The sequence below is a fragment of the Euphorbia lathyris genome, chromosome 2 (genome assembly GCF_963576675.1).
Source record: "Euphorbia lathyris chromosome 2, ddEupLath1.1, whole genome shotgun sequence".
NCBI lineage: Eukaryota > Viridiplantae > Streptophyta > Magnoliopsida > Malpighiales > Euphorbiaceae > Euphorbia > Euphorbia lathyris.
The window spans coordinates 92154409-92226497 of record NC_088911.1 but is presented as its reverse complement, the minus strand read 5'-3'; the positions used below and the strand labels follow the sequence as shown (position 1 = coordinate 92226497).

Genomic DNA, 72089 nt, shown 5'->3' with positions numbered 1-72089 from the left:
GTGCAGATTTCCCATGATACGCCTCGCATATGGTGGAGTACGCCCCGCGTAATTGCCCATTCCGTTAGAAATCTCCTGCATGTGGAACAAATCTAGATCTTGTTGTATCAATCACGCCTCGCGTGGACTGGGATGCGCCTCGCGTGTTTGAGTTTCTAAGATTTTATTGCTTGATTTGGCCCTTTTACGCCTCGCGTAGTCGAAACACGCCCCGCGTAAATGAGTCTCTGATCTTTTTGCATTGAAGAACTTCCTTACACGCCTCGCGTGTAAGGTGGTACGTCCAGCGTAGGGTAGTTGACTCAGGGAGACCATGCAGTCTGACTTTCAGGATTAGGCTTATCATTTCTGACATGTTCCACGCCCCGCGTGGTGGTTGATACGCCCCGCGTATTGGTGACTAGATTCCATGTGGTGTCTGTGGATTGCTCAATTATTTCTGACCAAATGTTCCACGCCCCGCGTAAAGGGAGGTACGCCCCGCGTATGTTGGTGGAATTTCACTCCTTGCTTGTACCTGAAACACAATTCTCGAGAGCCGAGTTAGCTTGACGTTTTTATTTTCTAAATTAATCAAAAATAGGGAAAATTAACTGTAAGTACGGAATTTATTTTTATTTCGTTATTTTATTCAAAACACTCTATTTTTGCAATTAAACTTATTTATTTCATCTAAAACTAAACCGTAAATCACGCTAAAAGATAGGGACGAAACGCCCCTATCAAACCTCCTCGGACTTTAAAGTTTTACTTGTCCTCAAGTAAAAGAAATCGAAAGACAAGGGATTGAGATTATTAAGAAACAAACCGTCGGTTGGTTTTACCAAGTGCGTGATTCCGAAGCTAAAGTTTTATACAAAGTTTTCGGTAAGTACCTACGCAAACAAACGAGTGACCAGAACTTGTTTGAATCCTCCATGATCAAATTTAATAGGCAATATTAACGGGGGTCGATTATCTTTTGAGAACCCGACAGTACCTCACCAAGGGATTTTACTCTTACGCTCAAATTTTTGGTGAGTCGGTGTTTTTGCACTCTTCTTTGCACTTACTCGAAGTCACTTTGAGTTTGCATTTTCATCCAGATTTTTCCTCCTATGTTATGGTCTAGGCAATATTAAAGACGAACCCGGAGGAGGGTTGTAATGTGGGTGGCTTTTTAGTGGTTAATTTTTAAGAACTCGAGTTTAAACACCATTTTGATGATCGCACCGTGTTTTTATTTTGGCCTTAGTAAGTCCGTAAAATATAACTCGAAATTGCTCGGGTGGAGCTTGAGAATGCCTTTTGCTCTTTATTGTGTTTTTCCTTTTCTTTTTGTTTTGAGAGCGGCACAAAAACGATTTCGAAAGCTTATGGTGCTTACTTATCAAGGCATTGGCTTATTTTGGGTGCGATTTGATTTTGTTGGTATTTAAACAAGAGGAAAAAGGGTTAAATGTTAAAAGGGTACTAGCAACAAAAGGTCGGTTAATAGGCTCGAGGGGGTTTCCTAGAGTTTAATGAAAACGAGAAAAATAAGTTAAGAAAAGAATTAGACTAAGTGGGTTCGTTTTATCATCTATTGCCATTTTAACCAAAATAAGTGTACTTAACACGGTATTAGGTGCAAACTCTATGAGTCGAGTGAAGTCGAAGCTCTCGAAAAATTGTGAAAGAAATAGAGTTCTTGTACGAACTCTTTTAGGCTAAAAAATATCTCATAAAATTTCGGGTTAAATTGTGTACATTCAAGTTCTCGTCAAATTTTCAACTATCCCGTTTTTATTGCCTTTTTGAATTTTATTATAGAGATAACATGTGGGTTAGGACTCAATGCTTTTGTTTAGTACGAACCTAGGCTTTGCATAAATTCTATAGCTTCAAAACCAAGACTAAAATTCCTTAATTAAACCGATCCTTTGTTTTAACGTCTTTACATTTAAGAACAAATAACGGAACTTTTAACTAAAGACCGAGGGAGGTAGTGTGTCGGAAAAATTTTAAGAATCAATAAATTAGTTTAATTATTGTGTTGGTTATTCGATTTTTATTTTTGTTTTTGTTAGTGCAAAACAAACTGAAGGTGCGGGGTTGCACGGCCCTCCGCGTTATTAAAATGACGTCTATTCCAAGGACGTCGCAAAAGAAAAGAAAACAAAAAGAAAAAGAAAGATAGAATTTAAATTGAAAGATAGAGGGTTATCTATCATATCCCTCGTCACACTTAAGTTCCAACATTGCGAAATAAATTTGAAGCACAAGGTGTAAAGAAAAAGAGTAAGGTAGAGAAGACTCCCTCAAACATCTTCCGATGGTGGTGGATATGACATTTTCCGCTCCCGATAGTAATGACTTGTGAAGTATTCGAGTTATCAACTCTCGAACTCGGTTGGCATTTATTTAAAATTTAAAATTTAAATTGGATTGAAAGATTATTAATGTAAATATATATTTATATATATTTTGCTAAAAAAAAATTATAGAAGAAAAATAAAATAAAAAAATAAAATTTCAACCCGTTGCGGCCGACGGGCGTCGCTCAGAGGTGGTGCCCAGCGGTGCCTACCAGCGTTGGGCAGCGCTGCACGCGGAGCGTGCTGCCGCGCGCCCCGCGTGCCGCAGCCCTTGGGGCTTTGGCAGTGCATGTGCGCGGAGCGTGCTACCGCGCGCCCCGCGTGCCGCAGCGGCCAGCAGCACCCCTTTTTTTATTTTATTTTATTTTAAATCAACATATGTATATTATATATATTCCAAAAATAAAAATAAAATAAAATAGAATAAAAATAAAATAAAATAATTTTTTTCATTTTTGTTTTATTTTTGCCAACGTCAATACTTACAATTCTCTTCCAAATCGTCCCACCGAAACGACACAAAATTACACGAACACCTAATAAAATGTAAGAAAAAATAATTAATCACACAATAATAACTTAAATGCAAAAACTTAAAAGGTAAATTAAAGACATAAAATTAAACTTTATTCGAGCTTGGGTTGCCTCCCAAGAAGCGCTACTTTATAGTCGGTGAGCTCGATTTAGAATTTCCTCTTAGGTGTATGCTTCCATTCGCGTTAGAAATGCAAATTCTTGAATAAACAACCCGTACCTACAAAACGGGTTGTTAGTTTCGAAGAAATTTAGTGAAAACCAAAAGCTATATTTAAAGAAATTATTGAAGAGTTTAGTTTGCTCCCTTTTTTACTCTTTTGGTAGTTCAAAAAGAGTGAAATATTCCGAGTTAGAATAAACCTCAAACTCTTCTAGTTTTGGATTCTTTTCCATGGGTTCACACGCAACCGGCGCATCGATTAGGATTTCCGTTTTCTCGCAACTGAGAAAGCCTTCGGTATTTGGAGAGTCCTCTTGAGAAGGCTCAATTAACTCTAGCTTTACATTTTGACCAACCAGATTGGCATCTCTAATTGATTCGTCCGCGGTTGAATCGATAGGAGACTTCAATCTAGCGATTTGATTTCCCAAATCCCTACAAAATGCCTCAGTGTTAGATAATCTCACATGAATATCTTTAAGCATAGAGATTACCACATCGAGTTGCGAGGTTGATTGTTGGTGCGAACATCCGTCATCCTTATGGTCGTCCCACAGATGACAACTATAAGGCATCATACCATGAAAAAGATCATTACTAACAACAAAATAAATTATTCACAAAGAGAGAATAATATTTACGAATGCTTAATAGAAGTCGATATAAACAATTTATACAAAAAGAATGCTTAAACTAACAATAAAACGTTTTTGTCTAATATTGCAAGATATTATAAATCCCCGGCAACGGCGCCAAAAACTTGATGTAGCGTACGGCTAGGTAGAGCTTTTCTACGACGACTAAATGTGTATTATGATAAGTGTGTTACGACTATGGATGTGATCTTTCTAATTGCTCTAACTCTACTAGACGCCACTACTTAGGGGCAAGTGTACCCCGTCATATCAAGTAATAATCCGGTTAAGACCGGGTATCGAATCCACGGTATTTATAACTACAAGTATTAGACGACTCGGTTTTATACGTTATCTAAGCGGTGAATACTTTGAGTTGATTTGGGGGACAACTACGAACTACTCCTAACTATGGGTGAGACAAGTTTATATAACAAAACTCCACGAAATGATATGGGTGGCGATAAGTTATAAATATGACAAATAATGACTCTCAATATATAAACGGTTAATGTTTGACTCTTGCAATGACGACTACGTGTAGTGTGACCGATCCGTGAAGTACTTAGACTACGTGGTTCCTAGTCAAGGCGTGTCTAATGCTTGGGACCAGAAATTAGGGCCCGTAAGTTCCGTGGTTTGTCAATTCCTACGGTTTCCGGAGCGTCACTTCCGGTAAGGCAACACCTATATGAATCCCTAAAGATAGCCCGAATGGCATCGGAAATCGCGTTCTCCTACACAATAATCAATTACGAGCATCAAAACAAGTAGCAAACGTCAACACAAATATAGAGAAAGAGATTATGAATCATAAATTATAAATATGGAAAATGTAAATGTGAGTTACAACCAAGCCTAGTACATAGGAAGAGTACAAGCTAATTAGCAAGTGAAAATAGAAGAATCCACCCTCGGAACTAGCTAACCGGACTCAAGGCCGTCTCTTGGGACTTGGAGGTGGATCTTTCGAGCTTGGTGAACGGAGATGGAACGGAACTTTGATGGAATGCCGGGATCAATGAACAAGCTCTCAAGGTGGAAGAGAATTGCTATGTAAACTACAATCTCACACAAAAAATAACAAGAGTTTAAACTATAATAACAATGGTCTATCCCCGGTGTCAAAAGTGTAGATTTAGCCCCTATTTATACACATCAAGCTAGGGCAAAGTTGTAATTTCATAAGATACAAGCATGGAGGAACATGATTTTGTGCAGATTTCCCATGATACGCCTCGCGTATGGTGGAGTACGCCCCGCGTAATTGCCCATTCCGTCAGAAATCTCCTGCATGTGGACCAAATTTAGATCTTGTTGTCTCAATCACGCCTCGCGTGGACTGGGATGCGCCTCGCGTGTTTGAGTTTCTGAGATTTTATTGCTTGATTTGGCCCTTTTAGGCCTCGCGTAGTCGAAACACGCCCCGCGTAAATGAGTCTCTAATCTTTTTGCATTGAAGAACTTCCTTACACGCCTCGCGTGTAAGGTGGTACGTCTCGCGTAGGGTAGTTGACTCAGGGAGACCATGCAGTCTGACTTTCTGCATTAGGCTTATCATTTCTGACACATGTTCCACGCCCCGCGTGGTAGTTGATACGCCCCGCGTATTGGTGACTAGATTCCACGTGGTGTCTGTGGATTGCTCAATTATTTCTGACCAAATGTTCCACGCCCCGCGTAAAGGGAGGTACGCCCCGCATATGTTGGTGGAATTTTACTCCTTGCTTGTACCTGAAACACAATTCTCGAGAGCCGAGTTAGCTTGACGTTTTTATTTTCTAAATTAATCAAAAATAGGGAAAATTAACCGTAAGTACGGAATTTATTTTTATTTCGTTATTTTATTCAAAACACTCTATTTTTGCAATTAAACTTATTTATTTCATCTAAAACTAAACCGTAAATCACGCTAAAAGATAGGGACGAAACGCCCCTATCACCAACCTAGTTGGGATGTCTGGGCGCCTCGGCTTTGTCCCAACTTTTAATAAAAAAAAGATAAACCTAACCAAACGCTATATTTTCTGCGGTTTGGAGTGAAACGCTAAACGCTCCTCCGAAAAGCTGAGACAAACACCCTCAAAGAGATTGTAAGCGTCTAATGCACTTGATAAGATGTTTATTCTTGAAGAATTTGGATTATGCTAGATACGAATTCAAAACGAATGTAAATAAAAATAAATTTTGATGCTCAAAATCCTAAAAATGTACATTAATTATAGGTTATTGAGATAATTGATTTTGCAACATTGGTTTATATAGTTTCTAACTATTATATTATGGTTTGTACAAAATTGTTGGTATTTCAAGAGTTTTTAACATGTAAAAATGAAACATGGTCATAGGACAAGCTGTTGGAAAATATTAATTAAAAAATATTATTAGTTGAATCTCTTCAAATTCTCAAATATTGAGCATAATGATTCTAATTAATAGAATTAATTTTACATATTAATTATAAAACGTTTTTTCTTTGTACCGAGTAGACTTAATACTTCATTAAGAAAAAATAAATTTTTTAATTAATGGGTAAAAAATATTTTCACCCTCCTCTTTATATGCTTATATTTTGACATTCTCTCTTATTTTTGAAAAATACCGAGAGGAAGATAGTTCTCTCATAATTATCTTTTTTGTCCATTCATTTTTGTTTTCTATTCTTTTATTTGTTTTTCTTGCTTACAAAATTAAAGAATATATAATTATTAGAAAATATTAATGAAATCAAGTAAGTGATATCTGCGAGCGTGACTGATATTCTATATAGTGAAAGAATGAAGAACAAATTGATTGAATGTCTTGATGAGATATTACAAGATGAAAATAGGAGAAATCATCACCTTAAGCTGATTCAATTGGATATATTGAGTTATTATAGCAGAATAAATAATTGAATTCGAATACTTGGTGATCATGAAATTTCATCAAGCAAGATGATTATCATCAAGATGAATTTGTGACTAATTTTTATGAATTTTATTTTTTTATATGTAACATATTGAATTGATAAAGTTTCTTCATATGCAACATTAGAAAAGTATTGATTGTAATAGTCTATAGCATAATATATTGATGTTACTTCCACTTTAACATATATTGTAATTCTTTTGTATCGTAGATATAATATTTAATTTTAATTGTAGTTTAATTCAATTTTTGTTTAACATATATTGTAATTCTTTTGTATCCTAAATATAATATTTAATTTTAATTGTAGTTTAATTCAATTTTTGGTTTTTCATTATATTCTGATATATTTCTTAATTAATCTCCTATTTTATTATTATTGTTTCATAAAATTCCAAAATATGAAAATGTATTAGAATTATTAAAAAGTACATATCATTGAATTTTGTAAAAATAAATAAATCATTCACCTTTAATTAAAATTCTATAAAAAAATTAGTCAATTATTTTCAAAATTAATTTAATTTGAATTATCAATAAAAAATATATATTAATTTCAAATATACTGATAACTTGCTGGATCCGCTTTGATGTTCTTTGCCGGAGTTACCTGCAAAACAAAACCGGAGACAGGATCTCCGGGAAAACTCTCCGACGATCAAGTCAGTTTTTGTAAGAATGAGTCTATAATTTAGCAATAGCTCTGTGGGAAAAAATGTGAACGTACCTTCCCCCTTATTCTTAAGGCCTTTTATAGGTATTTTTGGGTAACCGCCGAGGGCGGTTACTCCTTAGTGGGCCACGTTCTGAGGGCGGTTCCCCCTTTTTAGGCCATGTCCCTTTCATGGTCTTCATGGCAACGAACGTGGTTCTGAGTGGGAGTCTTGTCGCTCCGTTTAGGAATTAGGGGCTGTTTACTCGCTGCACCCGCTTCCTTCATTCGGATCCCGTCCAATCTTAGCCCATGGGGCTTTAATATGGGCTGGGCTTGCGAAATGAGTATAACCCGTTTTGGGCTTCGCGGGTTATCACATGCCTCCCCCTTGGTCTAGCAAGAGCCCTTTTAGGGTCTTTTTATAGGGGACGCTTCGTCTTTGTCCGATTATTTCAAAGTTTTTGAATTTGTGCATTTCCCCTCTTTCGTTTTCTCCGGCGTCGTCCTTTTAATTCCGTTACTTCTTTTCCGGCGTTGACTTCTTAATCCCGTCACTTCACTGTGTTGTCTTTTTCATGTAAGTTTTTCTTTTCACATTTGCTCCTTGTTCGGCTTTTTGCTTCTGTTTTCCTTTTATCGATCATGTCAGACCTCGATTTCGCGCCGTTTGACGACGACTATGTCCGCGAGGTCTCTAACGAGGTCGAAGAGATGGTTGAGGAAGCTTCAACCAGCTCTCCTGGGTGTAATTCTCATCCCGCCGACTTCCTTCATCTGGCGAATACAACCGACGAGGGTTTAGGTTTTGACCCCAAAAAGTTGATTCCGCCACCTGTCCCAACCCCTCGTTTGTTACCCAAGAAGGACAGGTCGGGGAGCATTATCCCTGGCTCCGAGGTCTCGAGACGATCATTCCTGGAGAGGATAGGGGGCCGGGCGATTACCCAAAGAGGTACTTCACTGTTTTCGTGGCCCAGATTATCTGCGGCTTCACTTATCCGCTGGCGGATGAGATTGCTTCCGTCTTAGGCGGTTATGGAATCGTGCCCGGGCAACTGCATCCTAACGGCTGGGCCGATTTGACTCTGGACAAATTTTTGGCGGATTGTTTGGAGGTTCCCTTTTCGCTCAAGATCTTCTCCAAGCTCCACCATTTCAAAAGCTCGGCGGGGTATTTCACTTTCATCCGCCAGAGCGGATACTATGGTTTTGACGAGAAGCTGAACAAGATCCGCGAGTGGGATCGATCTTACTTTTTTATCAAGTTTAATGAGGAAAACCTGAACTTCCTTCATTGCTGGAGCCGACCCAACGTAAAGAGTTTGAACTTCGGGTATCCCAGCCAGGAAGAATTCGCCGTTATCAAGTTCCTGAAGAGCACTCCACCTTTTGTATGGACATACGATCAGGCCTTTCATATGCTAAGGAGCCGAGTAGCGATTGCATACCGCGAGGGGGATCGCGTTGTCTATATTCCTTATCGCGTTTTTGTGCAAGGTACTTTTTATTTCCAAGTTGATGGTTTCTTTTAACCCTTTGTAGGGGTGATCCTTATCTCAAATCGCTGCAGATCGGGAGGCCAAAGCCCTGGCGAGAAGAAAAAAGCGGATGACGGAAACCGCTTCCGTTGTAGGGGCGGATCCTTCTGGAGGGACGATTCCTTCTATTGGGGCGGCTTCCCCAGTTAGGGCTTCCGCTTCACAAGGTCCTGCCTCTGCCTCCGAGGATCTTCCTTTAACTAGGAAGCGGAAGATAAGTGCGGATACAGAGTCCTCTCGTTCTAAAAAGAAGAACACTTATGTGTCCCTTACTGTTGGCGGCGCACCTGTATCCGCCTCGTCTAAAGGAAAGAGCAGTACCCCCATTCACGAGGTATCTTGATCTACTCCCTCTCGTATTGCTACTTTTTCCTCATGAGCTATCTGCCACTCCTTGATATTTTTCTTTATGCTCTTGCAGCCAATCCCTGATATTAGCGGATGGTGGACTAGGACTTTCGGCCTGGCCGTGAATTTCTCTTGCAAGGATATTGTATCTTCCATATGCAATGTCCTCGGGCGACTTCCCTCTGCCTCCCGTGTGCGCGAGCAAGTATCGCTCCCTACTGCTGTGGAAGGGATCGAGAAGCGTTCTGTAGAGGTATATTATTGCTTTGTCCTTTCGCTTTCAAATATCTTGTGTTCATTGTAACCGCATATTTCTATTCGCCCATTTTTATTTGTGAGACGTGTTATATGCAGATTATCAATTTCGCTGAGGGCATTCTCCGAAGGGATGCAGAGCGAGCCCAGGAGTTGGAAAGTCTTGGTACGGAATTGGCGACTCAGAAGTCGCTTTATGATGATGTCCAAGGGAAGGTGAAGGTCCTAGAGGGCACCTGTCAGAAGGTCGTGGGCGAGAAGGAGGAGGCCCTTAAATCCCTTCAGGCCAAGTCCGATGAACTGCAAAAAGCCCTCGACGACCTAGCTGCTTTCAAGGAGGCCCAAAAGAAGAGGGTTGAGGAGATTTTGGCTGAAGATGGCGCCCGCATCTACTGGTATGGGGAGCGGATTCATACGGCTTATGAGCACGGGCATCAGGGTCTAGTACTTAACCGCCCCAAAGTTCCCATCCCTGAAAAGGATTTAACTGGGGAGTGGGATAAGCTGGAAGCCGAGGATGCTGATATGGATGAGGTACTCTTCTTAGATTGGAAGAGTCTTCAGGATCCTCCGATTAGCTGCGAGATCCCTATTCAGCCCGCGGAAGGAGAGGCACCCCAAGCCGTTTCTCAACCTGTGCAAGAGGTACCCCTCACCGAAGAGGTTACTGAAGCGGTTACCGATTCAAGGGTCGAGGATTCGCTTGAAGTAGATCCTCCTACCGAAGGAGATGAGGGAGTTGCCGCAGTCTAGGAGGGCATTAGGGGCGAAGGAGAGGAAGATGTAGCGTAGCTTAACTTATATTTGGACTTTTGTATGTAAAAACCATGTAACAAACCGCTCTGATATATATATTTTCTTTCGGTCGTTGGTTTTCATATGTGTGTGATTGTCACTTTTTTGCCCTTTATATGTGCCCTTTGTCTTTTTGTCGACTCCATATTTGTGTTTCTTCATAGCTAGGGTGGCCAGACCCTTTTTGCAATTTTGAGTACTCGTTTATCCGCTTAATTTTATGCCTTAACTTATAATTCTTCTTTCGAAAATAATCATAAGTTTTGATCATAAGGTTTTGCGAGTGATGCGTAATCATGCATCCGCCTTTCTTTAACAGGCAACACGTTTATGTGTTTTTGATTTTAACCCTAAGGTTTTTTGATTTTAACCTTAAGGTTTTTTGCGAGTGATGCGTAATCATGCATCCGCCTTTCTTTAAGAGGCAACACATTTATGTGTTTTTTGTAAGGAATCCGCGTTTTGTTGTAACATACTGAGTGAATGTAATAACTTTTATTGATGACGAGAAAAAGTTTATTACATATGTACACCAATTGTGCGGGATCGAAGCCTCATTAAAACCTTTTATCAGAAAACCCAGTGGGAAAAACTCATAAAAGGAAAAAGAGTACTCGTCATTTCCTCGAACTACTCGGCCTTTCTATATAGGCGTAGATTCTCTAGATTCCAGGTGCGCGGGAGCTTCTTTCCGCTCATTTCTTCTATTTCAAAAGTGGCTGGTCCCAGCTTCTTGGATACTTTGTATGGTCCGATCTAGTTGACGCCCAGCTTGCCTTTGCCATCTCTGGATTGTATTTTATCCGCTTTTTTCAAGACCAAGTCGTTTTCGTTGATTATTACTTTTCGCATTCTTCTGTCATGGTATTTCTTGATTCTATTGCGGTACATTGCCATTCGCATGTAAGCTTTCTCTCTTCGTTCCTCCACAGAATCCAAAGCATCTCTGATGTTGATAGGATTTTGTGTGTCGCAATAATAATTGTCCGATCTGTGGGCGACTTGATTTCAACAAGTAGGACTGCTTCGGCTCCATAAACTAGCGAGAAAGGTGTTTCGTCTGTTGCTGTCTTTACAGAGGTTCTGTATGCCCACAACATATGGGGTATCTCATCCGCCCAACCTGTTTTTTTGTCACCTAGCCGCTTCTTGATGCCTTGAACCATGGCCCTGTTGGTAACTTCTGTCATACCATTTGACTGGGGATGGTTTACAGAAGAACAATGATTCTTGATTCCCATGCTTTCGCAGTATGTTTTGAACTTGGCACAGTTGAACTGGGTGCCATTGTCGGTTATAAGCTTCTGCGGGATCCCAAATCGCATGATAATGTTCTCTCGTAAGAACTCGATCATTCGCTCAGGTGTTTGTGCGTTTACTGCCTCCGCTTCTACCCATTTGCTGAAGTGGTCTACTGCGACTATCAAATACTTCCTTTTCTTTGTTGTTTCTGGGAATGGGCCCACTATATCAATTCCCCATGTTGCGAATGGCCACGCCGTCATTATAGTGATTTGTTCAGCTCCGGGAACATGCTTTTCATTCGCATGGATTTGACAGTTGTGACATTCCGCAACCATCTTCTGGGAATCTTCCACCCCCTTGGGCCAGTAGTATCCCAGCAGTTTGACCTTTCTTGCCAATGCCGCCGAAGCTTCGTGCGCGCCACAAATTCCTTCGTGTAGTTCTCGCAGCACATAGTCCCCTTCATTGCGACTAACGCATTTCAACCATGGACATGTGTACGATTTCCGATACAAAGTTCCATCTCGTATTGAGTATCGTGCCGACTGCCCAATTATTTTTCTGGCTAAGCTCTTATCAACCGGCAAATCTCCCTGCTCCAGATATTGACGGATTGGCATCCGCCAATCTTCATCGTCTTCCAGTTCCTCGATGATCATAATCTGATCAACCTCGAAAGCTGGTGCCGATTTTATTCCAAGCTGCATGCTTTTTGACTCCATGGTTCTCTACTTGCCGCTGCCTTTGCCAATTCGTCAGCTTTTGCATTTTGGCCTCGTGGAACATGCACCATCTCCCAAACGACTCCCTTGTGCGTTAACTCTTATGTCAATCGGCCGACTACCTGATGGTATTTTACGAGCTCCTCCTATTTCACCAGATAATTTTTTGTGATCTGGTTTATCATGAGTTTGGAATCGCTGTAGATTACCACTCTTTCTGGGGTGAGTTCATTGAGCAACTTCAATCCGCATATCATTGCTTCATACTCTGCGGCATTATTGGTAGTTTTGAAAGTTAATTTTGCTGCGTAGCACAGGCGGATAACCTCCGGACCTTTGATGACGATTCCTAGCCTAGCTCCGTTTGCAGATAAGGCCCCATCTGTGTACATGCTCCACTCTTCTTTTTGTGCCTTTGGACATTCATCATCATCCCAGGTGAATTCGTTCATGAAGTCGGTGAGCACTTGGCTCTTTAGTGCTGGTCTTCCTTCATAACGGATATCGAATTCGCCCAGGCGAATTGACCATTCCATCAACCGGCCGGATGCGTCAGGTTTCTGCAGTACCTTTCGCACTGGGATGCCAGTTCTCACAATGATAGTATGCGCCTGAAAGTATGGTTTCAATCTAGCCGCCGTGGTTATCACTGCGAGGGCCATTTTGTCCAACTTCGAATACCGGAGTTCTGCATCCTTCAGGACTTTGCTCACGTAGTACACTGGATATTGTTGCCCTTTTTCTTCTCGCACCATCACAGTGCATATCGCCATGCTGGTGACGGATACATAAAGAAACAAATCTTCTCTGTCTTCCGGCCTGCTCATTAAGGGTGGATAACATAGTAATCGCTTTATCCCCTCAAATGCTTCTTGACAATCCGGCGTCCATTCAAAGGACTTGGATTTTTTGATGGCATTGTAGAAAGGTAGACATCGCCTAGCAGAGCATGAGATGAATCGCCCTAATGCCACCAACCGCCCGTTCAGTCTCTGTACTTCCCTTATGTTCCTTGGCGTCTTCATCTCCATTACTCCTTTAACCTTCTCAGGATTCGCCTCAACCCCTTTGCCGCTAACAATGAAACCCAGGAACTTTCCCGCTCTTGCTCCGAATGTGCATTTCTCTGGGTTCAATTTGAGGCCATATTTGATCAACACTTCTAGGATTTCTTTGATATCCCGCGGGTGGTCTTGCATTTTCTTGCTTTTGATGATCATGTCATCAACATAGATCGAGAAGTTCTCGCCGAATTTGTCTGAAAATATCTTGTTCATCATCCTCTGGTATGTTGCTCCCGCGTTTTTCAATCCAAAGGGCATCACCTTGAAGCAATAAGTCGCCTGGTGAGTTATGAATGATGTTTTGATTTCATCCGCCTTCTCCATGGGTATCTGATGGTAACTGGATTTCACGTCGGTGAATGATAAAGCTTCATATCCTGCAGTTCCATCTACCAATATATCAATGTTAGGAAGTGGATACATATCTTTCGGACATGCTTTGTTCAAGTCTTTGAAGTCGACACACATTCTGTACGTTCCATTCGGCTTTTTGACTAGCACCACATTGGCTAACCACTCCGGATAGGTGACTTCTCGAATTGCATCTGACTTTAGCAAATCCGCCACTGCTTTTTCAATCGCCTTTTGCCGCTCAGGAGCGTGTCCCCTCTTCTTTTGCCGCACTGGGGTTGCCCCTTTATCTACATTCAACCGATGGGTTGCTACGTCTGGGCTTATTCCTTTTAACACTTCATTTGGGGCGGCAAATGCCGACTCACATTGGATCAATACCTCGGTAATGGCCTTCTTTGTTTCCTCTGAGAGTCCAGCCGCTATTCGCACGTTCTTGTCATTCGAGATGGCGAATAGTTCCGTTTCTCCCAATGCTTCCGCAGGGAGCTTCTCTTCGACTTTATCCTCCTCTTCCGGTTTTGGTTCAAGTGATAATGTATAGGCCTGTTGAGATACAAGTTGATCACCTTCAACTATGACTCGCCCTTGGTGTGTTGGCAAATGTAACGTTAAATGCTTCATTGAGATGAGCGACTCCGTCTCCGACAGGAATGGCCGTCCCAGAATTATGTTGTAGGCCAGTGGGAGATCAACAATTGCGAATTCTAAATCACCTCGCCATTTTAGATTCTTATCGCCCATTTCTGCCTCCAACACCACCTGCCCACTTGTTTGGGAGGATTGACCCCCAAAACCAGTTACATCCATGAAGGTGTGTTCCACCCACTCGTCGTTGATTCCCAGCTTGTTGAATGCTGTCCGGGTAATGACATTGCAAGAACTGCCTGTGTCGATAAGGACCCATTTGACGTCCCATCCTTCAACGGCCATCGTGATCACCAGGGCATCCGCATGTGGCTCCGTGATTCTCGCAAATGAGTAATTGAGGGCATCCCCCCTATGTGTATTGCTCTTTCGCCGTTCACAGCGAGTTCTTTTTGTTGGAGGCTCGTAGATTCCGCCTGCTATCACGTTTATCACCCCTTTCTTCTGCTTCTTTTCTGGCCGTGTTTCTCCCTCATGCGGGAGCGTTGTTTTCTCATCAGCTGTATCTTTTCTTACAAATTGATTCAGCTTGCCTCTCTCGATCAGTTTTTCTATTTCCTTCTTCAGTTCGTAGCAATCATCCGTGTCATGGCCATTCAACCTGTGGAACCTGCAATATTTGTTAGGATGTCGCCCCAAACTGGTTCGACCTTTTACCTCGGGGAACCGCACATCCTTCTTCAGGGGGCTCTTTTCGATCCAAAGTAACACCTCCTGGCGAGTCGTGTTTAGTGGCGTGTGATATCCTCCACTTTGAAAGGGACGATCGCCTCTTCGAACAAAATTACTTTTGGACTGGGTCTGACGCCGACTGTCCGAAGTGGTTCTAGCGGCATCTCTTTCTCGCCGAGTTTGGGCCCTATGTTCCCTGTTGACATCATCCACTTCCATCAATTCCTTTGCTATCTTCATGAGCTCGGCTACAGTGCGTGGTTTGTTACGGATGATTTCTTCCCGCATGCTCCAATCTGTGGTTCCATCCGCCATGATGTTGCGAATACTCACGATATCTGGGTTCTGCAATCGCACCAGAATATCGTTAAAGGCGACCACAAATTCCCTTAGGGAATTATAGTTCCTCTGTTTGATCTCCTTCAGCTGCCTATCTGTCACATCTGCTGCTTTACAGCCCACGAACTTCGCACAGAAATCCAGACTATATTGTTGCCAATTGTGAATAGATTCTGCCGGTAAAGATCGAAACCAATCAGATGTCGCACCGCCCAAAGTTGTCGAGAATAACCTGCAAATTATGCTTTCGCTTTCCCCTGCAACATCCATTAACTCTCTGTAGTTCCTGACATGAGCCTCAGGGTCAGAATTTGGATCCCCATAGTATTTTGGTATGGCAGGTGCTTTGATTCTATGATCTGGAATGAATTCCCGTAACGAAGGGGCAAAAGGTGAATCGCTCTGGATCTCCGCTCTCGGCCTAGGCGAGTACCCCATTCGCTCCATCATGCTTCGTAATTGATCTTCTAAGTCAATATCGGGTATTCGCCGGACTTCTTCCATTCGCTGCTGGTGAATTCTGGGTGGCATCCATCCGCCCATCGGTGTTGAGATGTGTGCCTGTTGGGGGACTAACCGCTGTCCCGTTATAGGATCAAAGTTCCATGTGTGCTCTCGCCCAGGAGTCATCAACTCCGAATGTCTGGGAGGAAAAGGTTCCACTTGCTGTGGCGGAAGAGTGCCTTGCACTCCTGGCAACGGTTGGGATGGCTGCCAGGTCGGATGTATCATCGTAATGAGATCTGGGTGCGAGTAGTTGCTCGGGTGGCTGTGTGGGTTTGTGCAACTACTCTGGCCCACTTGATTTAGTGCCTGAGATGGCTGCGGGAGGGCCGACATGACAGGGATAGTCGGTGATTGTGTTGAGATAACCACAGGTTCTTGAGGAGCAGCCGCCACGGCGGTATTGTGTTCGGCGAGGGCCGTTAGTAAATTAATCATTCGATCTCCAGCCGCCTGGCTCATGTTCGAAGCCAAGACTTGTCCAGCCATCTGTACGAAATCACTATTGGACATTTCCATCTCAGTTTGCACTTGGACCTCCAATAACGGACTCAATTGTCCCGAAGGACCCGATGAGCTAGGCACCACAGGCTGTGTATTTGTAGGTTGCGAATTCGCAGTCCGTGGTCCCCTGGAGTTCATACTGGTTGATCTAGTGGTAACGCCGGTCGTTCGTGATGGTTCTGACATGTTCTTCATGTACCTTTAACCAAATGTTGGTAAAAAAGGTCCACCTTCACCGCACCAATGATAACTTGCTGGATCCGCTTTGATGTTCTTTGCCGGAGTTACCTGCAAAACAAAACCGGAGACAGGATCTCCGGGAAAACTCTCCGACGATCAAGTCAGTTTTTGTAAGAATGAGTCTATAATTTAGCAATAGCTCTGTGGGAAAAAATGTGAACGTACCTTCCCCCTTATTCTTAAGGCCTTTTATAGGTATTTTTGGGTAACCGCCGAGGGCGGTTACTCCTTAGTGGGCCATGTTCTGAGGGCGGTTCCCCCTTTTTAGGCCATGTCCCTTTCGTGGTCTTCATGGCAACGAACGTGGTTCTGAGTGGGAGTCTTGTCGCTCCGTTTAGGAATTAGGGGCGGTTTACTCGCTGCGCCCGCTTCCTTCATTCGGGTCCCGTCCAATCTTAGCCCATGGGGCTTTAATATGGGCTGGGCTTGCGAAATGAGTATAACCCGTTTTGGGCTTCGCGGGTTATCATATACATAATAAAAAAATTCATAGCATAATATAGAATTACTTAAAAGTAAATATGTCAATTTATTTATTTATCTAAATTATATAAAAGTTTTGTATCCCGTGCATTGCACAAGTTTTCGACTAGTTTCAATAATTGTGAAGATCTAATTAAAGAACATCCTGCAAGATAAATTATAGGGATAAGGTACCAAAATAGTACCAATCTAGGATTAACATTTAAAAATGGTACCAATTTAGGTCTCGATAACAGAAAAGGGCACGTTATTGATATTATTCGGTTAAGTTCTCTCAATTGTACGTGGAGGGAGAAACCAGAATTTAACAGAATAATAGGAATGACGTGTCCAATCCATTATCGATGTCTAAATTGATATCATTTTTTAAACTTTAAGTCTATATTGGTGTTATTTTGTACGTGCAGTCTGAATTGATACTTTCCCAAAAAATCATAAGCCTATTTTAGTACCTTATCCCTAAATTATATATATATATATATATATATATATATATATATATATATATAAATTAGCTTTTATATAAATTTGCAGTGCATGGTCTAATTTTAATATACGGAATTCTTGTAATAGTAGCCTTCATATGCACCTTAGTCATTTAGGCCTTGTTTGAATGGAGGTATCTTAAAGTAAGGTAATGTAAGATAAGGTAAGTGAATTGTATGAAATAACTTGTTGTGTTTGGATAGAATGTAAGGTAAGTGATGGTTTAATAATGTAATTATGTTTGGTTTAATGGTAAGGTAAAGTAAGGTTATATACAAAATTACTTTTATATCCAAACAATGTCTTATTTTAACATAAAACATAGAGGGTAATTTTGGAAAAAAAGATATGTCACCTGCCTACCCTCAAATTTGGGGTGCAAAGAAAATTAGCCAAATTTCACCCCACCTACCCCCACTTACTATTACATTCAATTACACTTCAAAACAAACAAGATTAGCTACACTCACTTACCATCACTTACTTTAAAATACTCCCATCCAAACAAGGCCTTACTTTTAGATCTAGTTTTTTTTTATTTTTTTTGGTAAATTGGAAGGCAGAGCCCAATGAAACAGGAATTAAATAGAAGTAACTACTCTCTTCGTTGACCGTCTGGTACGGTCACCGTCAAGAATATCCTAGAGGCCTATAAGAGGCACATCACACTCGTGATAACCCAAAGAAGTAGATCCTGCGAATTTTGTCATCCAGTTAGCAGCCTGATTATCTTCACGAAAGATATGACTCATAACAACCACCCAATCTCTTTCTCTAAGCGTACGACACTTCATCACGAGTCAAGCCTGTGGATGACATGCCTCCATCTCTTCTTCCATTACCCTTAAAACATCTTGTGAATCCACTTCAACGACCACTTTCCGATAGCTTCTGTTCCAGACCAACAGGAGACCATGGTACACACCCCAAAGCTCTGAGATTAAGGCGGTACAGATCTCCAAATTAGCTGCAAAGTCACTGACCTAGATGCCACAGTGGTCTCTCAAAACCCCCCTATTGAAGCGGCTTTCAGGTTTCCCTTACTTGCACCATCTGAATTGATTTTAACCCATGCTATATCCGATGGATGCCATTTTATCCACTGAACCAATTTTAGTGTGGTTCTTGTCAAGCACCCCTCTACCAAGTCCTTGCAGTTCTCGAAATCGCTTGACAGGATAAGCTCTCCCTTCTGCCTTCTTTCCACCTTGCCACCGAAATTTCTCATATTCCTCCATTTCCAGATCTAGCTTTTTTCAATCTAAATTTTTATGATGTTTTTCATTTCTATTTGGTCATTAAAGTTCATTATGAATATTAATGGTTCTTCTTGTAAATATGAAAGTTCAACTATTAAATTAGATTGCCATTAAATTATACTTATGATTTATGAATACTTTTATTATAGAGTAACACAAAGTCCAATAATACAGCTTTTACACTGTGCACTAGAGTAACACAATCGCCTATACATTGATGAAAATTATTACTACTTTAAGGCCCGATTGTTTAGGGAAAATATTCTGCAAGAAAATATTTTCCCAATTTTTCACTGTTTGTTTGAGCAGGAAAATAAGTCAAAGGAAAATAAGTGGCAAATCAATGGAAAATGAAGGAAGAAATAAGGGAAAATGTTTTACCCTTTTCAAAAGGGTATAACATTTTCCCCAAAACATACGTGTCTAGAGAAAAATGAAAAAAACATTAAAAAAAACATAAAAATACAAAAATATGAAATACGAAAAAACATGAATAACGTGAAAACGTTACAAAACATGAGAATATGGAAAAAAAAACCCCGCAAAAAATGAAAAGGTGAACAAACGTGAAAAACACAAAAACGCAAAAAAAAAAAACAATCACTTGAAAAGGCACAAAACATGAACGCGAAAAAGTGAGAAAACACGAATTATACAAAAACGTGAAAAATACAAAACAACACGAAAATGTGAAAAATACGAAAAACACGAAAACGCAAAAAATGCTAAAACACAAAAACATGACAATAAGTGAAAAACGCGATAAACATGAAAAGACGAAAAATACAAACAAAACACGAAAACATGAAAACGTGAATAACACGAAAAAGTAACAAATTTTGAAAAATAAAAAACGCGAAAAAAAAGAAAAAGGGAAAAACCGAAACACTAAACGTGAAAACACGAAAAAATGAAGAAAAACTGCAAAAAAATACAATAACGTTAATAACACGAGAAAACGTACAAAAAATGCAAAAATGTGAAAAAACGTTTTTCGTGTTTTTAACATTAATTTTTTGCACATTTTCGTGGGTTTCCACTTTTTTCCATGTTTTTAATATTTTTTTTTACTTTTCGTGATTTTCGCATTTTTCCACTTTTGTGTTTTTAACAAAATTTCATATTTTTTTTTGTATTTTTTCACGTTTTTAGTAGTTGGAAAATATTTTCCAGTGTTATAGCCAAACACCGTAAAATATTTTCCAGTGTTGTTACCAAATACAGAAAAATATTTTATTTTCCTGCACAATATTTTCCTGCATAAAATTTTCCAGAACATAATATTTTCCCCCAAACAAACAAGGCCTTAATTATAAATAATTTTTCATTGTATTTTAATTCTTAAAATTTTTGTTTTGAGGATATTTAGTTATTGTTTCATTACGAGAGAGATGAAGTAATTATTTAAAGAAAAAGTTTTGAAAATTGTGATTTTATGGAAACCTAGTTTTAAACAAGGCTTAATACATCACGAGTTCTATGGACTTGTTCTAAAAGCTTGATTGGTCTCCTAAACTTAGAAAATGTCCTATTAGCCTCTCAATTTGCTTAAAATAATATATTGGTCACCTGAATGTATTTTAAGTGACCGATTGATCCTTTGAACTTGCTTATAGTGGTCCATTAGCACACCGACTTGTTTAAAGTGATATACATTTCAAATTTTTTAAATTTGTAAAAAAAAAACTTTCAAAATTTAAATAATAAAGGTTTGATTCGCGATTCTAAATGTTTAAAATAAATTATCTTTCTATTTTTTACACTTTTATAGCATTTCGACATATCCATGGACTTAGTAATTACACTTTAAACAAGTTCAGGAGATTAATGAGACACTGTGTAAATTCAGAGAGACAACTGATGTATTAAGCCTTTAAACAACTTTAAGTTGTGTATTTTTTCATTTTGAGGTTGTCATTAGTTATAAAACGATAAAATTAGTCATTATGTTAGTAAAATATAAAGTTTAAAAGTCTACCATGTTAATCATGATGAAAATAAATAAAAAATTCAGAAATTGTGAACGTAATTTACCCATTATTTTATACTTACAGCCATTCAACTTTCAACTTTAAAACTTTGTTAATTTTAATATTAAAGTCACCATGATCATTAGACCTAATTGTTTGTACTTTCCATGTTTATATCATTGTTATATGTCCCTTCTCACTTGCATTATATATATATATATATGAGAGGCTATAGGGAGGGATTCCCTCACTTTTTATTCTAAGGGAAGAATAGCCTTATTCTAATTATCAAACAATATCCTCCTAATTTAATTAACCAAATTTAATTTAATTAAAATACTAACACCTCTCTTTCTCTCTCCTTCTCTAGAACCATTCACACGGCTCTCTCTCTCTAATATTTCCGATTCATGACTCTCTCAACAGTAAACGGTGGGCGATTCTTTTCCTCCGGACGAAGCCTTCAATATTGCCCCTGCCGCTGCTTCAAATTCCGCGGCTGATCGGAACACGGACGAAGCCTTCGTTGGCTCGTTTGCGAGTTCGGGATGGCGGTTCACCTCGCCCTTCGTCACTGGTGAATCCGTCTTCCTTGCCGCGACAGCAGCACCGCCCGCTGCGACAGCTCCACCCCAACAGCAAACGGTGGGCGATTCTTTTCCTCCGGAGGTGTGCGCAGCCCTCCAGGCGTACCAGGCGGCCAGCGGCCGTGCGCCATCCGCGTTTCTGCCGGCGAACGCGGCCTCTGCTCCACCTGCGCAGTTCGCGTATCTCCCTTCTGCGGCAGCAGCTGCGGATCCGCCCCTTGTGCAACCAGCGCAAGATCTCTCCGCGACAGCAGTTCGTGATCAGCGGTTTGTGCAAACCGCGATGCTACCAACACCGACAACGTCCGCCGCTGACGCTGCGGTTTTAGCCGCAATTGCGGCATATCAGGCGGCTGTTCCGCCCCCACAGAATCAACAACTCCCGGTTCAGCAGCCATCAATTCAATCGCAACAACTCTCGGCAACTCAAACCCTATTTTCTCCATCAGTTCTTGCTGCCCTAGCAGCCTACCAGGCAGCCGAAGCCAGTAACAAACATCAGGTTATTTCTGAATCTAATACTTCACCGTTTTGTTACAATACCCAATTAACCCATGATCCCTCACCATCTTTCTTTTCAAATTCGTTTCACAATACTGTTGATGCACCTTCAAATAATGTTAGACATAATTTTATTTCCTCCTCCAATCCTCCTATTTCAACCAATCCTGTCCATCCAGAACCTGTTTCTACCCATGTCGATCAACCCAGACAACCACCCACAAATATCACCATTAACATCAAATTAACCCCTCACAACTACAAAGCATGGAGAATGTCCATGGAATCTACCCTTCAAACCTATCATATTCTTTCCCACATTCTTAGTTCAACACCTCCTCCACCCAAATTTATTTCTAGAACAGGTTTTGTGACATCTGATTCGGATTTAATCATAAATCCATCTTTTTCCCAATGGGATGATGTAGAAAATGTGGTTAGGACTTTGCTCTTAAATTCAATCACCGAAGAGGTGTTTCCTGATATTGCTTATCTCAAATACTCACATGATATTTGGCTAGCTTTGGAAGATGCCTACGGGCTTATTACAGGTAGCAAGCAGTTTCAGATGGGAGTTGAACTGCATGAGCTTGAGCAAGGGGGAATGTCAGTTACTGCGTATATGCAAAAAGTGAAGTCCATTCTTGATGATCTGGCTGCCTCGGGGAACCCTTACCCTCGACATCTACTACCGCCAGTTCTTTACAAGGGTTTGGGAGAAGAGTATCGCTCTACCGTCCAGAATCTTGTCACTCAACGCGGTACAAACATCAACTATCAGGAGATCTTGCACAGTTTGAAAACAGTTGAAGGCATGATTCAATCAACCAGAAAGACTACTCTGCTTCAACCCGATGGTATATCAGCACACCGGGAGGCTAATGTATCCACCATGGAAACAAATCAATCAAAGAAGCAGAATCCAAAGAAGAGAAGAAGTGGCAAGTGCTACAACTGTGGTGATCCAAGCCACTGGGCTGATAAGTGCAAAAGGCCAAAGAACAATTCAAGATCAAACTACAATCCTGGACCACAAGCACACATGGCATGACAACAACCACAAAATCCATTCATGGGTCCTAATCAGCCGTGGTATCCTGACACAGGAGCAACAAATCACATGACGGTAAATCCGACTCAACTTCATCAAATGCAGCCATATCCAGGATATGATACGGTTCAGTTTGGCAATGGTCAATGTTTGCAAATTTCTCACTTTGGAAATTCAAATATCAATAATTTGAAAATTAATGATGCCCTACTTGTTCCTAAGCTTACCAAATCTTTACTATCTGTTCAAAAATTTACCCGTGACAACTCATGTTTCTTTGAATTTTGGCCTAACCATTTTCTTGTGAAGGACCAAACAACTGGGGAAATCCTGTTACGGGGCCCGAGTAAAGATGGGCTTTATGTGCTTACACCCACCCTGAAGGAGGCGCTAGTAGGAGAGAAGGTGTCTTTTGAAAGGTGGCATGCACGGCTTGGACATTGTCAGAATCAGACAGTCAGCACAGTTCTCAAAAGAAACAATCTATCCTCTTCAAAGTCAGTTAGCAATTGTTCTTTTTGTCCATTAGGCAAAGTTGCTAGAAGCTCTTTACCCTCTATTAGTCGCTCTAGCACATTTATTTTTGAGAACTTACATCTGGATGTTTGGGGACCAACTCCAGTTGTTTCTATTTAAAGAATAAGAGTGATGTTTTCTCAACCTTTTGTGATTTTTATGCCATGATCTCTAATCAGTATAGTGCAAGGGTTAAGAATATTTACTCGGATCTTGGGGGAGAATTCCAAAAACTACAACCTTTTTTCAAACGACATGGTATTATACACAAAATTGCATGCCCTCACACTCATGCACAAAATGGTATAGCTGAGAGAAAAATTAGACATGTCGTTGACACCTGCCTTACTTTGTTAGCCAATGCATCTTTACCTCTCAAATTCTGGAACTATGCCATGATCCACAGCATTAGGCTAATCAACTACTTACCCACCAAAATACTAAACAACAATTCACCCTATTTCTTGTTCTACAAGAAACAACCTGCCTACAAGGCATTGCGCATCTTTGGCAGTGGTATCTATCCTCTTCTTCGTCTATACAACCAACACAAATTTGATTTTCGTTCCAAGTTATGTGTCTACCTTGGTCCATCGGAAAATCATTCTGGGGATATCTGTCTTGAGTATGCCACCGGACGCATATACATCTGCAAATTTGTGCAGCACAATGAAGAAGTATTTCCTGCATCAGCAGTCACTGCATCATCACCTTCATCTAACAACTTGGGGGTAAGCACATCGTGTCAACTACCATCTTTACTCGGCCCGTATCCAAGTAATTTCTCTAATCCCACTCCTATATTATCTCCTTCTAACTTAGTTTCATATTCCCAACCAATCACACCTGTCCACTCTGGACCTCATCATGGTACCCCAATTATTCCCCCTGACTCTGAAGCTACAAACACTGCTCCACTAGTTCCACGTCAATGCTTGTCACCAGTAGTCACAGCTGCATCAACACCTGTTTCTCAGAATGATCTCACCACACCAGTTGACTCTGTGAACATCACCACACCGGAGATACAAAATGCAGTACCTCATGAAGAAAATGCCATGCCACAAACAGAGTCTCCTCCTCCTGAAACTGCACCACCTGCTCCTATTCCAACTGCAAGGCCCAGACCTCGCAATGCACCACTGATTGGTCCACATCAACATTATATGCAGCTTCGACAGTCGTCTCTTCACTCAAGGGGACGGTTTGAGGGGCTTCTAGCTACACATCCAAATGGCACAGTGGATCCCACATGCTTCAGTAAAGCCAACAAACAACCCGAATGGCGCACGATAATGTCTGACGAGATTCAAGCTCTTTTGGACAATGGCACCTGGCAACTTGTACCGAGACCACATGATCAGCATGTCATCACCTCTAGGTGGCTCTTTCATACAAAGAAGAAGTCTGATGGAACCATTGATCGACACAAAGCTCATTTAGTAGCACGGGGATTCACTCAGAAAGCTGGGATTGACTACAAAGAAACATTTAGTCCAGTAATCAAAGCTACAACCATTCGGTCTGTCTTTGCCATTGCAGCAGCAAACAACTGGTTTATCAATCAACTGGATGTCTCTAATGCATTCCTTCATGGAAACTTATCAGAGACAATCTATATGGAACAACCGCAGGGTTTTTTGGACAGTGACCGACCGGATCATGTCTGTCTTCTCAAAAAGAGTCTTTATGGATTAAAGCAAGCACCGCGAGAATAGTTCACACGCCTTCGAACATTCCTCCTCTCACTTGGGTACAAGATGTCACAGGCTGACAATTCTCTGTTTATCAGATGCACCGACACTGAAAAGACTTACATTTTGTGCTATGTTGATGATATACTCATAATAGGTAACCACCCTGCACACATCACCAACACAATTGCAGCCGTTGAACATGAGTTTCCCATTCGCAATCTTGGCAAGGCAGAATACTTTCTCGGAATTGAGATAAGATATGAGAAGGATGGCATTCACATGTGTCAGGCCAAATATGTGGCTGACATCCTAGACAGAGTGAAGATGATTGACTCCAAACCTACACTGACCCCCATGGCCACCACGCCAACACTTTCAAAAGAGCTAGGCATCAGCTTAACCTCTGGAGATGAATATCGAAGCATTGTGGGAGCACTTCAATACTTAACATTCACTCGTCCTGACATTGCATTTGCAGTTAACAAATTATGTCAGTTCCTACACTGTCCGACTGATGAGCACTGGAAAGGAGTCAAGAGGGTCTTACGCTACATTTAGGGCACATCAGACTTTGGGATAGTCATGTCCATCAAACCAATAGAGCACATCCATTGTTACTCAGATAGTGATTGGGGAGGGTGTCCTGATGATCGACGATCCACGGGTGCCTTCTGTGTCTACCTTGGATCCAGCATTGTATCGTGGCAGATCCGCAAGCAACCCACAATAGCCAGATCCTCCACAGAAAGTGAATACAAGGCAGTGGCAAATGCCACGGCAGAACTCCTATGGTTCAAATCACTTCTCTCGGATCTGGGCTTTCCTTTACCTACCCTGGTTCAGTTATGGTGTGATAATGTTGGAGCAATTTATCTCACTTCAAATCCAGTTTTTCATGCTCGTACGAAGCACATTGAGCTGGATTATCATTTTGTTCGTGAACAAGTTCACCGAGGATTTCTCAGTGTCAGATTCATTCCAACCGATGATCAGGTTGCAGACATACTCACCAAGCCGCTAGCTCCGGCTCGCTTCACGATGCTACGCTCTCGCCTCTTTTTCGTGCCCGCCATCGGCTTGAGGGGGGGTGTTAGAGATAATGTTCCTATTATCTCTGTAAATAGATTCTTATCTAGTTAGAGTTTCAATTTGTCTATAACCCTAGCTAGGCAAAGTTTCAATACGTTTATACTTGTGTATTGTATTCCTATACAAACTACTATTGGCTCACTATAAATACAAGGCCTCTGAGCCATAATCATTAAGGTGATTCAAATCAATATTGTGCTATTACTTATCTCTCTCTATCTCCATAATATTCTCGTATATCAAACTATACGTTCAACATCCATCACCAAAAAAATTACAGAATTATAAAAACCACCATTTTTTTTAGGGTAATTAATTTATTAGTCTCTATATTTTAACAAAACACATTGTTTAGTCCCTGTATTTTCAAAAACACATGGTAAGGTCCCTAACCTTTTTCTCAGTGAACTGTTTAGTCCTTCCGTCTGTTTGTTAGATTTTTTACCGTTTATGACTTCGGAAATGACTAAATTACACTTTACTATTTACCTTCAAACTTTAGAAGAGGAAATCCAATTTAAAAGAAGAAGTTATTTGTATGGAGAACAAGAAAAAGAACAGACTCAATGCTTACGAATTTGAACGATTAAGGAGAAAATCAAGAAGAAGAACACTCAAAATTGATTTCAGATGCATTAGAGTTTAAAGGAAATGAAAATAAAGGAAAAGAAGAACGCAAATCCAAATTGACTAACAAAATCTTCATGAGAGTCTAACGGCAGGGATTAAACAGTTCACTGAGAAAAACGTTAGGGACTAAACAGTTCATCGAAAAAAAAGTTAAGAACTTTATCATGTGTTTTTGAAAATACAGGGACTAAACAGTGTATTTTGTCAAAATATAAGGACTAATAAATTAATTACTTTTTTTTTTATATAAGCTAATAAAATTACATACGAAACTAGAATAGAGTTTGGTATATACTGAGTGTACTTATGATGCCCATGGCTAATGTGGAACGTAATTAATATATTTGCTATGTTTAGTTGATGTTCTCAAATTAAATGTTTTTAATCTACTTATATGGTTTTCATCATGGCCGTCTTAAATATTTTTGGAGCCCTGTGCTAAATGAAAAATTGGACCCTATTCATTAAAAAAATTAATATTTTTAACATAATAAATAAAAAATAATATTTAAATTAGATATTGTATAATAATAAAAAAAAATTGGACCCTTTAAGACTCTTAAAGCGTTAATTTTCTGGATAAGTTAACATCCACTTAATTTTTCCCATAATAATTAATAACAATAATATATTTAGATTTCTATAATAAAAAAAATTAGGCCCTCTTAAATTTGGGGCCCTGTGCGGAAGAGCTCTTTGTACACCCTTCTGCTACTCATCTGGTTTTCATAGAAACTTCTTTTTTATTTTTATTGGTTCAATCTTCCTTGGCTGTATGATTTTCTCAATTCATTATTGCTTGCAAATTTCTTATCAAGTCTTTGTTCAAAATTTCAAGCATTGATGTTGATGTTGATATTTTCCCTAATATCAAGCATTGATGTTGATGTTGATATTTGAGTATTTGTGGATTTTTCTAATAAACTTCTAGAGGCATTATAATAAAAACATGAAGTAATCATAATCTACATAATTATAATCAAAATATATAACCAAAAAGAAAAAGGGATAATTACTAATCTAGCCCAATGAAGAACCCCACTTTACATATCTAACCCACCTTCCTTTCATTTTACCAAATTAGATAAATAAACCCATTTTGGATAAAACTACCCTTATTTTAGTTTGAAGGTTCATCTCCTACCTCCCGCTCCTTCCACTTCCACTTCCTCACATGACCTTTCCCATTCAACTTCATTGTGGTTCATCTTCTTCATTTTCAGTTCGTTTCAACTGCATTTTACGTTTTGAACTCATCACTATATATAATCCGGGTCGACCCAATGCTAATGTGGAGAATGAGGAGGCTGAGGCCAGTAAAATTCGGGAGGAGCCAGTGGTCGAAGAGGGGCGGATGAAAGATGGAAAGGAACAAGAGACAGGTATGGTTCAAGAGGAGCCGATGAAAGATGGAAAGGAACAAGAGGCAGATATGGTTCAAGATGAGGAGGTTCAGAATGTTATTGTGGTACCAAACGATTCTGTGCAGGAGGAAGTTGCGCAATTAGATGAGGTTGTCCATCTTGATGATTCTGTGCCTGAGGAAGTGACACCAAAGTTGCAGCAAGAGGTATAAGTTGGTTGAATTTATACATATCGTATCTCTGTGTCGCATTCTGTAGTGGAATGCGCTTGAATGCGACAAGATTTTGCACTATGGCTTGTCGCATTAGAGCGCATTCATCTCCAATGCGACAAGATGTTGCACTATGGCTTGTCGCATTAGAGCGCATTCATCTCCAATGCGACAAGATGTTGCACTATGGTTTGTCGCATTAGAGCGCATTCATCTCCAATGCGACAAGATGTTGCACTATGGCTTGTCGCATTAGAGCGCATTCATCTCCAATGCGACAAGATGTTGAATTACAGCTTTCACGTATGAATTATTCATTACCATGTTTTTGTAGGTGGTTGATCCAAAAGAAGATAAAGGTCGAGGGACCGAAAAAGATGAAGTTAAGGAAAATACTCGAGGAGGTATAGTTCCAACCCGAGGTGGAGGCACAGTTAGAGGTAAAGGAGCAGGACGTGGAACAAAAGTAGTACGTGGAAAAGGTAAATGGGTTGCTAAGGTTAGCAAGTATTTGAATTCGCCGTGGACCGATCCATTAAAGTACACCGATCCAGTAGCATTATATGGTGGCCATATCAAGTCCGGATTTGAGGAAAGACCAGTCATTTGTAATGTTGATGATCAGCGCCACCGAATAGATGCATGTTTGATAGAAGAGCTGGAATCGTGGATCAACGGGCCTGAATCAACTCAGGGAATACGTTTGAAAGGTTTAGAAATATACAGTTTGGATGCAAAATTTTTCAATACACTTCGGGATGTGGGGACGTATATCTGGAATGAGGTAACCTTAATCTTATATCATATTCATTTGTAAGTATGTGACTTTTACTGTATTAAATGTTTGCATAATCTTATTGTAGCATATCAATGGTTGGCTGTATTTACTTAGACGACAGTCAGTACAAACTGATGTGGCTGCAGAATGGACCACTGTTGATACTGACTTTGTTGGATGTATGTGCCAAGCCATGTTTGTGAAGGGGTTCAATGAACCGGGGTGGGATAGTGAAGACTATTTCGTACGAAGAGTAAAAGGTGATGCAGATAATTTTGTACGCCCTTGGCACACAGTGAAGAGAGTGTTTATTCCGATAAATTACAAACAAGAGCACTGGATCCTAGGAGTGTTCGAGTTGGGGAATATGCACTTATATATATATGACAGTCTTGTATCAAACATGTCGGAGCAACCTTTGGATGCGGTTCTCCAAACACCCTTGCAAGTCATTGTTAGAGTAATGGAATTGAGTGGCTATTTCGTAGATGGGCGGGAAAATGTGCGACGGATGATCACTTGGAGCAGAGTTACAGGGGTGCCACAACAAATGTCCGGCTCAAATGACTGTGGCGTTTGGACTTGCATAAACGCACAATTCTTAAGTGGATTACATGATCTCCCGCATGACGACTCTTATGTATATCCATACAATTCTACGGATGGCGCTTTCTTTCGTTTACGACTTACGGTTGAGTTGTTTCATGGACGTTTGTTAGACTTCAAATGATATTGTACTCTGATTCATGATGTTGTTATATATGTAATATTTATGCACAATTTGTTATAAACCCTGTCGCATTTGAAAGGAATGCGCTCAAATGCGACGTCAAGTATTCACAATGAATTTCCTGAGTCGCATTTGAGCGCATTCAACGCACAAATGCGACTAGGATTCTTCTAAACCCTGTCGCATTTGAATGGAATGTGCTCAAATGCGACGCGAAGTATTCACAATGAATTTCCTGAGTCGCATTTGAGCGCATTCAACGCACAAATGCGACTAGGATTCTTATAAACCCTGTCGCATTTGAGTGGAATGCGCTCAAATGCGACGTGAAGTATTCACAATTTGTACAAGATAACAAGATAAAGTATTATACAATATAAATTTGTTTGTCCCCAATAGAATCATACAAGCACATGATAAAGACAAATGATCATAAATGCTTCGAGGTAGTAGTGTTAGAATAACTTGCTGAACTTGAGATTACACTAGGAAGCCGACTAGTGTTTGGAAGCATGGATGGACAATTCAAACGATTATGACCGATGCTTCCGCATCTGCTACACCTTGTGCGAATTACATCTTCACCCACAGATGGCCTTCTTTTTTGACCTTTTGTGAGAAGAATATAAAAATATTAGGTTTTTTTAATAAAATATTAAATTGTAAATTAATTGGTATATATTAGAAAACGTATTATATAATATCTAATATAATATTAGCAATCTAATTCTATAATTTTTTTTTATCAAACATTTATGATCATAAATGAAAATCTTACTTTTATTAGTAAAAATCTAAAAATAATTTCACTGTTTAAATATATTTTTACATATTATAAGGACGTAAGTTATAGTATGTGTATATGTCATTTTTTTAGAATGCAATTAAGAATATAAATTATTAAAAAAATAAAATAATACGCATAAAATATCAATGTCCTTATTTGTCATTTTACGTAAAGAGTTATTAGCAATTTGCTAAGTTTTACTAAACAAGTTTATGCAAACAGCTGGTCAAATCAGCTAACCAAAAAGGTAATAAACTAAAAGCTAATATAATCAGCTAACAGTCATTTGCCAAGCAGAGTCTTTATTTTTTTAATATAATAATATTTAGTATACTATGATAATATGTTTCATGTCATCTGAAGGGGAAAATAACAGTGTTATCAGGTTCGGATCAGACCGACCGTCGAATAGGGAGTCAACCAGTCATCTGGTCTGAACCCCTCTGATTTGTTGAATCCTCAACAAATCGGAGAGACCCGTGGTTGAATCGGAACCCGACGATCCGGTTGAGAACCAGTGAGACTACGGGTTTTGTAAAGACCGTTTACTTGTAAACTAGTTATAAATTTCTTATTTCTTTCCTATGTGTGATGAGATAGCTTAATTTTCTTTTATCTTATTCCAAACCATTTCAAATGGTTCACTCTGAGCATCAATTTCTCATTCATCACTTGTCCCTTTTGAGTTTATAATATTCCGTTAAAAAGATCACATGGCGCAGAATATGATAAATTACATCCATAGTCACTGAACTTTATCCATTTTAACATTGTGGCTACTGAACTTCAATTATTAACGTTATAACCATTGAACTTTACACTTTTTAACATCAGTGGCCACTGTGACCGTTGACCACCATTTATGGCATTTGACTCTCCCTTTTAACCGGATGTCTTTCTCATTCCCTATTTGTTAAACATTTTATACCAATTTTACCCTTTATCCATTTCTCTCTCCTCCACCTCATGATCATTCGTGTTCTCTTTTTCTTTAACGGTGGCAATAACAACTCTGAGAGAACTCTTTGTTCCGTCTTTCGGGTTAGTTTTTCGGTGTTGATGCTCTGTTTTTATTTTTCCCTTCTTTACTTTCTCGACCGCTTCCGATTCTTCAATCGAATGCTTTCTGAAGTTCAGTACAGATTTTAGAGAAGCCATTTCAGAGTGACAGTGAGATTAAGAATGAAAATGAGAATCATCGCCAAAGTCATAACCAGAAGTTGAAGGAGCAGCAGTAATAACTTCCGGTTCTGGTTTTTCTTCTGGTTCCGATTTTTCCGATGGAGTAATGAAATTAGTTAAAGCATCAGGTCCTCTAAGTTTGATTGCAGCTTTATCATACACTAGAGCAGTTTCCTCAGCAGTATCATAAGTTCCCAACCATAGTCGTACACGTCTCATATGATCTCAAATCTCAACCGCCCATTTTTCCAACGGCCACTGCCTAACACCACATAACTTTCTCCCATTATTACTATTATTCTGATTAATTACTCCCCCAGCTTTGAGTGGTCGTTGGTTCGCTGAAAAATCAGTAGTCCCTTTTTTTTTCTTCCACCTCCGAAAACTACAACAACACTCTCTTTACAACTAGCCTTAATACTAATCTCATTAATATAACGTTTCACTCTGTGCCGCCCAAAAATCTCCCCATCTTCATCATTGGAAGAATCAGGAGCATCACCGCCAGTGATTGATATTCGAACAACCGTTGTAAGTTCTGGTGGAGCTTTTTTTTATTTTAGGATGGTTTAGTGAATTTCTTAGTGAGTTTTTTATGATGTGTACTTAGTCGGACATAGGATACTGTTGTTCTTAATGGAGAGAGAGAAAGGGATGAAGAGAAAGAAAGTCACAAAGGTAAAATGGGTATAAAATATTTGAAAAGGGTAAATTACACTTATGGTTATTCAACTTTATCCATTTTAACATTGTGGCCACTGAACTTCAATTCTTAACGGTATGACCATTGAACTTTACACTTTTTAACACCGGTGGCTACTTAATTTTAACTAACTCTCCAAATTGAACGTTAACGACCTCAAAATGGAAATATTCAAGAATTAAAATTGTTCAGAACGACATTGACCATGAAACCACATTTTTTATTTTCCAAAATCACACTTTTTTGGATCTTTCTCTTTCTAAAAATTCTCTCTCTCCTAACAAAACAACACATAAATGACCTCAAAACGAAATTTTTCAAGAGTTAAAGTTCCTTAGAATATCATTAACGCTTTTGATTTTCTATTTTTAGACCGTCAACGGTCGTTTTGAGGCATTGAGTGGCCACATGTGTTAAAAAAAATGTAAAGTCCAGTGACCATATTGTTAAGAATTAAAGTTTAGTAGCCATAATGTTAAATGGGTAAAGTTTAGTGGCCATAGGTGTAATTTACCCTATTTGAGGGAAGGAGAGAGACAACTACTTAAAAAAGGAGAGTCAAATGTCACAAATGGTGGTTAATGGTCACAGTGGCCACTGGTGTTAAAAAGTGTAAAGTTAAATAGTCATAACGTTAAATGGTCATAACGTTAAGTCTCGAGTTGATAAAAAATAACAAATCAAAAGTTGTTTATAATTTGTTTTAGATATATATAATTTATAAAAATAATTTTAAATTAATTTATATATATATTTAATGTATATAAATATTATTTATTTATTTATTACGTCATCCGGTTCAATCAATTCGAGCCATCCGGTTCGATCAAATGACCCGTGATCCAACTATAAATCCAGTTTTATATCCACTCTGATTCTGATAACATTGGAAAATAGCATAATGTTTCACATTATATCCACAAATCACAATTTATTCGAGATATCTCATCACTTTTGTCTAATCGTGCACTATCTTAATCAACACATTTTTACTATACCTTATATGTGATATGGGCGTTTTATTCCTGTAATTTCAAGTTTTTTAGTGTGTTTTAGTGAACATTTCCAATAGATGGTACTTTGGAAGAGCACTTGGAGATGTGACAATTATTTTGATAACTTTCAAACAGTGCCATCTATTGGAATAAGGATAATTGCTTAGCAAAGTTATCACTTTTTTGGCAATGTTACTCTAAGAGCATCTTTAATATAAGTTACTTTAAAAAGTGCCAAAATTTAATATATCGTATTAAAATATAATATTTTATTAATTTAATCATACATATCACGTATTTTTTAATATAAAAAAGTAATTTACTTGATCACTGTAATTTTTTTTTTTTTTTTTTAATATTGCAAGAATATGAAATTATAGTAGTCAAATAGTATAAAGAAAAGTGCAGGATAAAGTTATCCCAATATCATAATCCTCCAATTATCCTATCTAAGCAGTAGTCTGCACCCTACCCAAACACCAAACCAATCCATTCCTTAGAAGCCACCCCATCAATCGAGATCATCTTCTATTTCTTTCATTACATCTCTCTTTGTTCTTTCACTTGGCAGTAAGGTTGTAAATGGAGACTCTTTCTTCTCTTTCTACAGCACAGGGTCTCATGAATTCCCCTCTTCGTTCTTCTTCTGTCATCTTTCACACTGCTGGCTCTATTTCAGTTATTGGGTTCTCGCTTCCACGTCTAAAGACTCGAACTTTTCCTAATTCAACCAGGAGACACGGTTTTCAGGTCACAACTAGGGCGTCGGTTGCTGTTGAGCAACAGACTCAGGAACCCAAAGTCGCTCTCTTAAGAATTGGCACTAGAGGAAGGTACTTGCGATTTACTCGTATATATCTTTTGTTTTTGCTTTTATTTGCCAATGTACCTGTAATTTAGGCTCAATTATTTGAATTATTGGCGTTTTTATATGTTGGAGTGTGTTCAGGTTGGGCTTTGGGTTTTAGGTAGAAATGGGTTCTGGATTTGATCTCTGAAATGTCTATACTTCATTCTTCATGTCGACTTTTTGAATGAAGGTTTAGCCCTGTTTTTTTCTATCAGTTCAATTATTGGTACTTTTGGCTTTATTCTCTTTTTAATAGTGAATTTTGACTTGTCCAGAATTATGTATCTTCATAATGTTTTTGAAGTAGATATATTTGAAATGTAGTACTATGTCAAGTGAAAAATGGACGACATTGTCTTTAACGGTTGGTATATGATGATAGGTTTGAGTTACAAACTGGATATTTCCATACATATAGTTGGGCAGACATTGTTATGAATCTTCATTACCGCCTATTGAAGAATTTCTCAATGAAATGACTAATTCTGATCTGATTTGATAATTGCAAAGAAAATCCAAATAGCTTTTGAGTTGCACATTTTCTTTATACTTTCTCTGTATGAATGGCAGCCCTCTAGCACTTGCTCAAGCTGAAGAGACACGCCAAAAACTTGTAGCTTCACATTCAGAACTAGCAGAAGAAGGGGCTATTAAAATTGTGGTCATAAAGACAACAGGGGATAAGATACTGAGTCAACCACTTGCAGACATAGGCGGGAAAGGATTGTTTACGAAAGAAATTGATGAGGCACTAATAAATGGTGATATTGACATTGCAGTCCACTCAATGAAAGATGTCCCGACATATCTACCAGAGAAGACAATCCTCCCTTGCAACCTTCCACGGGAGGATGTTAGAGATGCTTTTATTTCCTTGACTGCGTCTTCCTTATCTGAACTTCCTGCTGGGAGTGTCATCGGAACTGCTTCCCTCAGAAGAAAGTCACAGATACTCCACAGATATCCGTCTCTCAGTGTAAGCATATTCTGACATTTTTTTTTATCTTATTCTGCTAGAATTGTGATAAGGGGCTGCAGGATACACACACACTGCACAATGAATGGCCCGTCTCATTATCAATCTTGCACTTCAAAACTGTAGCGGATTAAATTAAATTATAGCTTACCTGGTACCAGTTACTCATTTTTTAAAATGTTTTACATTCCCATCATCTCCTCTATGGTATTTTGTAAAGTTAGTATCCATTATTGACCATCATGTAAAGGTAAATACAAATTGTTGCTACTCAAAAAATTTTCCTCTCTCACCCTTTATTTTATGTAACCTAAGCATTAAATTCTTACTTACACTGAGTTTGAATTCAAACTTGCCAATTGCCAAGCTAGATCTTGAAACTTTCAGAGCTCTCTCTATGTGATATTTCACACATCTTCTAATTCCAAATCACACTTGTAATTTATTATTATTATTATTATTTCTATTGCTTGATTAACATATATAAATGAACATATTTGTGCAATAAAGCATTTAATTATTATTCTAGAACTTTCAGCATTCAGGTTGTGAAATGAGGGCATCTTATGTCCAAAGCTTGTGTAATTGTGTTTTCTTATTTGAGTAGAAGGTTTTTGGGAGAAAAATATGTTTTAAGTTGTGACCCCTATCTAATGGAAAAGGCGCGCCTCACTCAAAGCTCAAGGTAGTGAGCCTTGATTGCAGAAAGCGAGGCTCTGTTTAAAAGGCTCTCGCCTTGTGCGCCTCGCCTGGGTCAGAGCCTGAATCAAGGCGCCTCTGTGTTTTCACTAGGGTTTGTTTTTCCTGTTTTGTATAAAACAAATGTTTGACTAATCTCAACCACTAATCTAATTTAAATAAGGTTAATCTTAACCCTTGATCTAAATAAGAATATCTAGAGACACAACTAAATATAGAAAGACTAGAGAGGGATTAAGAGCAGTCACTTAAAGCAGAGTCTCCTCCACTCCATTCAAACAGAAACTGCGACAGACACACAGAAGAATATCAAGTGACAATGAATGGTTATCAGTTAAGTAGCACTAGTTAGGTACTTAGGTTAAGATGTTAAGTATATGTTAATGTCTCTATGAAGTATGAACTTAACTTGGTGTTTTTGACATTTATGATTTAGTATTATGTTTTTATGTGGTTTTGTTTTGTTTTTGTGGTCATAAGTTTGTTTTTTTGGTTTATGCTTTAACTACTAAAGGAGTATATATATATATTTTTTATTTTATTTTCGGCGCCTTGTGTTCCTCAGGCGTGCGCCTTGCATTGCGCCTTGAGCCTAGGCTCCAAGGACCCCTTAGTGCTTAAGTGCGCCTTGCGCCTTTGACAACTATGATGGCAACACAACTGTGTCCTTTATGTCCTCAATCTTTAAGGGAAGAGGCTATTTGGCCACAGTCCACTATTGAGATTCATGATGAAACACTAGACTTTTTTTGCTTAAGCAGAAGTAGCTTTTTAAAGGTGCTGGTCGTCTTGATTTTAATACTATGTGCTTATTGGCAACTCACCTATTTTGAGGTTGTTTCTGATATAAGCTTTTGGTTCTTTTCATATTGTAGGTTCTTGATAACTTCCGAGGTAACGTGCAGACACGGTTGAGAAAACTTAATGAAGGGGTGGTCAAAGCAACACTTTTGGCTTTGGCTGGGCTTAAACGTTTAGATATGACTGAAAATGTAACATCAATTCTATCAATTGATGAAATGCTTCCAGCAGTTGCTCAAGGGGCGATTGGAATTGCCTGTCGAAGTGATGATGATAAAATGGTATGTATTTTTTGTTTATCTCTATACTGCATCCACACATTCAACAACTAGCATGCCCAATTTGTGCAACTGGCCATGCATTATTAATTTTTGTGGCTCAAAGATGAAACTAGAAACTGTTGTGAGGAAGTAATACATCATTACGCGATTAAATACATGTACTGCTTGAGTATGAAATTGTGCCACAATTGTAAACCTCGGGGATTCTGGTGCATAAACAATTGTAATTCATTTTTGTTCAACAGGAGAGTTGTGTTTAGTTTTTATTATTCTTACGGATGATATTTCCAGATTTCAGGCTATGGAAGCTTTGAAATATGATGGGTTTGCATTGCTTGGTTGACTTGATTTAATGTTCTCTTTTGATAGCATGCTATTTTCCTTTTGTAGGAGAGAACGCAATAAATCCTTTCCTGTGCTTTCATAATATCCCCTGAATAGTCACTTTTGATTCACATCTCAATGAGAACAAAATTTGTCTAATCATTTCATAATTCGCATTGATGATAATATCTTGATTCAGTCTTCATGAACTTTGTTGTTGCAGTAAGTTTTTACATCTTCTTTCTGGTTATTCCTTTAATTACGTGGTTGCAGGCTAATTACCTAGCTTCATTAAATCACGAGGAAACAAGGCTAGCAGTTGTATGTGAGAGGGCCTTCCTTGAAACTTTAGATGGATCATGCCGAACACCAATAGCTGGATATGCTAGTAGAGATGAGAATGGTGATTGCATATTCAGAGGACTGGTGGCTTCCCCAGATGGAACCAGAGGTAAGATTTACTTTTCCTTAAGAAATCGAGTTTGATTTGTTTTACCTTTTGCTTTTTTTAGGACAACTGAAATACTCTTCCCCATTTTCTACTCCATTTCAGTACTTGAAACTTCTAGGAAAGGCTCATATGCTATTGATGATATGATACTGATGGGAAAAGATGCTGGCAAGGAACTCCTTTTGCAAGCTGGCCCTGGATTTTTTAATAGTTGAACAACTCAATAATTATAGCTTAAGTTCGAAAACAAATTATTTTTTACTTAGAATTTAGGCTACCATTTGAGGCTTCATGAGCAATGAAAATGTTAGATTAAGAAGAGTAGCTCTTTGATCTGTTGAGCTGTTTAATAGCTGTTTGATCTGTTGTAGAGTAGAAGAAAATGTTTGAAGGCTGATGTGAGAAGGTTTAGATTGTTGTATGCTCATAATAATTAATGAAAATTTCAAATTTTTTTTTTTTTTTTTTTTTTGGCGTATGCTCTCCTAGATGATCTGTGGTTACTGGTTAGTACAAATATCCAAGGTTTAGCTGCAAAAAAAAAAAAAAGAAAGAAAAAATAAACCCCCCCACTAGTTTGACTTCAAGAACACTTTAATTCCTTTTTCTTTCTGTTCCTCACTCCCTCGCTTTGACCATATGCGTTCATATACTTATAGCTTGTAAAAAGGAAAAGAAAAAATTAGAAGTCAAATTCTTTTTGCTGTTTTACTTGAAATGGCTCTTTCAAATTTTTGATTGAATCATCTTTCTTTGTCTTCCACTTTCCAGTTTCCCTCCTCTGTTATACTAGTTGTTATCTTCTTGTTGCAATTTAACTCTAGTTTTATATAACATTTTTGTTGGGGATTGTAATATTCAGAGAACTTGCTTTTTCGTCATCAAAATCTTGCGGAAGTTTCATCTAAAATAAGTTGTATTTTTCTGTAACTTTTTCAATTTATTTTAAGGAGAACTTAAAGATTTTAGGTAGGTAACTGCATTCAGGAAAATTAATAGCAAAATGTCTTCTATATATATAAAAAAGGTATACTTCATTTTCTTATATATAAAAATTCAAAATAATATCATAGCTGGCTTAATTATTAGTGATATTTTTTAATGTGTATATTACTTTTATAAGTATGTATAATTTATTGCAATTACTTCAATACTATTTGCTATGGATTAGAAAAACAATTTTTCTTATTACTATTTGGAAGAACCATTTTCTGAACTTCATTTTCATTCTGTTTGTCAACTATATATAGGCCTCAAAATCATTTTAGCCAAATTTTTGTCGTCTGTTGTTGTTGTGGAGTGTTTTCATTTTAGCCCAAATTGGGTTGTTTGATTTCATGTTCGTCTGTTATAAAAAATTGGTATTAATCAAAACCAAATAGCTATCGTATGAGTATACACTGAAATTTCAGAGAGAATGTTTCCGTTGTGCATATCGTTTCTAGTTTATAATATTTATTCACTGATCTAACAATCAATCCATAGGACCCCACATATTGACGAACTACTACTAGATATTCCGTAAATACAAAGGAATAATATTAGAAGCTTCAGATGCAGAACATAGAACAAGATGTAGAAATCATGTCATAAATGATAGTTTATCGGGGTTCGGGCAATGAGTAGGTATATTCATTGGTTGAAGTTGATTCATTAATCTTGCTTGATGAAGATTCTGTTTCAACCGGGCCTTTGTCCCTATAATAACCTGGTTCTTTTGGCTGCGGCAATTTAATCTCACTGCTTAACATCAACACCACAGATTCCATGCTCGGCCTTTGCTCTGCATTCTGCTGAACACATAATAGGCTGATGTGGATGTATCGTATCAATTGGGATAGATGACATGACTCTCCCAGTGCTGAATCCACTAATTCCAGATACTTCCCTTCTTTCCACATTCTCCATGCCTGAAAATTGAACTTTTTCTGTTAATTCATATATTTCAACAATATGTGAACACAGAAAGCTATGATACTTACATAGGCAACAAGGTTATGACTATGGTTTCGTTGATAGAACCCTCTACTTCTCGTTCCACTTATTATCTCTATCATTAATACTCCAAAGCTAAATACATCCGATTTTACTGAGAACAACCCGTCTGCTGCGTATTCTGGTGCCATATAACCGCTGCAATATTATTACAACAAGTAAAAGATTAATGATATATCATTAAGGTCGGCAAGAGCTTGTTATGTAAGACTTACTATGTTCCAACCACTCTATTTGTGGTTCCTTCAGTCTGGTCTCCACCAAAGATTCTTGCCAAGCCGAAATCTGAAATTTTTGGGTTCATTTGATTATCAAGTAATACATTACTTGCTTTGAGGTCTCTATGTATAATTCTGAGTCTTGAATCTTGATGAAGATAGAGAAGTCCTTTCGCAATCCCGCAAATAATTTTGTGTCGCATGGACCAATCTAGTTGTTTACTTGCTGTTTGATCTGTCAGGATTTTACATTCATAATTGTCACATATATGAGATACTAAAATCAGTATCAGGTGAAATGAAGAACTGACGAATGCATACCGAAAATGAAGAAGTCCAAGCTTTTGTTCGGCATGAATTCGTAAACCAGTAATTTCTCGTCTCCTTGAATGCAACAACCAAGAAGTCTTACAAGATTTCGGTGTTGAAGCTTAGCTATCAGAATTACTTCATTTTTTAACTCATGCAGCCCTTGCCCTGAACTTTTGGACAACCTCTTCACAGCTATCTCTTGTCCATCTTCTAGTACACCCTGAAAAATGTATGTTCAATAAACTAAACTAACCTTATCAGCTTAATCACAAGCAAATCAGAAGGGAATGTACCTTATATACAGGGCCTAAACCACCTTCACCAAGCTTATTCTCCATTGAAAATGTGTTGGTTGCTTTGAGTATTTCATTTAGGTCAATCAATGGTAGTTCCAAGTCTTCATGATCATTCTCCTCATCATCATTTTTGGTTCTCTCTGGAATGAGCCATCATAATCGATACTTATTAAAAACAACAAAAAATGCAACACAAATGTAAAATCACTGAACCATTAGGAGATAACCATTCTTAAACTAAATATAGCAAAAGTTTAAGATCAATGCCAATTCAAAGAGAACACTGTCAAAGTAACACAAAAACAAATATTCTTAAAAAAGGTATTAATTATAGTTAGTAACTGACCTCTTAACTTCACCCTTCTTCTTCTTTTGTGAATAAAACAGCCGATAACGAGCATCATAAAAGTTACGGGAATGAGAGTTGCAATCTATCTATCATCAGCAAACCTGAAGAATTGTTGATGGGTTGGTTTCGATTAGCGACCCAAACAACTGTTTGGACTGAGATCTTCCCATACCAAATTCCTATGTAACGATTACTGGAAGCATCAGGACTGAAGAAACCAAGCTTAAAACTTCCATCTTTGGAGACCAAAGTTGTACCGTTATCAGTGAGAGAATCAAAAGAAGAAAGGATATCAGTTGCATATCCTATTTTAGACAAGAACGACAGCAGATTAGCACATAAAACCAAAAAGGAACCAAGTTCCATTGAAATAAATATGGTACTAGTGATGGAGTGAGGTTTGAAACAAATTGATAATTGCTATTTGTTTGTTTAAAAGTTGTGTAAAACAAGGCAATAAGCAAAAAAGTTAAGTGTGTCAATTTATTTCCAAGTAAATGGCTTTGAACCACCACCATATTAATTCAAATGAAGTGTTGAATAATTTCAACCATTCATTTGAATTTAGAAATTTTCAACTTTGAACCACCACCATCATAATCATTCTTTTGTCATTTCTCCAAGTTCAGGACATTTTTTGGCTGGAAGGATATTGTACATACTGATAATCATTCTTCTGCCCTTTCTTGAAGTTGAGGGCATTCATTGACTGCAAGTTAATCGATCATCAACAACGACAGTCGATTCAAAATAGAATTGAAAAAGAATATTTAGAAGCTTAGACTTACTCAAGTTTCAGGTTCCACGAAGAAGCAAGCACCGTGAACAAACCAAAGACTCCTTAGTTTGAATCCGCCAAACCAATCACGTGGACAACCCTCTCCAAAAACAACAACCGATAAAGACGAAGTGAGATCCAGGAGAAAAAGGAAAGAGAACCCATGTACATATTCAACAGAGAACGGCCAATATTAAAATCTCATCTACGCATCATAATTTGAAAATGAAATCTCAATTTCAAACTTTCAAGACAAACTGAACATAACCCATGGACGTTCATTGTGCTTGAATTGAAATGGATATTTTTCCATGATAAAGTAAGGCTATTTAGCTGAGAATATGCAATTGCAGCATAGATGCATGCTTTGCTCGTCTTCAGAATGCTTGCTGTTGCAGTCATAGTCACAGCAGAGAGTAGTCTTATATGTATGTGAGGAATGAAATGACAATTGTAAGGGCTTTCCTGCGTCTCCAAGCCTGAAACATACAATCCATGTGTGCTGCTTGCTTACTAGGTTATCTAATATGAACATTTAAACAAAATCAGTTACATATCGTATGAGCTGGTTAGCTTTTGGTTTAAGTGAAACTACATGCCCTGTCTTTTGACTTTTTGACTCTAGCATTGGGATGGATGCTGAAGATAAAAAGAGCCATGAGATTTCACTGAAAACACCCGTCAGCCCTGAGATTACAGGTAAAAAAGCAATCATTCGGTGAAGCTATGCAGTATGATCCATATGTTCCAACCACCCTGTCTGTGTTCCTTCACTCAGCTATCCAATATCTGAAATTTTTGGATTACACATCTCAATTTGAGCAGAAATTACTTGCTTTGATGTCAATCTCGAACGGTTTTAGTCTGGAATCTTGATTAAGATACAGAATACCACTAGCTATTCCACATACCATGTTAGTAATTTTCATTCTCTTTTGTCTTCCATTTCTCTTTCTCTATGATGGTGGCACTGTCATTCAAACCCAGCTAGAATTTTATGCATCATTAGGTTAGGAGCATCAATTTGTTTTTAGGCATTTATACCAAACATGAAGAAATCAAGGCTTTTGTTTGGCATGTGTCATGTACTCATAAAAGCATTCTTTGGTGCCCTTTTGGTTTAGTTGTTTGGTAGCCATAGATACCAAAAGAGTACTAGGTGCTTAGTGAAAAAGTTAGTTGTTTTTAAGGTATACTTCATTTTCTTATATATAAATAATTCAAAATAATATCATAGCTGGCTTAGTTATTAATGATATTTTTTAGTTATGTGTATATAACTCTTACAAGTATGAATTATTTAATTTATTTACTTCAATACTATTTGCTATGTATTCCTTTCATTCTGTTTGTGACAATATAGCTAACTCTAATGCGGATTTCTCATTTTCAAAGGCAAATGCTTTGCTTCTGCACTGTGCCAACCATATGTAGGCCTCAAAATCATTATAGCCGAATTTCTTTTGTCTGTTGTTGAGAGTTTTCTTTTAAAATTTATATTCTGTCAAAAAACTAAAACTAAAACTGAGTCAGATTGGTGTTGATATAAATTAATAGACTATCATCTGAATATACACTGAATTTTCAGAGAGAATGGTTCAATTAGTAAATATGGCAGTGCATGGCACTTTTAATTTATAATATTCATTCACTGACCTATCAATCAATCATAGGGTCCACATATTGACAAACTACTAGATATTCCATAATTAAAAAGGAATAGTAGGCTGCTTCATCAACACAAGCGGAATCATTTAAGTTCCATGAGGTTCTTCTGCTCATATTAGAAGCTTCAGATGCAGAACATAGAACAAGATTTAGAAAGCAAGTCATAAATGATACTTTATCGGGGTTCGGGCAATGAGTAGGTATATTCATTGGTTGAAGTTGATTCATTAATCCTGCTTGATGAAGATTCTGTTTCAACCGGACCTTTATCCCTATAATAACCTGGTTCTTTTGGCTGCGGCAGTTTAATCTCGCTGCTTAACATCAACACCACAAATTCCATGCTCGGTCTTTCCTCCGCATTCTGCTGAACACATAATAGGCTGATGTGGACGCATCGCATCAATTGGGATAAATGGCATGACTCCCCCAATGACGAATCCACTAATTCCAAATACTTCCCTTCTTTCCACATTCTCCATGCCTATAAAATTAATTAAACTCTTTCTGTTAATTCATACTTCAACAATATGTGAACACAGAAAGCTATGATACAGATACTTACATAGGCAACAAGGTTATGACTATGGTTTGGTTGATAGAACCCTCTACTTCTTGTTCCACTTATTATCTCTATCATTAATACTCCAAAGCTAAATACATCCGATTTTACTGAGAACAACCCGTCTGCCGCATATTCTGGTGCCATATAGCCGCTGCAGTATCATTGCGAGAAGTAAAAGATTAATGGTAAATCGCCTAAGGTTGGTAAGAGCTTATTATGCATGACTTACTATGTTCCAACCACTCTATTTGTGGTTCCTTCAGTTTGGTCTCCACCAAACATTCTTGCCAAGCCGAAATCTGAAATTTTGGGGTTCATTTGATTATCAAGTAATACATTACTTGCTTTGAGGTCTCTATGTATAATTCTGAGTCTTGAATCTTGATGAAGATAGAGAAGTCCCTTTGCAATCCCGCAAATAATTTTGTGTCTCATGGACCAATCTAGTTGTTTACTTGCTGTTTTATCTGTCAGGATTTTACATTCATAATTGTCAAATATATAAGATACTAAAATCAGTATCAGATGAAATGAAGAACTGAGGAACGCATACCGAAAATGAAGAAGTCCAAGCTTTTGTTTGGCATGAATTCATAAACCAGTAATTTCTCATCTCCTTGAATGCAACAGCCAAGAAGTCTTACAAGATTTCGGTGTTGAAGTTTAGCTATCAGAATTACTTCATTTTTGAACTCATGCAGGCCTTGCCCTGAACTTTTGGACAACCTCTTCACAGCTATCTCTTGTCCATCTGCTAGTATTCCCTGAAAAATGTATGTTCAATGGACTAAACTAACCTTATCAAGTGCTTAATCACAAGCAAATCAGCAGGGAATGTACCTTATATACAGGGCCAAAACCACCTTCACCAAGCTTATTGTCCATTGAAAATTTGTTTGTTGCTTTGAGTATTTCACTTAGGTCAATCAATGGTAGTTCCAAATCCTCCTGATCATTTTCCTCCTCATCATTTTTTGTTTTCTCTGGAATGAGCCATGGTAATCGATACTTATTAAAAAGAATAAAAGATGCAACACAAATGTATAACCACTGAACCATTAGCAGATAGCAAAAGCTTAAGATAAATGCCAATTCAAACATCATTGCAAATCTGAAAAATGAACTATAGTAAGTAACTGACCTCTTAACTTCACCCTTCTTCTTCTTCTGTGAATAAAACAGCCGATGACGAGCATCATAAAAGTTACGGGAATGAGAGTTGCAAGTATGATGATCACAGTTCTCTTGGTTCCTTTACTAGCTTCTTCATGATTCAGACAAAAAGGGTTTAATTAAGCTAAATAAAAAAACATTTGGGAAAGTTGTACTGCATCTTTATACTTAGATGAGTAAAACATATACCTAAGTCCAAAGCAGACATACGAACATAGAGTTCCTGCCCGAATTGAGACTTTTTCATATCCATTAGACCCCCAAACCAAATAACACAACCACTGCCTTTTCCTCTTAAATCCGAGTTCGCATATGCCATACACGAACAATTTTGTAAGCATTTAGCCCTGCATTCCTCAAGATTCATACTGCTATTCACCCAAGAAGTTTCAGTGTCCGGCAACCTTAAGTCATTAAATTTAACAAATCCCTCTCCATTCGAGCAATTTATCATATTATTTCTTACGCATCCGGAGTACAAATTTTGCTGGGAAGCAGGACTGAAACCTTTTAAACATTGACAAGTTGGTGTCTCATTAATAATACAATGTCCATCAGTACCACAGTAGCTATAAGATTCACAGATATCATTTGGTACACTCCAGAACATCATCCATGTTTTACCAGCTTCATCCCAAATATAAAACTGAAGTGTAGAGAGTGATTGATTAAATGTTTCCCTTATCAGCATAGATTTGTTTAACGGGTAGAAAACGAAGTATACCTCGTTTTCATTGGATACAAAATATTGCTGATATATATTCCCAGGCTGGCGTGGAGCTTCAGCACCGCTCATAGCAATGCCATTCCATGGACCACTCCTCCAGATTTTCTTGTTGCCTTTCCATATAACTGATTCTGGATAATCATATTGCTCAAATATAAGATTGAGATCTCCCGGAGATGGATCATCCCAGTTTTTCCAAGCAGACCAACGCCTGTTCAAGCCAGTTCTCATGTCCCATCCGAATTTCATCTCTGGAAGTATAGTATCAGATGGGTAATCAAAGCTTTGCCATACATAGTTTTCAGAATTTGCCTCTTTTATCACCAGATTTCCGGAATCCAGGAGCTGTACTAAGGGACTCTGTGCTTGTTTTGTTGAGTTTGATGACCAAACTTGAAGAGTTCTGTTTCTACTGAGAAGAACAAGATTGCTGGCTCTATCTATCATCAGCAAACCTGAAGAATCGTTGATGGGTTGGTTTCGATTAGCGACCCAAACAACTGTTTGGACTGAGATCTTCCCATACCAAATTCCTATGTAACGATTACTGGAAGCATCAGGACTGAAGAAACCAAGCTTGAAACTTCCATCTTTGGAGACCAAAGTTGTACCGTCATCAGTGAGAGAATCAAAAGAAGAAAGGATATCAGTTGCATATCCTAATTTAGACAAGAAAAAGAGCAGATTAGCACATAAAACCAAAAAGGAACCAAGTTCCATCGAAACAAATATGGTAGTAGTGAGGTTTGAAACAAATAGATAGTACTATTTGCTTTTTGTTTGTTTAAAACAAGACAATAAGCAAAAATTAATAGCTAAGCATGTCAATTTATTTGCCATTAGATTGGTGAGGACCACCACCATTCATTATTAATTCGAAATGAAGTATTGAATAATTTGAACCATTCATTTGAAGTTAGATGTGATCAACATTGACCATGAAACAAATCTTGAGCGGTGATATTTAATATGCCAGATTTAGCAGGTAAAACTGGTACGCAATTTCTGATGTGGGGTACATAAGCGGGACTAGAAGGGTTAACTTTTAGCAGCAACTTGGGATTAAAATATTTACACTTCCATACCATTACATTGAGTGGAATATCAAGTTCTCTGATTATTAAATAAAAGTTAATTATTCAGATTTTACTTTTATTATTAGTGTAAGTTTAACTTGAAGTTTTCACCAAGGGTTTCACGTGTTCAACAAAATTGCAGTTATGATATATATGAATATGTGATAAAGATAGGCAGCAGTAGCAGTGAGCTAAGGCTTAATATCTTTACGTGTAACAAGTACAAACACAGGTATAAATTGCTTGTGGCGCATGCATTGACTTCTCCTCCGGATTCATCTACTTGGGATTTTTAAAATTATCTATCATTATTAATTATGAGCCCATTTGCTTCTCTCTCTCTCTCTCTCTCTCTATATATATATATATATATGGCCTAATACACAAATAACCTCCTGATTTTTTCTAAATGTTGCAACTGCCCCCCTCAACTTTCAATTGTAATAACTTACCCTTTAAACTTGTCCAATTGTAAAACATAACCCCAAATTGGGATTTTTTTTACCCCGTATTTGAAGCAACCGTAAAAACGTTTCTCCGGATTCGTATCACGCCAACGATCTAATTATCACACTCCACGAGCGTTGCAACTTTTGTATTTCATATGTTTCTTCAATTGCAGTCCATGTTAGCAATTTGGGGTTATATTTTACAATTGGACAAGTTTGAGGGGTAAGTTGTTACAATTGAAAGTTGGAGGGGGCAATTGCAACATTTGAACAAGTTCAGGAGGTTATTTATGTATTAGGCATATATGTATATATAAATTGATTGACAATTTCGAAGATAAATCAATTAATTATCAATTAGAGTTAGAGTTACTCGCGTTTCACGGTATTCCATGTAGTACTCCCACTACATATATCCTGTATCTGTCATACTTGAGTCCCTACGCGAGTTTTGTAAATGTCGAGTCTGTCGTATCAATAGCACTCGAAGATGGGCCTAAAGGCCTGCAATCCTATCTATTATTATGATGTAAATCCTAGTTTGGTATTTTGCATATTTGATGTAAATATGTAGTAATTAATTCATTTAATTATAGTTTTCAATTGTATTAACATTCACATTAATTAATTAATTAATAGTAGTATTCTATAAAATAAACTAAGTATAAAAATTAACATTAGAGATGAGTAGGTGAGTGTCCGGAACCTTTTCTTAGTCTGTAGATTGAGTGGTGACCTTGCATAATTCAGCTATTATATATTGTTTTATGTCACATTTTACCAAACATCCATCATTTGTCACACTTATGATACTATGCACTTCTTTTCTGAACACCAAGTTAATGAAAAGAAGCTATTTCTGCTCTATTGTATTTCTCATTGAATTCATCTCGACACAACCTCTGTCAAGTTAGGATAATTTCGAGAGATATGATATATACTTAATAATGCTTGCTTACATAACCAAAAACTTTACTAGAATTGGTATTCGAATTTAGTTCTTGTGGAATCGACTCGTACTAATAATATATTACTTGATAGATTACTTGTACCAAGAGTCAGTGGTGGAGCCAAGAATCCACATTTGAGGGAGGGAACTAATTTTCACCCTGCAGTTGGAGAGTATTTTTCCATCAGTCTATCAAGATTGGATAATATTTTTTTTTGGCTTTTGCAAGACCTATTATATTAAAGCATATAGTTCAAACCAACTCAACTGCTTTAAAATATTCAAATACTATAAACCAATATTTTGTTAGGAGAGGGGGCTAGAAGGGGACGACACTATCCTACTCAAAAGTGGCATCGGTGGCTAGGGGGATCAGAATCCACCAAGTAGGGACAAAACTTGGGAGGGTTATGAGAGTCAGCCGGACGGCGCTCCAGCCACCAAAATAACCCAGGGTAGAGTAGTTCCGGCCCTGTTCGTGGTTGATCAGCATAATTAGAAGCCCCTCAACAGCGACAAGAAAGAAAGATGCCCTGATCTTCTTTCTAATTCATTATTCTTTTAATTGGGCCACGCTCAAAACAACGTCGTTTCATGCGGGACCCACTTAAAAAAAATTAAGGAAGCAAAGATTTCTATCCTTTGTTATTAACAAGATAAACTCTTCCTTTTTCCTTTCTCTTTGAGAGAAAGAAAATACAATACCTCGTTCCCCAAATATCAAGCGGCAGAGAGCGACGGATCGAGGGAGGAGACGCCGACCGTAAGAATGATGAGGAGAGGAGGCACCACTATTTACGGAAATATAGAGAAAGAGAGGAGGAAGAGAGAGACGGAGGTATTTATTTATGGGGTTTTTTTTTTAGGATTTGATGATTTTGATTGAATTGAATTGAATTGACATTATGTGATATTTAAAAGTTTTAATTGAACTAATGATGGCTCTGATCTTTGGTTTTGACGAAATCATGATCGACATCAGCAGGGCCCTGAATAATTAAAAGAAAATCATCATTCTCATTCAGACTTCCTTTGCGCTGGATTCCGCCGATCCGTTGTTCTCCCTTCCTTCCGTCAGTGCCATCACGTCGTCGTCTTTGCCTTCCACCGTCGCGTCGTCTTTGTTCTGGTCGATTTTTTTTGTAGATCGTTCAGAATCTGCTGCCTGTGCCACCATCGTTCAGATCCGTTCTGATCCCGCTCCGCTGTCCTCTTACTCTCTTATTTCCGCCGCATATCTCTTGATCTAGTTTGTTTTGGGTTTTGGCTGTATCGATTTGATTGGAATTGCTTGATCTGTATTCTTCTCTTTATTTTGATCCTCTGGCGGTTTGTTTGTGATCTATATGATATCTTTATTTTAAATTTGAAGAAAAGGTAGCCGTCATTCCGGGAATCTTTTGTGCCGCCATGGCTCCTCCGGGGTCGGAGGCCTCTTTTTCAATTGCGCACCTATTCTCTCGCTCCGCCTTCCTCAAACACTCCGAACCTACGAAGCATTCGTTGGGCGTTCTTGGTCCGGCTTCCGTCGCGCCTCAAATCCCTATTTCTGCGCGTAAATCCTATGTAGAGACACTCACCAGTGCGGTGGCTTCATCATCGGTTCCGGGCTCCGTTCAACCTCAAATCTCCGATGAGGGTGGATTTAGGGCAATTAAAATTCATCAGGCTATTTATAATGAGCGGCTTGATTTTTGCAAACACTCTGTAATTGGGCGCGTTACTCTCTCCAAAGGGGAATCTCCTTGGAAACATCAAGCTCTTAAAGGTAAACTCAATTCGCTTTGGGGCCTTAGTATGGATTGGAAGCTAATTTCACTTAGTAGGGGTTTTGATCACATTCTTCTTCCAACGGCAGAAGCCTTACAGACAGTTTAGAGTCAAGGGGCAGTTGTGCTTAAACCAGGGGTTATGAGACTCATTCCTTGGTCCCCGGGCTTCAATCCTAACTCTTATAAATCCTCATCGGCTCAAGTTTGGGTAAGATTCTACAATCTTCCCTAGGAATTTTGGGATAGACGCATAATGGCTAGTATTGCAAGTGCTGTAGGAATTCCACTTCGCTTTGATCGAAATACGGTTGAAGGAGAGATGGGGCATTATGCTAGAATCCTAATTGACGTGGATCTTTCAAAGGAACTTCAGTACAAGCTGCGTGTGGATACAGAATCTTTGATGCAGTGGGTCTTCTTGGAATACGAACGCCTCCCGGACTTGTGTTCAATCTCTCATTCTATTGGTCATTTTGCAGGAAGTTGTAGACGTAATCCTGGCCGTGAGGAACAACCCAAAGCAGAGTTCATCCAAAGGGAAGGGAAACACCATATTCAGGATTCAGAATAGGGTAATACTAATCGTGTTTGGCAAAAGAAAGTGCAAACAACGGAAGTGGTAAAACCTCCTACTAAGGTGCAAACTATCGAAGAGGAAAACCTTCCTCCCAGTGTTAATTGTGAAGAGCAGAATGACTCAGGGAAGCAACTAGTTCTACACGACATGGCTAATTCCTCAACTCACTGGGCGAATTGTCCATCTGATGGTGAACATGATGCAGATGATGAAATTCATTCTTATCAACTAGACCAGGATCTGGTGAATCTTGGATGGAAAGTTCACACCTCTTCAGGTAATTCACAGAGCCCTTTTGTTTTGCCTCTAGAGTCATCAGATAAAATTGTTCATTCGTCTCTGGTATCGAAAGTTCAGGACGAAGAACCTTGGACTACGGTGCAAAAAAAGAATAAAAGTTCCATTATCTCATCAGGGACTCGTGCGAAAAGGCCTAGCAAGCCTCTGCAGCATTTCCAATGATTATTTTATTTTGGAATTATCGGGGCATTGCAAATGCGTGCACACAGCGTGTTTTGAAGTTACTTTGTCTTCAGCACCGTCCTAACATTCTCTGCCTTGCGAAGCCGCTTGTTCATTATGACTCTATTTCTGATACCTTTTGGTGTTCAATTGGAATGTCTATTTCTTCCTGGAATAATAAACCTACGCCTTCATTGTGGGTAATTGCCAGAGATTGCTCAGTTGTCTCTGTTTTCTCCTCCTCTGATCAGCATGTGATTGTGAAGTTCGACTTTGGGGGCAAGTTTCATCATCTTGCTTTTGTTTATGCTCATAATACTGCCTCTGATCGACAGTATCTATGGTCAGAACTCTGTAATCTAAAGGATATTGTGAGTGAAAATTGGCTCATTTTTGGGGATTTCAATGCAGTATCTGGTTCTCATGAGAAGACTGGTTCTGCTCCATCTCCTAGCTCTAGCTGGGATTTCTAGAACTTCATTGATCACTGTGCATTAATTGATATTGGTTCTCTTGGCCATTTCTATACTAAGATGAATGGGAGACATGGATCAACACATATTGAATGTAGACTAGACAGGGCGTTAATTTCTGCCACATTTATAGACGCTTGGGCTACTATCACTTGCAGTTCGCTTGCTAGATACCGTTTGGACCACTCTCCCATGGTTTTAAATTGCCAATCTGGGGGTCAGCGTGTGACCACTCTCTTAAAGAGGTAATTTCATCACATTGGTCAGCGTCTCACCTTTCCCTTCCTCCCGCTCAGCTCTTCTGCCACAAACTTAAGACGCTTCGGCCAATCTTACGAGAATGGATCCGGGCTGTATTTGGGCGGGTCGAAAATAACATCAGGCTAGCTGAGGGTTGGCTCAATGATGTGCAAAGCTGAATTGAGGAATTGGGTTGCTCAACTGAACTCTGTAATGCTGAAATGCAAGCAAAGGAGGATCTGGATATTCAGCTGTTACGACAGGAAATGCTTTACAGGGAAAAGAGTCGGATTAAATGGCTAAAAGCTGGTGACAGGAACATAGGTTTTTTTCATAGATCGGCAAGAGTCATACAATCAAGGAATGGGATTCAGAATTTAGTGATTAATGGGCAGCCAACATCGAATATAAACATAATTGCTGATCATGTAATTGAGTATTTCTCCGCTCTTTTTACAAGCTCAAGCGAACGGGTTGACCTTTCTTTTGTGAATTCTGTGATTCCTTCACTGGTAACTGCAGAGGAGAACAACTTTCTAACCGCCAAACCTACTAGTGAGGAGATCCGTCGAACAGTTTTTGAAATGGATCCAGATAGTGCTCCTGGCCCGGATGGTTTTGGGGGCAATTTCTACCAAGGCTTTTGGGATGTGATTGGAGAGGATGTTTGCAATATGGTAGGTTCTTTCTTTGATAATGGTTATGTCTATCCTGGATTGAATTCTAACCTTATGGTCCTTATTCCCAAATTTTCCGAAGCTGATAGAGTGGAAAACTTTAGGCCAATTGTAATGAGCAATTTCGGTTTTAAAATAATCTCAAAGATATTAGCTGACCATCTGGCAGGAATTGCAACCAGAATTATCTTTGTTAATCAATATGGGTTTCTAAAAGGTCGAAGCATTCATCAATGTATTGCCCTTGCATCGAAAGGGATTAACATATTGGATAGGAAACGTTTTGGGGGTCACATGGCTTTAGAAAAGCCTTTGACACTATTGATTGGAATTTCCTCCTTGATTCCTTTGGTTTCTTACTTACTTTCAGGGATTGGATTTTAAACATTATGTCTTCTTCCCGTATTTCTGTCATGGTGGATGGCATCCCGAGAGGATATTTTAGATGTTCTCGTGGTGTGAGACAAGGTGATCCCCTATCTCCCATTCTCTTTGGAATTGCTGAAGATTTCTTCACCCGATGGTTTTTAAAGCTTGAGTATGAGGGGGATTATTCAACAATGCATTATCCTGGTGGGAATTCGTTCCCTTCTCATCTGCTATTTGCAGATGACATGTTGGTCTTTGGGTTGCTTCTATGCAGAATATGCGTACACTTAAGAATCTTTTTCAATTTTACGGGAGCATTTCTGGTCAACAGGTCAGTTGGGCAAAGTCCTCTGTGTTCTTTGGCAAGCATGTGTCTAGCATCAGGGCTAACAGGCTGGCAGATTGCTTGGGAATTCACATGGCTCGGCTGCCTTTCATATATCTTGGAGTTCCTCTATTTAAGGGAGCACCACGGGCTCGGTTTATGTGCCAATTAGCTGACAAATTTCTGGCTCAATTTAGTAATTGGAAAGGAAAGGCACTATCTTTTGCTGGGAGATTGACTCTTATAAAATCAGCAATAACTGGTTCTCTTGTGCATTTTTTTCTTCTTTACAGATGGCCTATGGGTTTACTGAAAAGACTCACCAGAAATGTGTGAAATTTTCTTTGGAGTGGTTGTACCGATACAAGGAAATTAATTACGGTCCATTGGCAGATTTGTTGCCATAGCATGAAAGATGGCAGACTGGGAGTGAAGGACTTCAAGACCTTTAATCAGGCTTTACTGGGCAGGATATGTTGGGAACTAATCCAAGGGACTAGCTTTGCTATTCATATGTTGCGTTCAAGATTTCTCTCAAAATCGGGTTTACCTAAACTCATCATTGCTCCTTCGTCAGTCTGGTCCTCTTGTCGTGAGACTTATGATTTGATCAGGGATAACTCGTATTGGTGGATTGGCAGATCATCACCTTTGAACTTTTGGTCAGACAACTGGATCAAGCCGACGGTGGCCGACAACCTTGGTATTCCTGCGCAAAATCAACGCCAACTGTTTAACAGTGTTGATGATTTCTGGAATGGGATCGAGTGGTATAATTTAGATCGACTTCCTTTGCATATCCAAAACCGTATTCGGTCAGTTGACAGAGGGTTGGATCAGTCAGACCTTTGCATTTGGAAGCCTGATATGAAAGGAGAATTTTCGGTAAAGACGTTATATTCTAATCTGATTCCTGGTATTTCTAGAGCTGATTGGCAATCATTCATCTGGGGTCATCATATTCCCCCATCTAGATCAATGCTAATTTGGCGAGTATTTCATGGCAGAGTGGTAACTCAATCAATTCTTCAGATGACGGGCTTGCAACTTGCGAGTCGATGTGTGCTTTGTTATATGGATATGGAGAATATTGATCATCTTTTTGTTCATTGCAATTTTGCAGAGGTGATTTGGCGTGAAATTGGGAGGATTTTCAATCGTCCAATTGTCGCCTTTCCTTCTTTTGTCTCCTTTTTTATAATCTCCGTAGCATGACGTTTGGGACTCAGGTTGCTGCTCATTGGAGCTCAACGATCGTCTCCTGTGTCTGGCTCATTTGGAAGATCAGAAATGAAGCTTTGTTCAATGATTTACTGCCATCTACTTCAGTTGCAATTCGTTCGATTCGGCTGCTAATTCGTGAGGCTCGGTCTGGTAGTTCGGGCTCGATCTGCTAATTCGTGAGTCTCGTCTTCAGGTCCCGATCAGACCCTCTCGGGCACCTAACATCATCTCGGTAAAATGGATTCCCCCACCGCCTTATTGGCTGAAGGTTAATATTGGTTAATATTAACGGATCTGCGATGGGCTCCCCGGGGGCTGCTGGCGCCGGTGGAGTATTCCGCTCGTATAGAGGGTTTTCCAAAGGGTGTTTTGCATTTCCAATTGCTTCCTCTTATGCTTATATTGCTGAGCTAAAGGCGGTAATTTTTGCAGTTGACCTAGCTTGGGAGAAGAACTGGCACAGACTTTGGATTGAATCAGACTCCTTGTTAGTGGTCAATAAATTGAAATCACATTCTACCAACGTTCCTTGGTCTGTCCATCAAGATTGGTTGAAATGTTTACAACAGTACTCGCAGATGTCCGTCGTGATTACCCACATATACAGAGAAGGTAATCGGGTTGCTGATGCTTTAGCCCGTTTGACGTCTCCTCCTCTGGCATTACATGGTGGCAATCGGCTCCGTAATTCTTCCACTCACTGCTTTTTGATGATAGCTGTAATATTGGTCATTTTAGATTTCACTAATTTATTTGTTTGTTTTTTGTTTTGTTTTTTGATACTTTTTACTTTGTTTTTCCGTTTCCCTCCATGTGTTATATTATTTTTTTTTCTTTTTTTAATAATAATATCGGGTTTTCAGTGCGTGCTCTTGGGGTGCTAACCTAGTTAGGATTCTAGGATCATTGCTACTATATCGTCCCAGCTTCTATAAAAAAATTGAACTAATGATATTTTAGGGTTGAATTGAATTGAATTTATAATGTGATATTTAGGGTTTTAATTGAATTGATGATATGTTAGGGTTTGATTGAATTGAATTGATAATGTGATATTCAGTAGTTTTAATTGAATTGATGATATTTAATTTAGAGATTTTAATGGAATTGATAATATAAAATTTTTTTAGAAGTTTTCATTTAATGTTCTATTAAATCAAATGCAATAATTTTAAACTACAAACTAATTAAATTGATATTTAACCAAATGTGATAAAATTAAGAATCCATTATAAAGTAAAAAACAACAACTATAGAATGATAAAACTATAAGCAAAATGAACAAAGTAGTTTTTGTTGTCCATTTAACAAAATGATAAAACTAATTTGTTTCTATTTAAAAACTATTTTTTTTATTACAGTGGAAGGTCAAATCCTCATAGAAAAAAGAAGAGAAAAAACTACATGTGAGCTCTATAAGAGGCAATGGTCCCACTCTTATCAGCTAGAAGTAGATTAAGGAGACCTGCTGAAAATCTACCATACTCGTGATGATCCAAGGAAAGAATTTCTATGAAATTTGTCATCCAGTTAACTGCTCGATTACCTTTCTGAAAGGTATGAGTTATTCTGACGATCTAATTCTACTACAACAGTGTCTTACAGCCGTCGATTAACCAAAAGTGTCCATGTAAAACTAGTTCAGAATCTGAAACTAACCGAACTACCACTAATGAATCCACTTCAACAATGATCCATTTAAAACCTTTCTTCCAAGCCATATCCAGTCCAAAATAGAGACCTCACAGTTTTATTTAAAAACTATAAATAATTTTTTCTTTATTTGTTGTAATACCCCAAATTGTATATATTTAAGCTAATTGGTAAAATGAATTAGTTAGAAGGACTTAAAAGTTAAAGTATAATTACTTTTGGGAAATTTTTAAAAAGATATTATAAACATAGGGATCAAATTGGAATTAACCAATCTTTTAGAAATAAGACCGCATCATACCGATCTTCTTCTTCTTCCTCATACCATTTGAGCCTTAACTCCATTCCTTTTGAAACTCCAACTCTTCTCTTCCTCATTTCTTCACCGTTTTTGACGTTCTTTATACCGAAATGAAGCTCTCAACTCCAGCTACAAGTGCATGTAAGTTTTATTGTGAGATTTTGAGTTTTTAAAAATCGTTTAGAGAGAGAATGTCACACCCGACCCTAGACGACCTCAATCAGCATCAGACGTGAAATAGAAAGATTATAATCAACACTTAAGAGTCTCAAATTTATCCCAATATCATAATATCATATTATATTACAATTTAAATACCAAAGTTTCTAACCCTAATTCTAACAATAAGCAACAACTTCCGGTCCTTGCCTAATCGGTCGGTAACCTTCTCTCTATCATGTACTTTCTCACCTAAAAACATTAAAACATTTAAAAACGTGAGACAAAAATCTCAGTAAGAAACTATCAGCTATAAAAACTAACTTTACTTAACATAGCTCCATATATACGTTTATAAAGGGATTTAATCAAAACCTTATAAAATATACTCAAAACTTAAGTTGATAATATAATCATCAAACCTTATAAAATATACTCAAAACTTAAGTTCATAATATAGTCAAAGTAGTAAACCAAAAACATATAAAATATATAATATTGTATCCATCCTCGAATTCCACCCGTGTAGATCATAACATCAATCATAACAATATCGAGATATCTCATTTATATCTCGTTCCTTGCCTAACAGTTAGGACTACCAGCCGTGCACTCTGGCCATACCGCCATTAGGTATGGTCTTATAAATACAACTCCTACCCCGGGCAATCCTAGATGGACAAAACCATTTAATCTTTCGAAATATCACAACTCATAAAAATCATATTTGGACTTCAATCCAAAATAATAACAACAATAACCGCAACAGATTTCTCAATCCAAAAACAATTCGTAAGAAATCATCAAATTCATTTGATTCAATATAGATATACATTGAAACCAAAAACATATATGTATATATGTAAATCAACCAAATCAAGCCGTAAATCAACATAATCAAGTAAAATCTTCACATAGAAGCATAGTCAATAGCTTCATTTGAACCATAATTTCACAATAAAAAGCAAAATCGTAAAAAATCCCAATTTACAAAATACATGTATAACCTTAAAATATCAATTCCTGAAACTTCTTTGATTATATATATATTTATATACATAAAACTCAAAATATAGTTGATAGTTACTTACCTTGGCTACTAATCGAAGAAAATACAACCGACCGATTCTCCTCTAAATTCTGTCTAAGACATTTCCCTCCAAACACTGCTGAAACTCAAAAACTCTTCGATTAGGACTTAGATCTATATATAAGGATGCTATGTTTTCAATTTCGAGTGATTTGGACGGTCGAATCTCCGTAAATCAAAGAAACGGTGGAGAAACGGTTCAGGAACGGCGAAGAAGACGAAGAGGCAGAGAATGAAAAGAAAAATAAAAAAAAACAAAGGTGATCAACATCATCACCAATTCGTTTGGAATATATTTCCAAATATGGAAAAAAGTCAGTTTGATCCTCCATCTTTATATAATCTTTTTAAAATTATCTTAAACTTTTAATTTACACATAAACCATCGAATTAACCTCAAACTTTTCCTATAACACCAAATTAATATCATATACCCAATAATTATAATATATACTAATATCAAGATATAAATTCTAGAAATTTAGATATGGACGTGACAATTCTCCCCACCTTAAGAAATTTCGTCCACGAAATTCACATTCTCTAATCTAAATTTTCTTCCTCAAATAATCTCCAAGATCACAAAATTATTTCAAATTATCAAGATTCCTCATAATCATCATAAGATCACAAATTCTAATGTTTCCTTTCATTGACTTCATCATTTATCCATATCCACATCACTGTAACAATTATTTATACATAACTCTTAGTAACTCTCAATTTCAACCTAGTTAATTCCATCATCATAATCCACAATAAAACTTCAAATATCATTCATATCTTCCTAACATACACCAAATCACTTTAATAAATTTAAATCACAATCGATTCTATCAATTGCATATATATCAAATATATTTTACCTATCTCCAAGTTCTATAGACTTCAAAAATATCACTTTTGAACCGCTACTATATACGATATTATATATTTCTTAACCTTTAAATAATCTGAATCAATAATTTGCATCTGCATATAATCTTACTTCATCATAATAACAATACTTATATCTATAAATTTTGACTCCAATCATGATTCGTATCATTAACTTCAATCATCATTATCAATCAACTATAAACCTTATTATGACGATATAATTTCCTATCAATAAGAGTCATTTCATAAACCCTTAATATCAACATTACTTTTATAAGTCTCCATTTGACTTCTTAAAATCAATCCAGCTAATATGTTTTTTTTTTCCAAACTCCAAATAATATCTTTACACCCATAAAAGTCAATAAATCTATCTATAATATCATTAAATTTTCTTATTTGAACTATAAAAACTCAATTTGATCCTTATATAAATTAAATCATAATCACACAAACTTCAACTCGAAATAACTTCAACTCCAAATAACTTCTTTCATCTTTATCTCTTAATTTCCTACCTCAAATTGTGCTTAAGATCAGAAAAATACGTCCTCAAAATTCATATCTTAATTATTTTCCTCAAACCCTCTTTAAGCTTACCAAATTTTCATATTACTTATCAAATCATGAATTCTAATATATTCTCCCACTTTACTTCTCATTGATCACTAACATCGGTATCTCTCTAAACATCATTCATATAACTCTCAATAATTCTAAACCTCAACCCAATGAAGTTCACCAATAAAACAGTAATTTAAATTTCAGATCTCATTTATTCAACTTAAGATTCTATAATACTCTAAATTAATGTTATAATCTCTCAATCATTAATCAACTTCCAAACCCATTAAATGAAACCTTCATATTGTATCTTTCTCAATCTCATATCTATTATCTTCAATTGATCACTCTATCATTTCCTCAATCTCATATAGTCCTAATAAGGAGAAAAATCAAAGCAAAAACCAAATTCTGGTTTAACGCTAAAATGACCAACATATGCCGTTTCCAGCATAACTTTTTCACACGGAGTCCGATTAAGGCGATTCAAAAACTCTTGGAAACGTAAGATAATAATAAAGAACTTTCATTTAGGACTCTATGACAGATTCAGCCTCTATGTGGTCGAAAAATACATCATAAGATCAAATACGAATCTGATTCTCCCACAACACCTATATAGACAATTCTTTATTATCTCTAGCTCAAAGTGATAATTTACTCCTATCTCATACATCTATGGTTGTAAGCTAACTATTAAACTCTCAAATATCAACTCCAAGTGATACTTAATATCATGTATGTAACCCATGTCGCCAAATATCAAATAATTTACTAATTTTTATACACTCAATATTTTACTAACCATCAAATCTCATGTCTACTCCTCATTAGCTAGTTACTCAATCCTCAAAAACATTCTAAATTATTTCTTAACTATCACCAAGTATCCATATTCCGCAATTACCATCGATTATTTCTTAGCTATCACCAAATATCGATATTCCTCAATTACTATCAACTTTAGGTCCGAAGAATTTAACCTAGATATCTGATATCAAACTGTCACACCCGACCCTAGACGACCTCAATCAGCATCAGACGTGAAATAGAAAGATTATAATCAACACTGAAGAGTCTCAAATTTATCCCAATATCATAATATCATATTATATTACAATTTAAATACCAAAGTTTCTAACCATAATTCTAACAATAAGCAACAACTTCCGGTCCTTGCCTAATCGGTCGGTAACCTTCTCTCTATCATGTAATTTCTCACCTAAAAACATTAAAACATTTAAAAACGTGAGACAAAAATCTCAGTAAGAAACTATCAGCTATAAAAACTAACTTTACTTAACATAGCTCCATATATACGTTTATAAAGGGATTTAATCAAAACCTTATAAAATATACTTAAAACTTAAGTTGATAATATAATCATCAAACCTTATAAAATATACTCAAAACTTAAGTTCATAATATAGTCAAAGTAGTAAACCAAAAACATATAAAATATATAATATTGTATCCATCCTCGAATTTCACCCGTGTAGATCATAACATCAATCATAACAATATCGAGATATCTCATTTATATCTCGTTCCTTGCCTAACAGTTAGGACTACCAGCCGTGCACTCTGGCCATACCGCCATTAGGTATGGTCTTATAAATACAACTCCTACCCCGGGCAATCCTAGATGGACAAAACCATTTAATCTTTCGAAATATCACAACTCATAAAAATCATATTTGGACTTCAATCCAAAATAATAACAACAATAACCGCAACAGATTTCTCAATCCAAAAACAATTCGTAAGAAATCATCAAATTCATTTGATTCAATATAGATATACATTGAAACCAAAAACATATATGTATATATGTAAATCAACCAAATCAAGCCGTAAATCAACATAATCAAGTAAAATCTTCACATAGAAGCATAGTCAATAGCTTCATTTGAACCATAATTTCACAATAAAAAACAAAATCGTAAAAAATCCCAATTTACAAAATACATGTATAACCTTAAAATATCAATTCCTGAAACTTCTTTGATTATATATATATTTATATATATAAAACTCAAAATATAGTTGATAGTTACTTACCTTGGCTACTAATCGAAGAAAATACAACCGACCGATTCTCCTCTAAATTCTGTCTAAGACATTTCCCTCCAAACACTGCTGAAACTCAAAAACTCTTCGATTAGGACTTAGATCTATATATAAGGATGCTATGTTTTCAATTTCGAGTGATTTGGACGGTCGAATCTCCGTAAATCAAAGAAACGGTGGAGAAACGGCGAAGAAGACGAAGAGGCAGAGAATGAAAAGAAAAAGAAAAAAAAACAAAGATGATCAACATCATCACCAATTCATTTGGAATATATTTCCAAATATGGAAAAAAGTCAGTTTGATCCTCCATCTTTATATAATCTTTTTAAAATTATCTTAAACTTTTAATTTACACCTAAAACCATCGAATTAACCTCAAACTTTTCCTATAACACCAAATTAATATCATATACCCAATAATTATAATATATACTAATATCAAGATATAAATTCTAGAAATTTAGATACGGACGTGACAGAGAAAATTCACCACTTTTGCTATTCTCTCTATTTCTCGGTCCTATGTTCATTATTTTGCAATTCTAACACCAAAAATGGACTCAGGGGGTCGATTTACCTATGGATACACTAGATTTTGATGCATGCAAGGAGTTTTGAGGTGTAATCGGAGCTACACCGGAAAAAGTAAGAAGCTAACCAAAGTTTAATTTTCCGGTTGATTTTCGGTGTTTTGAGAGTGATTCTAGACTCATGAAATCATAAGAAACAAAGTGGTATAATTAATTTCTCAAGATAATCAACTTTAATTTTTCCGATAGACGGATCCCGACCACCGGTGATATTTTCCGGTGATATACGAAATAAGGGCAGAAAAAATGTTTGGTTAACTTCAGAATGTTTTAAATATTATTTGGAGCAACATTAATTCTTAGACTTTGGCCAAATTCCTTATCGTTTAGTCTCTATAAATTACGAAAGTATATAGTTGGGTGAAATTAAGGAAAGTAATTAAGTTGGGTTAAAAATAATTGTTGGATCCTCATTTAAATAAAAAAAAATCAGAATATATAATTTTAAAAATAAAAGTTGAAGGGAGATTGGACTAAGCATAATTAATTAATTATGCTCTTAAGATTATTGGTTAGTTAATTTGATGGATATAGGTATTATGAAAATGGATTATAAGTATATATGTTTATATGTTGTTTGATGATGAGTAATTTTGGGAGTAAAGTATTAGAATTACTGACAGTTATGGAACTGTCGGGTGATTGATGTCCAACCGGGTTGATAAATTGTAGTCCATGGAGTCCCGGTTTGGACTTTGAATATTTTGAATATAGAAGTGTAGTTTATTGCAGGGTTGACCCTAGTTATTACTAGGAGAATGTTCGTTTTATAGGGGAGACTCTGCCAAATTTTCGGTAGACAGTCTGTAAAACGAGACAAAGTAAATTTTAATATTTCCCTAAACATATATAAATTCTAAAAATAATATTATCTCTTTTAGATACTCAACTGGTAGGAGGAGCAGCAGTACCTGAAAATTAGGACAGTCGGCTAGGAGCAATTTGTGAGTTAATTATATGTTATGCATTTTTAATTTAGCATTTGCATTCATAATAAATGATTTCATGATATTTCAAGTAAAGTATTATTTTTACTTATAAAAGTGTCTTATTGTTTATAATAATTTATACGTAATTATTTGTGGATAAATATGTGTTATGGACATGCTTCCTGGTGAGCGGCATCAGGACCTTGTGCGCACAGGTACTATCGGGTTATTAGATATTGATGATACTAATGTTGTGAATGTTGTGATACATGGATAAGCTCGGTTGAGATATTCTCGGGCTATATGATATGTGGATTTTGGATTTAAGTGAGGCTGGGTACGAAATCGGTTGAGTTATTCTCGGTCCTCCAGCTAACTGGGCGTGTGGTCGGTTGAGTTATTCTCGGTCCCCCAGTTATTGGATATGAGTGAAATGGTGATTATTAGTGGATTATTAGATTGGGTATTGAAGTTTAGGGTCCAACACACGTATTAAACCACTTATCTATTTATTTACAAGATAATTTTATGAAAAGCATATTGTGTGCCTACTTATATTATATATATAATTATTATTATTGTGTGTGACATAAATGTTAAATTACTCATGCATTGCATATAATTAATTCACTATAGGAGGTTTGACTCCTTTAATTTTTCAGGTGACTAGAAGTCTGTTGCAGCCCAATATCTTTCTTCGGGCAGCACATCTATCTTACTATGTATGACTATTTAAGAATTATGTTAAAATTTATATTCTAGACCGCAGTACCAGTTTGAGGATTATATTGTGTGTTTCATGAATGATTTAATATTAAATTATATTAAGACTATTGGTAAGATTGATCTTATATTATATTAAGGCTTGCTACGGGTTCCGGTAGTTTGAGCTTACCCGTTCCCTAGCGCCAGTCACGGTCCGTGGGATGGGTCGTGACAAAGTTGGTATCAGAGCCTAGGTTAGAGATTGTATGACCTAGGATGATAGAAAATCTGGATACTACGGAAATAGGTTTCAAATTCGTCTTTGTCAGTCTTCTTATAACTAGAGTTCAGCGTACCGTAAGAGTCTGTTATATTCTAATTCTTCCTTATAAATTCACATAATGAGGCAATCGATGTCTAAATTAGTTTAAACTGAACTAGTAAATGAACTAATTACACGTGATCTTGATTATGAGATTTTTTTCGCAAAAAGTGTAATAATTTATTGCCCCAACTACCTCTTCGGAGATGAAGATGCAGATTTAGAAGGCAAACGAAATAGAGGACTAAATAATTAGAATCTCATTTGAACCAACAAGTTCGGCAAGAAGAAATAATTTTCTCTAGAAATACAAGCAATTTAAAATTCAATCAATTCCTTCCGTTGTCCTTCATTTGTTTTATTAGTATTACATTTCTCCTCAAACTTCGGCCTACCAAACTGGTATTATATTTTCTTATGAATTGTGACTTTAATGCCTTACATTAAAGCTTATCCTATTTTGCCCTCAATTCCTAAGTGCGACACATATATCCATAATTTGGTTCGTTTTCTTTCGTATCTCTAACGAACCTATAACTTATTAACCCTATTGATCATCTACTAACCTTCGTACCACACACACAAGTATTCACCTCAACTCAACTTGTACAAATTTTGGTAAGATGATAGAATATTAGTGGAAGTTATTGCGGTTTATGTTAGTTGAAAGGTTTTTCAGAATGACGCATACTATGTATGATGGTGTCATAGATTACCTTATGGACTAGTTAATTAAGTAGAGAAAAATGCAACAACTATCTTACTATCCATATGGTAGAATTCTCTTTGAAGAGTGGTGTATAAGTATGGTTGAAAGATAATATTTAATCTTAAATAAAAAGTATGACGAAGGATAAAATTAAGAAATTATTTAATGAAGTCGTAGTAAAAAAAAAAATTTACAACCATCAGAAAAAGATAATACTATCTATGGCCTAAATTATCATGGTCCTTATTATGTTACAACCAATGGGTTTTTCGTAAGTAGTGTGAGCATATATCAAATAATGTTCGCAATAAGAATTTTAACCTCCTTTTTCAACGGTCTTCATCTAGTGCAGTAAACCAAACTTCTTATTCAAATTGGGAATCTTTCTACATCATGAGATTCAGAATATGCGTGGAATGCATCTGGGTTATTCGAGTTGTTTCGTTTGTGGAGACATGACAGTTGGCAGAAATTTGTAGTCTGAACAGGGACAAGCTAGAGTGTAATTCACTCTTACTCCATAAGATAATGAGACGTGAAATGTATCATGGGATGCTATAAGATTTTGGATCTTGGTGTTACTCATTCTCTTATTGCTCTTTGCTTCCTATAATAATAAACACGACTCTAGAAAGGTTAGAGTTCTCCTTATCTGTTGCTACTCCGCTAAGCAACCCGATGGAAACAGATCTTGTATTTTCTTCTTGTCCTGTTATGGTAGAAGAAAGAGATCTACTAGCAGATTTGATTCTGTTGGATGTGATTGATTTTGATGTCATATTGGGAATGGATTGGTTATTTCAATATTTTACCACTTTAGATTATCGTGGGAAGGTAGTGAGATTTAACATAACGGGAGATGTTAAATTCGAATTCAAAGGTAATAAAGATACTTCCTCTTCGATTTTGATATTAGCCATAGCAGCTAGAAAGTTGTCGCATAAAGGATGTCAATATTTGGCCTTAGTCAAGGATACAATGGTAGATAAGGGTAAAGTAGATAATGTTCCTGTTGTTAATGAATTTCCAGATGTTTTTCCCGAGGAATTACCAGGGTTATCTATTGAAACAGAAATTGAGTTTTGTATTGACTTAGTTCCTGGTACTACCCCAATGTCTATGCCACCTTATATGATGGTGCGGATAGAGTAGAAGGAGTTGAAGGAACAATTGTAAGATTTAATTAATAAAGGCTTCATTTGATGTAGCGTGTCTCCTTAAGATGCTCCGGTGTTGTTCGTTAAGAAGAAAGATGGATCGCTTCGGCCTTGCATTGATTATAGACAATTGAATAAAGTGACAATCACTAACAAATACCCTCTTCCTCGAATTGATGATTTATTTAATGAGTTGCAAGGTGCGTGTCACTTTCTAAAATTGATTTGCTGTCTGGGTATCATCAGTTGAGAATGAGGAGTGAAGATGTACCTAAGACATCATTCAAAACACAATATGGACATTATGAATTTTTGGTGATGTCGTTTGGCTTAACCGATGCACCAACATCATTTATCATTCTAATGAATATGGTGTTTAGGCCATTCTTAGACTATTTTGTGATTTTATTCATTGATGATATTTTGATATATTCACTTAGCAACGTAGAACACGCATACCATTTGAGGATGATATTGCAGACTTTGAGAGAACAACTTTATGCCAAGTTCACTAAATGTGAATTTTAAATAGAAAGTCTGTCTTTCTTAGAACATGTGGTGTCTAGATATGAAATACAAGTATATTACAAAAAGGTAGAAGTAATCACCAATTGGAAGAGACCCATACCACTATGACTGAATTCGTAGTTTTCTAAGTTTAGTCGGCTAACATAGGAGATTTGTTCAAGATTTTTCCAATATATCAACACTTTTAACTCAGTTAACTCAGAAAAATGTTCATTTTATATGATCGAACGCATGTGAGAATAGTTTTCAAAAGCTAAAAGAATGTTTGACTTCAACATCTGTATTATCATCTGGATCAGGAGGATGCACTGTATATTCTAATTTTTCAAGAGTTGGCTTAGGCTGTGTTTTGATGTAAAATGGTAGGGTTGTAGCTTATGCTTCAAGACAGTTGAAGAAATATGAACAGAATTATCCAACTCACGACTTAGAGATGGCAGCAGTAGTATTTGCACTAATGATCTGGAGACATTATCTGTATGGAGAAGCTTGTGAAATTTACACTGATCACAAGAGTCTTAAGTACATATTCCAGCAAAGGAATTTGAATTTAAGGCAGAGACGTTGGATGGAACTTTTGAAAGATTATAATTGTGCCATTTTATATCATCCTGGTAAAGCTAATGTCGTGGCAGATGCTCTAAGCATGAAATCTTCAGGAAGTCGAGCTCATATTAGCTCAGAAAGAAGGCATTTGATTAAAGAAATGCACGATCTGTATGATTCTGGAGTGCAACTAGAGTTGAATCATCATGGCACATTCTTGGCTCACTTTAAGGTTAGATCGGTATTACTTGATAGAATCAAGGCAACTCAATCAAGAGATCCTTAATTGTGTAAGATTGCAGATTAATTGAATGATGGTGAGCCTCGAGATTTTAAAATTGATGATGGTGGATGTCTACGGCATGGAGAATGATTGTGTGTTCCGAATGTAGATAATTTAAGAAAGGAGATCATGGAAGAGACACATTTTGTAGCTTTACATCAAGGTTCTACTAAGATGTATCAAGATCTTAAAAGGCTGTATTGGTGGAATGGTATGAAGCGAGATGTAGCAGAGTTTGTATCTCGATGTTTGACTTGTCAACAAGTGAAGCTCGAACGTCAGAAGCCTTCGGGATTATTACAACAGTTACCTATTCCAGAATGGAAATGGGAGCGAGTAACCATGGATTTTGTAGTTGGATTACCCCATGCTTTAACCAGATATGATTCTATTTGGGTCATAGTTGATAGATTAACCACATCAGGACATTTTCTTGCAGTAAAGACAACATATTCAGTGGCAAAATTGGCACAGTTGTACGTGGATAAAATTGTTTTCCTACATAGAGTACCAGTGTCTATTGTGTCAGATAGAGACTCGGTATTTACTTCAAAATTTTGGGAAAAACTCCAAAGTACTTTGGGCACTAGGTTAAATTTTAGCACAACTTTTCACCCACAGACAGATGATCAATCTGAAAGAACAATCCAAACGCTGGAAGACATGTTGAGAATGTGTGTGTTGGACTTTGGTGGTCATTGGGATAGATATTTGCCTCTCATTGAATTGCATATAATAATAGCTACCACTCAAGCATTCAAATGGTTCCTTATGAAGCGTTATATGGTAGAAAGTGTAGATCTCCTTTATGTTGGGAAGAAGTTGGTGAAAGGAAGCTCACTGGTCCCGAGATAATACAAATAACTTCTGAAAAGGTTCCTATCATTCGTCAAAGATTGCAAATTGCCTTTAGTAGGCAGAAAAGCTATGTGGATCCAAGGAGGAAGGACGTGGTATTCATGGAAGGGGACTATGTTTTTATCAAAGTGTCACCAATGAAAGGAATCATGAGATTTGGGAAGAAAGGAAAGTTGACACCTAGATACATCAGACCATTTGAGATTTTGAAGAGAATATGCGAAGTTGCATATCAATTAGCATTGCCTCCTAACTTATCACAGGTTCATCCTGTGTTCCATATATCAATGCTAAGGAAATATGTTCCCGATCCTTCTCATGTTCTTCATCCTCAAGCGATAGAAGTTAGTGAAGATTTATCTTATGAGGAGAAACCAGTGGCAATTGTGGATAATCAAGTTCGCCAACTTATATCAAAAGTTATCCCAATGGTGAAGATGTTATGGAGTAACCATTCTATGGAAGAGTGCACTTGGGAATCCGAATTAGAGATGCAGAACAATTATCCTTATCTATTTCAAACATGAGGTTAGTCCTTCAATTTTAAATTCGATGACGAATTTCTTTAAGGGGGGAAGAATTGTAATACCCCAAATTGTATATATTTAAGCTAATTGGTAAAATGAATTAGTTAGAAGGACTTAAAAGTTAAAGTATAATTGCTTTTGGGAAATTTTTAAAAAGATATTATAAATATAGGGATCAAATTGGAATTAACCAATCTTTTAGAAATAAGACCGCATCATACCGGTCTTCTTCTTCTTCTTCCTCATACCATTTGAGCCTTAACTCCATTCCTTTTGAAACTCAAACTCTTCTCTTCCTCATTTCTTCACCGTTTTTGACGTTCTTTATACCGAAACGAAGCTCTCAACTCTAGCTACAAGTGCATGTAAGTTTTATTGTGAGATTTTGAGTTTTTAAAAATCGTTTAGAGAGAGAAAATTCGTCACTTTTGCTATTCTCTCTATTTCTCGGTCCTATGTTTATTATTTTGCAATTCTAACACCAAAAATGGACTCAGGGGGTCGATTTACCTATGGATACACTAGATTTTGATGCATGCAAGGAGTTTTGAGGTGTAATCGGAGCTACACCGGAAAAAGTAAGAAATCTAACCAAAGTTTAATTTTCCGGTTGATTTTGGGTGTTTTGAGAGTGATTCTAGATAGGGGTGAGCAAAATAACCGGTAACCGATTACCAAACCGATAACCGAACTAAAATCTTAGTTTGGTTCGGTTATTTTAACATTCTGGTTCGGTTCGATTTTAATTTTAGCTTACTTTTGGTAATCGGTTATCGGTTCGGTTATTTAAAAAAATATCGGTGTAACCGATAACCGAACCGAACTTCATATATACATATAAAAAATATAATTTTATCTTTATATATATATAAATAAAAAGTCCAACCCTAAAAAATACACTTTTATCTTTGTATATATATATTTTGGTTTAGTAGCCTTTAATTTGTTCAATTGTAACTTTTGTACAAAGATATTATTTGAAAACTAATTAAATAAAAAAGTACAAAAAATTAAATATTTTGAGTTTTCGGTTATTCGGTCGGTAACCGAACCGAACAAAAAAATCTCGGTTAAATCAAATTCGGTTACCAAACTTATTCGGTTCGGTTCGGTTATAAAAATAGAGCAAATTTCGGTTCGGTTAACCGAACCGATGCTCACCCCTAATTTTAGACCCCTGAAATCATAAGAAACAAAGTGGTATAATTAATTTCTCAAGATAATCAACTTTAATTTTTTCGATAGGCGGATCCCGACCACCGGTGATATTTTCCGGTGATATACAAAATAAGGGCAGAAAAAATGTTTGGTTAACTTCAGAATGTTCTAAATATTATTTGGAGCAACATTAATTCTTGGACTTTGGCCAAATTCCTTATCGTTTAGTCTATATAAATTACGAAAGTATATAGTTGGGTGAAATTAAGGAAAGTAATTAAGTTGGGTTAAAAATAATTGTTGGATCCTCATTTAAATAAAAAAATAAGAATATATAATTTTAAAAATAAAAGTTGAAGGGAGATTGGACTAAGCATAATTAATTAATTATGCTCTTAAGATTATTGGTTAGTTTTTTTTTTTTTGGTAGAAAAGGAAAGGAAAGCAAAGCAAAACAAGCAACTACACCGGGATTAGCCTAGGAAAGCTAACCCCAATCCTATCCTCTAAAAGAAGAGGAGAAAGAGCGATAGGGGGAACGGTAAGGGTAGAAACACCTAACACCCCCTCATGGCATGCCGCCGCCAAGTGATCTGCAACACGGTTCTGCTCCCGGAAAATGTGGCTGAACTCAAGGATATCAAATGAGGGGCTAAGCCTCTTAATAACTTTAATAAGGTTGCGGCTATGAAGACCCATGGTATGACTACCCAAAATCATATTGATGGCCTCCAAGTTATCTGACTCCACAGAAAGCCTCTTAACACCCAGCCTAATCGCCAGTTGGATCCCAGAGAGAATGCCCCAGAGCTCCGCAGAGAAGGAAGAACCCAAACCCAAATTCTGGGTAAACCCAGAAAGCCAGGCGCCTCCCGCATCCCTAAGAACACCTCCGGCAGCAATCTTACCATTACTGAGGCAGGAACCATCAGTATTCAGCTTCACAACCCCCTCTCTCGGCCTGCTCCAGCTCACGAGGTGGACATCACTACTCGGGGAAGATCTGGCAAGGGACTCACCTTTGAAACTATCAATAATAGAGGAGAGTTTCTTCAAGAAGAACTCAGCTAAGTTAGGCAAAAGCACAGCTTTATTATCGAAAATCTCCTCGTTCCTCCATTTCCACACTTGATGACAGATAATGGCAAAGAAAATGTCCCCATGCTCCATATAAGACAATAACTTTCCCCTAATACCATCTGAGAACTAGTCGTTCACAAAATGGGACATGAAGGAAGAGAAAGTATGATGAGGGAGAATTTTCTTCCAAACCTCTTCACTCTTAGGGCAATCCCTAAGAGCGTGGCACAACGATTCAACATTGCCTCTACATCTACCGCAAGCTCCAGAGGTCGCCAAATGCCTTCTATATCTATCTGAGTTAGTAAATAATCTGTCTTTAACGCCCAGCCACAGGAAGCTCCTCATACGGTAGGGGATTTTAAGGGACCAAATGGTCTTCCAAATATCCGAGGGATTATAAGTCCTGTTAAGGGAAAAAGCTTCAAAGGCAGATTTGCAAGAATAGACTCCATGTTAGTCAGCGCCCAGCAATGCTTATCCATGTCTTCCTCTTGATTACTCACCTTCACTCCTCTAATTCTAAGGAGAGTCTCAAGGCTAAAGAAAGAATCAAATTTAGGCCAAACCCAGTCCCCTTCAGAGTCCACCACATCGGCTAACCTCCAGTTTTGGATATCACTAGGCGGGGGGGAAGTGCACACATCCACTAAAGGTTTATCCCCAATCCAGGTATCAAACCAGAAGCTTATGGACTTACCATTACCCACATCCAGACCAACCCCCGAGCAAAACTCAGCAAAAACGGCACTAAGCCCTTTCCAGAGGAAGGAACAATTGATAACTCTCTCTTTCGGGCCCCCAAAGATCTTATCTTTTCGATACTTACCACAAAGAAGGCGAACCCAGAGAGAGGAGGGGCATTGCCACATACGCCAAAGGAGTTTCATTAATAAAACTTTATTATTATCCTTAGCTCTCCTAATGCCCAAACCCCCTGAATCTTTGGGCTGACAAACCTCACTCCAAGGCACAAGGTGGATCTTTCTTCCCTCCACAGCTTCCCCCCACAGGAACCTTCGGTTAATTTTATCAAGATCATTAAGCACAGGATTCGGAAGCTGACAAGCCTGCATGATGTGGTTGGGAGCAGCGGAATTCACATAATGAATTAAAGTCAGACGGCCAGCGAGGGAGAGAGTCTTGGCTTTCCACGTGGCACACCTCGTATTGGCTTTGTCCAAAGTATCTTTAAAAGAAACTTTAGACACTCTCTCACTATGGAGAGGAATCCCCAGATACTTTCCAAGAGAATTAGTAAGAGGAATACCAGACAAATCACTTAATCTTTTACAAATTCTCGGATTCATATTCTTAGAGCACATCATCTTAGATTTCTGGATATTAAGTCTCTGACCAGAGGCCGAACAAAAACAATCCATAATATCCATAATGACACTCAACTGCTCCTCATTACCTTCAAGAAAGATAAGGACATCGTCCGCA

General features: G+C 37.5%; 2 protein-coding genes and 1 pseudogene across 4 annotated transcripts; 1 reads left to right on the top strand and 2 right to left on the bottom strand.

Annotated features, from left to right (window-relative positions):
* Nucleotides 1-31531: 31531 nt before the first annotated feature.
* On the bottom strand, nucleotides 31532-32530 carry LOC136217247 (ethylene-responsive transcription factor CRF3-like; annotated as a pseudogene).
* LOC136218957 (porphobilinogen deaminase, chloroplastic) lies at nucleotides 31641-38320 on the top strand. 3 transcript variants are annotated; one of them, XM_066006142.1, is made up of 6 exons: nucleotides 31641-32311; nucleotides 34050-34311; nucleotides 34899-35304; nucleotides 36879-37085; nucleotides 37683-37860; nucleotides 37963-38320. In XM_066006142.1, the coding sequence occupies exons 2-6, from the start codon at nucleotides 34061-34063 to the stop codon at nucleotides 38073-38075; spliced, it is 1155 nt and encodes a 384-aa protein (XP_065862214.1). In that variant the 5' UTR covers nucleotides 31641-32311; nucleotides 34050-34060; the 3' UTR covers nucleotides 38076-38320. The 3 variants fall into 3 exon arrangements, with proteins under 3 accessions (XP_065862214.1, XP_065862215.1, XP_065862213.1); XM_066006143.1 differs by having other exon boundaries at nucleotides 31642-32311; nucleotides 34089-34311; XM_066006141.1 differs by lacking the exon at nucleotides 31641-32311 and having other exon boundaries at nucleotides 33828-34311.
* A 925-nt stretch (nucleotides 38321-39245) lies between these two features.
* LOC136217246 (G-type lectin S-receptor-like serine/threonine-protein kinase At4g27290) lies at nucleotides 39246-46733 on the bottom strand. The gene is made up of 14 exons (XM_066003845.1): nucleotides 45404-46733; nucleotides 45183-45305; nucleotides 44882-45024; nucleotides 44595-44805; nucleotides 44271-44508; nucleotides 44042-44192; nucleotides 43657-43960; nucleotides 42054-42287; nucleotides 41132-41335; nucleotides 40679-40821; nucleotides 40395-40605; nucleotides 40071-40308; nucleotides 39843-39993; nucleotides 39246-39770 (listed from the first exon to the last, which is right to left on the bottom strand). The coding sequence occupies exons 1-14, from the start codon at nucleotides 46659-46661 to the stop codon at nucleotides 39462-39464; spliced, it is 3918 nt and encodes a 1305-aa protein (XP_065859917.1). The 5' UTR covers nucleotides 46662-46733; the 3' UTR covers nucleotides 39246-39461.
* Between the last annotated feature and the right edge of the window lie 25356 nt (nucleotides 46734-72089).

Bases quoted from the DNA above. Each gene is read 5' to 3' on its own strand.
- LOC136217246 (XM_066003845.1), bottom strand. From the start codon at position 46,661: ATGGAACTTGGTTCCTTTTTGGTTTTATGTGCTAATCTGCTCTTTTTC. The intron at 45,306-45,403 runs GTATATGTTTTA...TGAATCATGAAG, and splicing joins TATGTCTGCTTTGGACTTAG to AAGCTAGTAAAGGAACCAAG. The intron at 39,771-39,842 runs GTAAGTATCATA...TTCAATTTTCAG, and splicing joins GTCATAACCTTGTTGCCTAT to GCATGGAGAATGTGGAAAGA.
- LOC136218957 (XM_066006142.1), top strand. From the start codon at position 34,061: ATGGAGACTCTTTCTTCTCTTTCTACAGCACAGGGTCTCATGAATTCC. The intron at 35,305-36,878 runs GTAAGCATATTC...TTCATATTGTAG, and splicing joins ACAGATATCCGTCTCTCAGT to GTTCTTGATAACTTCCGAGG. The intron at 37,086-37,682 runs GTATGTATTTTT...ACGTGGTTGCAG, and splicing joins GAAGTGATGATGATAAAATG to GCTAATTACCTAGCTTCATT.